The sequence below is a fragment of the Oncorhynchus clarkii genome, chromosome 28, assembly GCF_045791955.1.
Source record: "Oncorhynchus clarkii lewisi isolate Uvic-CL-2024 chromosome 28, UVic_Ocla_1.0, whole genome shotgun sequence".
In the NCBI taxonomy this organism is placed as follows: domain Eukaryota; kingdom Metazoa; phylum Chordata; class Actinopteri; order Salmoniformes; family Salmonidae; genus Oncorhynchus; species Oncorhynchus clarkii.
Genome location: NC_092174.1, coordinates 24,056,734 through 24,114,269, shown reverse-complemented (window position 1 = coordinate 24,114,269; position 57,536 = coordinate 24,056,734). Strand labels below are relative to the sequence as shown.

At 42.0% G+C, this 57,536-nt stretch overlaps 1 protein-coding gene across 1 annotated transcript; it reads left to right on the top strand.

The window, feature by feature from the left end:
* The first annotated feature begins 4,412 nt into the window (after nt 1-4,412).
* Nucleotides 4,413-55,565, top strand: LOC139386635 (TGF-beta receptor type-1-like). Its single transcript, XM_071132380.1, has 9 exons — nt 4,413-4,555; nt 34,971-35,225; nt 36,628-36,864; nt 41,043-41,273; nt 41,634-41,801; nt 42,016-42,172; nt 45,582-45,706; nt 46,022-46,152; nt 50,687-55,565. Exons 1-9 carry the CDS (start codon nt 4,480-4,482, stop codon nt 50,810-50,812), a joined length of 1,506 nt encoding a protein of 501 aa, XP_070988481.1. The 5' UTR covers nt 4,413-4,479; the 3' UTR covers nt 50,813-55,565.
* The last annotated feature ends 1,971 nt before the right edge of the window (nt 55,566-57,536 follow it).

The following is a 57,536-nucleotide window of genomic DNA, read 5'->3' as shown; positions in this document are numbered from 1 at the left end:
TTGAGTACAGCCTCAGATCGCTCTGCCATTCGTGCAGAATACCATGACCTCCTGGAGGCTTTCAGCAAGGCTTGTGCTACCTCCCTTCCTCCACATCGTCTTGCCGATTGTGCTATTGACCTCCTCCCGGGCACCACACTGCCTCGAGGCCGGCTAAATTCCCTGTCTGGTCCTGAGACCAAAGCCATGGAGGAGTACATCGAGGACTCTGGCTGTTGGGAGTGTTCGTCCTTCTGCCTCTCCTGCTGGTGCAGGATTTTTCTTTGTGGGGAAGCTCAAGACCCTGCGACCCTGCCAGTGGACACTGAGTACCTGGTCATGCCGTTTGGACTCCTCAACGCACCCAGTGCACTAGGACTAGCCTCCCAGTCCCTGCCACTGAAAAACATCCCCACTGCATGATGCTGCCACCACCAAAAATATAGAATACATTTTAGTTTACTAAAATTAATTTAGTTTAGTAAAATTAGTTTTTAGCTACAGCCATGTCTATCAGGCATGCTTAGGCACATATTTTTATAGTAAAACCAGCTTATCAGTTTTAGAGATTTACAACCGTAAATTGTTATTGTATCTTATCACTATTAGCTAATAAACTTAGCTAGCTAGTTTACTGGATATGCAATAATTGTTATTTACATCTGTTTGGAATCTTATCTTGTGTCATGCCTATAATTTTGTGAGATTGATTATGACAGTGGATGCATTTCAATCTCAAAACTCGGCAATTATGTTACATAACTAGCTAGTAGATTTACAGTTGCTGATGTTAAACGTTTGCTAACAAGTTAAACGTGAGGCATGGCACATAAATGAGCAGGCGCCAGGCTAACCAACCAGCCAACTCCAGTCATGTGCTAATGTTTGTTGGTAAACCTAGCTTTAGGTAGCTGGTTGTAACGTTGTAGCTTGCTGTTTAGTAGCCATATCTAAGACTAAAAATATGTTTTACTATCGAAATACAATAGAGCTCGGATTGTACAACCTCTTCTATTTTTAGTCATAGATATGGTTACCTGTAGTTGTTTAGCTAACTTAGTTAGCAAACAATTGTTTTTTGATTTCCCTCCACTGAAACAGTCTGTTAGCCAGCAATACACAAAATAGGTTTCAGTAGATAAACTAAAGTGATCTAACTAGCTAGGTGGCTTGCAGGAAAAATTACTTACTTAGCTAGCCTCCGTATTTGTCATCTGCCCTCTTGGTGCTGGCATCGGATATAGCTAAATCCAAGTATTTCTTTCTAATCCTCTTTCCTATTTTCCAGTAAAAACATCAATGGTTGAATGTCACCATGTAGCTAATAGAACATCAAAAAATGGTCTATCGTCAAATTCGTTGGGTGGAATCAATTGACGCCATTGCGTCAGTTCTTTCAGTTTTGCCCAAAGGTTTGTGTTGTTAATTAATGTCTGCCTCCCTTTTTAAAAAGCCTGCCTCGGGGGAGGATGTGGCCAGAGCACCAAGCACCGCCCCACACGAGTTGTAGTCTTTCAGAGACTGGAAATAATGTGTCAGCTTGTATATTTAGCAATGAATTCAGGGATAGAAACATTGCTGAAAGACGTCCAATGGCTCTACTGAACTAGGACAACATATCTACTCACACAAAAACGTATAGCGTTATCAATACCACATAGAGCACAGGTGTCAAACTCATTCTACGGAGGGCAGTGTGTCTGCGGGTTTTCACTCCTCCCTTGTTCTTGATTGATGACTTAAGGTCACTAATTAATAATAATTAATTTTGCTACACCCACACTAGCATCTGCAAAATATGTGTATGTGACCAATAAAATTTGATTTGAACTACCCACACTTGGTTGTCTCCGGCTTTGCGCAATGCCACAAAGCAGGACTACATTTATTTTCAGATCACACCCCCATATCAATAGACTAGAAGCCGTCATAGGGTGTATCATTCAGCGCGCGAAGCCCAGAACTTCCCTACTTCTGGGCAATTATGTGTGAAACACATCTCACTGACGTAAGCACGCCTCAGACATGATGAAAACATGCCCAGATTCCTCCAGATTGAAATTCCCAATCAACCAAATTAGACGCTCACTCTCATTGACCTCCATAAAAAAAATATGAAAAATCGCCACCTGCTGGAGAAGACAGATTTTGGGCCCAGTTATCCCTCTCGCTTCACCTCTTCCTCTATTCTCATTAACTGCACCATGAATGCAGCCCTCACTTGCATTGTTGGAGGCAATATTTGTCAACCAATCATTAGGGTGTTTTTGTTTGACCCACTCGAACATGAACATAGATGGGACTGAAACATGATCGGGATAGAATTGAAAATTATATTTGAGACCTCTTTCTAACCAATTAGTTGTGCACATATTGGGTCTCCGGGGTGGTGCAGGGGTCTAGGGCACTGCATCGCAGCGCCAGCTGTGCCACAAGAGACTCTGGGTTCTCCAGGCTCTGTCGCAGCCGGCCGCGACCGGGAGGTCCGTGGGGCGACGCACAATTGGCCTAGCGCAGTCAGTGCGGCTTGGTTGGGCTGTGTTTCGGAGTCCATGTTGTAGCGACAAGATAGTAATTACTAACAATTGGATACCTTGAAAAGGGGGGTAAAAAAACATTTTTTTTGCACATATGTTTTCAGTTTGTGATATGGGGTATAGAAAAGTTTATTTAGACGTTTATACAGAAACTTTTACAAACAATACACCTTATACAAAAGTATTTGGACACCCCTTTGAACTAGTGGATTCCGCTATTTCAGACACACTCGTTGCTTACAGGTGTATAAAATCGAGCACACACCATAGACAAACATTGGCAGTAGTGACTTTCTCAGCTCAGTGACTTTCTCAATGACTTCCAACAAGTCAGGTTGTCAAATTTCTTTAGAGCTGTGTTGGCTGGAGGGGAGTAAAGCTCGCCGCCATTGGACTCTGGAGCAGTGGAAATGTGTTCTCTGGCGGCATGAATCACGCTTCACCATCTGGCAGTCCAACGGTCAAATCTGGGTTTGGCGGATGCCAGGATAACGTTACCTGTCCCAAGGCATAGTGCCAGCTGTAAAGTTTGGTGGAGGAGGAATAATTGTCTGGGGCTGTTTTTCATGGTTTGGGCTAAAACCCTTAGTTCCATTTAAGGGAAATCTTAACACTACAGCATACAATGACATTCTAGACGATTCTGTGCTTCCAACTTTGTGGCAACAGTTTGGGGAAGGCCCTTTCCTGTTTCAGCATTACAATGCCCCCGTGCACAATGCAAGCTCCAAAAATAAATGGTTTGTCAAGATCGGTGAGGAATAACTTGACTGGCCTGCAAAGAGCCCTGACCTGAACTCCATTGAACACAACAAGCTGGTGTCCACATACCTTTGGTCATGTAATGCATCTGGCCTTCTCCCCCTCCCCCTTCACTTCAATGGTGGCTGAAAATAACTTTCCTTGTCTCTAAATATTAAAATAGAGTGAAGGACAGAATAATTTGACTGCTCCCTGCTTGGTGTTACTTTTCATCATGTTCTGTACTCTAGTTTCTCTCTGTTCAATAGCTTTTGTCTCTTGAGGAAGAAGGCAAGCTGTCAGGACATTCTGTATTCAGGTTTTATTCTCTCTCTACATTGAGCTCAGTAATAGTGTTTTGATTTACACATACCTTATTCTTGTTCTCAGCTGAATTTCTCACCTGGGAGTGCAGGCAGATGTACTGCCTGAGCCCTATGGGCCCTGGTCAAAGGACTTGAACTATATAGGAAATAGGGTTTCATTTAGGAGTGGGATGCAGCCATATTTTGTCAGCTGGATAAATATTTCATTGTGTTATTTCCAGATTATTTATTTAGAAGTGTACTGTACACAAAGCGAGATCCATACAGAAATGGTTTAGTCGAGATCGTTGTGGAAGAACTTGACTGCCTGCATAGAGCCCTGACCTCAACTCCATCGAACACCTTTGGGATGAATTGGAACACCGACTGCGAGCCAGGCCTAATCGCCCAACATCAGTGCCCAACTTCACTAATGCTCTTGTGGCTGAATGGAGGCAAATCCCCACAACACTGTTCCAGTGGAACATTCTAGTGGAAAGCCTTCCCAGAATAGTGTAGGATATTATAGCAGCAAAGGGGGGGACCAACTCCATATTAATGCCCATGATTTTGGAATGATGTGTTAGATGAGCAGGTGTCCACATACGTTTGGTCATGTAGCGTATGTTGACGCTGCCATGTTAATCTGAGCCTTGCTGTTGGGAAACCACTACAGTGTCCGACTTTCGGCTGTCGCAGATGCACCTCCCCCGACTTCATTCACTGATTTTCGACTACCGTCTGCATGCTAGAACACGCCCAGTGTGAGAAGGGGTTGGGTATGAGAGAGGGGTTAAGGGCGGTTGGGGGAGTTCCATGTGGGCGGGGAATTTTCGCGTTGTTGGCAATCAGACCATTTTTTTTCCTCCAAGCAAAGAATACAGAAGTTGGTGAGAAATTGCCCAGAGTAATTTGTTATGACAATGGATACAATACGCTGTTATTTCATATTTTTGGTCACGTTTCTTGGAGCAGGAATTCACATATCAATCGGTAAGTGATGCAGACACTGCCGTATATGGCTTAGACACAGAATTATGATTCAAGTTAGATTTTCACACTTGGTTTTTGTTTTAAAAAAATTGTGTTTTCAAACATGGCGCAGGTCATGGGGAACCGAGCTGCCAGGAATGTTTATTGTCAAGCAAATGACCAGGCGGGTGAGAGAGAATAAAAAGTCACTTGCACGAAAATGGCCTCAGTTGCCTATAGTTTAGGACTAGGAGGTGCCATGGCCAGACATTTATATCCCGTTGTGTTGAAGTGGCTGATATGTTGTCTAGCAAAAGAGAGACTCGACAATTGCTCTTTCTGTACTTGGTGAAGTCGATGTGTCCTGTATATATTTTTTGTAAACAGTTGTTTGAGTCATAGGACGAGCAAAGCGAACCGAATGAATAGGATCGGCACATATGAGCTGTTGAAAAGGTGACAGTTTTATACTTGATACAATGTCCAGATAATTATCATGGAAGCGTGATAGGGTGGCGACATTGGATCATACAATGCTCCCGCTTCGTTGCTGAGGATGTGTAGTGTCTCTAGAGATCTAAAAAACTCGCCATAGCACTTGTCGAATACAACAAAATAAGTTATCTGAAGACATTAGTCCAAAGAGCACATTATCATCTAAAATGTCTAAATAGTCGATTATTGATAAGGACTCACGTAGGAATATCAATATGTAGCCTAGGCTAAGCCCCTAGGCTATTTAACGTTAGATACACTGTTGCAAATAACTGACTACCGAATGACCCGTTTACCAGATTCAAAGCATACGATTTGTTACATAATATTGGAGACGTATCGATTCAATACGTGGTGTTTCTGATAATTGACTAACAAGGAATGATTACTTAGCCTACCAAACATACTCTACGTGCCTGCTGATGCATCCATGGATACTGGAGGCGCATGTAGCCTACGTTGACATTGTTACCCACGAGTAGTTGCCCGAGGCATCAATTTATATATTTTTCAGCTTCTCAATTGAAGCTTTGCTATAGCAAAATTACCATTTCACAGTATAGTCATTATCTCGAGTTCCAATTCTAAAATTGTGCGGTGAGTTTATTTTTTTTTTTTATAACGGATGGATAGGAGATGTAGTCTAGAGATGAGAAGGTTATAGTTAACGAAGCCATAGCGTGTTTAATCTTAATCGCGATCCAATTTACGGAGAAGGCTCGTGGAAACAAAGCATCCCATCTGTATGAGGAATGGTGATGGGCTCCATTTGTCCACTGATGGGCAGAGCTGAGAACGGCTCATCCACACATACCTTCAATGTACAGAGAGCACAAATGTTCCAGCACAAGCATCCCTGTGTAGGGTGTCTTGTAATGGATGACTAGAGGAGAGAAAAGCAGGGACATGATCAGAAACATGATCTCGTTTTCTGCTGTAATATGTCATAGGTTCATAAATGAGTAATGTTATTTTGCATGGTTAGATCTCATCTGGTCCATGTCTATCAGTGTACTGTGCTGAGATGTGAATAGGTCTATGTAATTTCCATAATGTGATTTACAAACCTATAGTCTACCATAGGGAATAAACCCTCCTCAGAGCACATTCCACAATGTGTACAGAGGGATGGAGTTCTGTGAACCAATTGAAGATGGGTCTTTCCATGTAATTTCAGCCATCCACGAAGCCCACCATCTCAGATTGTATCTGTAGTTAGAAAGAGACAAGATTAGCATTCCTGCTAAATTTGGTTGAAATATAATTTAATCTCTGATAAATTAAGGTAATTGATTCCACACAAATTGGCCATTTTTAAATTATAGGATTCATATGCTAATTCAGAGACTTTCCTCAATTGGCCCAGACCAGACCTAATATTTAATCCACTTTAGAATAAATAAATTTGATGTCACGTGCCAAATACAGCAGGTGTGGACCTTACAGTGAAATGCTTACTTACAAGCTCTTAACCAACAATGCAGTTAAGAAAAATAGAAATATAACAAATAATTAAGGAGCAACAATAAAATAATAGTAGCGAGGCTAATATACAGGGGGTACCGGTACAGAGTCAATGTGTGGGGGCACCGGTTAGGCGAGGTAATATGTACATGTAGGTAAAGTGACTACATGGATGCATGGATACATGCATGGATAATAAACAGAGTAGCAGCAGTGTAAAAATGGGGTGTGGGGACAATGCAAATAGTCAGGGTAGTCATTTGAATAACTGTTCAAGAGTCTTATCGCTTGGGGGTTGAATCTGTTAAGAAGCCTTTTTGACCTAAACTAGGCGCTCCGGTACCGCTTGCCGTGCGGTAGTAGAGAGAACAATCTATGACTAGGGTGGTTGGAGTCCTTGGCAATTTCTTGGGCCTTCCTATGACACCGACTGGTATAGAGGTCCTGGATGGCAGGAAGCTTGGTGTACTGGGCCGTACACACAACCCTCTGTAGTGCCTTTCGGTCAGAGGCCGAGCAGTTGCCATACCAGGCGGTGATGCAACCACCGATGCAATGCTCTCGATGGTGCAGCTGTAGAACTTTTTGAGCATGTGAGGACCCGTGCCAAATCTCTTCAGTCTTCAGAGGGGGAATAGGCGTTATCGTGCCCTCTTCACAACTGTCTTGGTGTGTTTGGACCATGATATTTTGTTGGTGATGTGGACACCAAGGAACTTGAAGCTTTCAACCTACAGCCTGTCAATGAGAATGGGGGTGTGCTCGGCCCTCCTTTTTTTGTAGTCCACAATCATCTCTTTTGTCTTGATCACGTTGAGGGAGAAGTTGTTATCCTGGCACCACACTGCCAGGTCTCAGCCTATAGGGAGGAGGTCAGTCTCATCATTGTCAGTGATCAGGCCTACCACTGTTGTGCCGTCAGCAAACTTAATGATTGTGTTGGAGTCGTACTTGGCCATGCAGTCATGGGTGAACAGGGAGTACAGGAGGGGACAGCGCACGCACCCCTGAGGGGCTCCTGTGTTGAGGATCAGCGTGGCATATGTGTTGTTACCTACCCATACCACCCGGGGGCGGCCCGTCGAAGTCCAGAATCCAGTTGCAGAGGGAGGTGTTTAGTCCCAGGATCCTTAGCTTAGTGATAAGCTTTGAGGGCACTATGGTGTTGAATGCTGAGCTGTAGTCAATAAATATCATTCTCATGTAGGTGTTCCTTTTGTCCAGATGGGAAAGGGCAGTGTGGAGTGCAATAGAGATTGCATCATCTGTGGATCTATCGGGACGGTATGCAAATACCGACCCGACAGCCATGCCACATCTTAACCGGTGTAGTACGATTCAATCTTAGGCCTGTATTGACGCTTTGACTGATGGTTCGTTGGCGGGAATAGCAGGATTTCTTATAAGCGTCCGGGTTAGAGTCCCGCTCCTTGAAACTGGAAGCTCTACCCTTTAGCTCAATGTGGATGTTGCCTGTAATCCATGGCTTCTGGTTGGGGTATGTACGTACGGTCACTGTGGGGACGACGTCATCGATGCACTTATCGATGCACATGTCTGTGCTAGCAAAACAGTCCTTTAGCTTAGCATCTGTGTCCTCTGACCACTTCCTTATTGAGCGAATCACTGGTACTTCCTGCTTTAGTTTTTGCTTGTAATTTACCTTTATTTAACTATGCAAGTCAGTTAAGAACAAATTCTTATTTTCAATGATGGCCTAGGAACAGTGGATTAACTGCCTTGTTCAGGGGCAGAACGACAGATTTTTACCTTGTCAGCTCGGGGATTTTATCTTACAACCTCTCGGTTATTAGTCCAACGCTCTAACCACCAGGCTACCTGCCGCCCCATAAGCAGGAATCAGATTTGTTATGGTCAGATTTGCCAAATGGAGGGCGAGGTAGAGCTTTGTAGCTGTCTCTGTGTGTGGAGTAAAGGTGGTCCAGTCCCCCCCCCCCCCCCCCCCCCCTGGTTGCACATTATACATGCTGGCAGAAATGAGGTAAAACAGATTTAAGTTTCCCTGCGTTAAAGTCCTCGGCTTCTAGAAGCGGTGCCTCTGGGTGAGCATTTTTCTGATTTCTTAGGGCCCCACATCCGGTGAAACTGCAGAGAGCTAACATTTTAAATACACCATTCGTTGTATTAAACATTCTTGTAAATACATGTATCTTACATCATTTAAAAGATGAACGTCTTATTAATCCAGCCGCTGTGTCAGATTTCAAAAAGGTTTACTACAAAAGCAAACATGCGATTTTCTGAGGACGGCACCAAACACACAAGTATTATTAGCATGTTCCAACCAAGCATTAGCGTCACGAAAGTCAGAAATAACAATAAAATACATTGCTTACCATTGAAGATCTTCCTCTGGTGGCAATGCCAAGTGTCCTAACTACACAGTGAATGTTTGTTTTGTTTGATAAAATACATTTTTATAGCCTAACACAAAACATTTGTAAACCGGTTGCGTCTTGATTTCCGTCTCATTCAACTTTGGACGAAGCGTTCGTGGTAATTACACACACTAAACAAACGTTTATCCAGTCATGGTTGGTTTCATTGCAATCCTCTGGTTGTTACTAACGCAATCCTCTGGTTATTACTAACGCAATCCTCTGGTTATTACTAACACAACCATACATGATGGTTCTTTTCCCAGGATGTATTGACCGAAACAAACCGATTTGAAGACACCAATCAATGACCTCATTGCGCACCAATGGTAGGACCAGTCTATCGTTGATTGACTGTATTTTGGCCCAATGACCACTGATCATCTTGAAATCTAGCTTAGAAGATAGCCAATGAGCTAAGGTAAACGGCAATATGTAATGGTTATACGTTCAAAGACCAGCATTTGTCGTAAACACTGGCGTAAAAGAGGTTCATTCGCCATTGCAAATCCTACTTGACGGAGCTATGAGTGTTATTCATAGCAGTACATATTCAATAACATTTTCAACAAGTTTATATATTTAAATTATGGTGAGTAAATCAGGAAAAGCTAAAACAAAGTCTAGGTATACAGATTTAACCCAAATTATAGAGGAAATTGATCGAGACAGCGAGACCGAGTTTCTTCAGAAAGATGAATCTTTTAGCGAAGGTAGTTTTGCTAGTTTCGACTCCCAGACGGATGAAATGTTTCTGCACGGCGAGGATGCCATGCTGGATTGGTAAGTTCTAATGCTAATGTCATTGTTTGAAATTAATATGAAATATTATTCGAGATTTTTTTAGTTTCTTATTTTATTTGCAATATAAAAATATCATCTGTAATGAAATGTGTAAAGTACACATTGGCAATACTGTGTGTGTGTGTGATATGTTTATGTAAAATAAATGTAAAAATTATGGAATGGAACAGCACTTCACCATAGTGATTATGTTCCCTGTACTCATATATACAGTGCCTTGCTAAAGTATTCGGCCCCCTTGAACTTTGCGACCTTTTGCCACATTTCAGGCTTCAAACATAAAGATATAAAACTGAGTGAACAACAAGTGGGACACAATCATGAAGTGGAACGACATTTATTGGATATTTCAAACTTTAACAAATCAAAAACTGAAAAATTTGGTTTCATCTGACCAGAGCACCTTCTTCCACATGTTTGGTGTGTCTCCCAGGTGGCTTGTGGCAAACTTTAAACAACACTTTTTATGGATATCTTTAAGAAATGGCTTTCTTCTTGCCACTCTTCCATAAAGGCCAGATTTGTGCAATATACGACTGATTGTTGTCCTATGGACAGAGTCTCCCACCTCAGCTGTAGATCTCTGCAGTTCATCCAGAGTGATCATGGGCCTCTTGGCTGCATCTCTGATCAGTCTTCTCCTTGTATGAGCTGAAAGTTTAGAGGGACGGCCAGGTCTTGGTAGATTTGCAGTGGTCTGATACTCCTTCCATTTCAATATTATCGCTTGCACAGTGCTCCTTGGGATGTTAAAAGCTTGGGAAATCTTTTTGTATCCAAATCCAGCTTTAAACTTCTTCACAACAGTATCTCGGACCTGCCTGGTGTGTTCCTTGTTCTTCATGATGCTCTCTGCGCTTTTAACGGACCTCTGAGACTATCACAGTGCAGGTGAATTTATACGGAGACTTGATTACACACAGGTGGATTGTATTTATCATCATTAGTCATTTAGGTCAACATTGGATCATTCAGAGATCCTCACTGAACTTCTGGAGAGAGTTTGCTGCACTGAAAGTAAAGGGGCTGAATAATTTTGCACGCCCAATTTTTCAGTTTTTGATTTGTTAAAAAAGTTTGAAATATCCAATAAATGTCGTTCCACTTCATGATTGTGTCCCACTTGTTGTTGATTCTTCACAAAAAAATACAGTTTTATATCTTTATGTTTGAAGCCTGAAATGTAGCAAAAGGTCGCAAAGTTCAAGGGGGCCGAATACTTTCGCAAGGCACTGTATATATATATATATGTGTTGATACAGGGCTCATACGTGAAAGTATTGTTACTGATTTTTGTAATCTTTCACAGTGGCAGTGATTCTGATTATGAGCCGCCACTGTCTAGGTGTCCATCTCCCTCTGAAGCTGGTTCATCCAGCCGGACCTCCGCTGTTTACTGCTCCTCACCTACCTGGCCATCTAGAGATGTGAAGTCAGTGACAAAGAAGAGGAGGTGGGGAAGAGAGAAACCTGCAGAAAGAGGGCCAGAGGGTCGTTGGCACTCTGTGTTAGAAAATGATGTGGAACCAAATCCACCAGTTTTTAGACCCAAAAGGCAGCCAGGACCTCAACTAGACATGAATGCAAAGTACAGCCCCCTTCAACTTTATAAACTGTTTTTCAACTCATCAGTTGTTGATTCTCTGGTGGCGAACACAAATAAGTAGGGCTAAGAAGCAGGCAGGAAAGAAAGAGGCATGGAATACCATTTCCATGTCAGACCTTTTCTGCTACTTTTCAATGGTCATTTACATGGGGCTGGTGAAGTTGAAAACTCTAAGGGACTACTGGAAAACGTCAGCTCTCTATCAACTGCCTTTCCCCATGACTGTCATGTCTTGTAAAAGGTTTCTGACTATCTCACGGGCGCTTCACATCAGTGACCCAGAAATTGATGGGGAGAATGACAAGAAGAGAGGCACACCAAGGTTTGATAGGATCTGTAAAATAAAACCTCTCTACCCCAGCATCGTTGATGCCTGCAAGACTTACAGTATTTTCAGCCCGCCCAGAACCTGTCCATCGATGAGAGGATGGTAGCCTCAAAGGCCAGAATCAGCCTCAAACAATACATGCATAACAAACCAACCAAATGGGTTTACAAGCTGTTTGTTTTGGCTGATTCTGTGTGTGCCTACACTTGCAATTTTTTTGTTTATGAGGGGGAAAACAGTTTTGCTACCGGTTATGGACTGAGTTATGATTCCGTTATGGAGTTATTGGATTTTCAACTGCCGAGGAAGGGCTACAAACTGTTTGTGGACAACTTCTACACAAGCCCTACCCTGTTTACAGAGCTGAGGAAGTGGGAGGTGTGGGCTTGTGGCACCATTCGTACCAACAGGGTGGGATTTCCAAAGACCAAGGTGAACGACATGCCTAAGTGAGCTGAGCGGGGTACCATACAATGGATCCGTGAAGATGGCCTGTTGTTTGTGAAGTGGATGGATACCAGAGAGGTGGTCATGTGCTCCAGTATCCACAAGTCTACAGAATCAGTTCTGTTTGCGTGCTAATATAAGTACCATTGACTTTTGGGCTGTTTCCCCCCTCTTGGTCGACCAAGAGTGGTCTATTTTTTTAGACCAATTGATTGGTAAAAAATGGAAACCGTGGATTTGTCAATATATAGACACAGTAGACACAGTGGAGATCACGTCATCAGGCGTGTGAAGGACGGTGCCGGGGCATGGACCACAAAAAATCTCCCCCTTCCAGCTGCTGTGAAGGACTACAACAAGAGCATGGGAGGTGTGGACCTGTCAGATGTGCTAATACAATGTTCTTCACAAGACCATGAAATGATACAAAACATTTTATCATTTCATTGACATTGCTGTGGTGAATTCCTTCAATATCCAGAAGGAAATGGCCAAGAGCTGTGGACAGCCCCCCCCATCTCACAGCTAGCCTTCAGGGAGCTGCTCATCCAGGAGCTTGCTAGCTACAGCAAGTCCACTGTAGCACCTTCTGCTCCAACCAGTGGTGTTCACCTGCCCAGATTCATCTCTGCAGGCATGAATGTGCCACAGGGCAAAAAGGGCACAGTAGGGAGACGTCGTTGTGCCCTTTGTCACAGGAAATGCCCCATCACCTGCACCACCTGTTCAGTAAGCCTCTGCTTTACAGCAGAAAGAGACTTCTATGGGCCATGGCACCAGCAGCACAATATTGTGTAGAGGACTGAGGGTCTTCACAATATTGTAAATAGAAAATGTGTAAATAGTTACCCTTGTTATTTGTTTGTTTATTATTATTTATTTATTTTATATATTTTTTCCTATATATTTTTTTGGGGGGTGTGTGTGTGTGTTAGAATATCATTTATGTATTTTGTATATAGTTCTTTCCTTCAAAATGTATCACTATACCAACTCGGCCACTTGGGTACATTTGGGTACATTTGTGTGGGACACCTGGGTGACTTCATGCTCAATGTCATGTAGCTCGCTCATTTTTTAAGTTATCTGTCTAAAACGTTACTCAGCTATTGTTGCCATCTTATGTTCTTCATTCAAATCATCCCCAGCATCCTATCTGTATGTTTGGCTGTTCTTGGTAATTTGAAAAATGATGCAGCAACAATAAAAAACAGAAAACGTATGTTTATTTCCTTGTATTTTATTTTACCAGATCTATTGTGTTATATTCTCCTACATTCAATTCACATTTCCACAAAATTCAGAGTGTTTCCTTTCAAATGATACCAAGAATATGCATATCCTTGCCTCTGTGCCTGGGCTACAGGCAGTTAGATTAGGGTATGTCTTTAGGTGGAAATTGAGAAGAGGGGGGGATACCCCAAAGAAGTTAACTGGCTTGCCTAATTAAATAAAAATACATCTCTGACTCCCTCTTCAGTAATTTGTGTCATTTTTAATTGCTGCCCTTACAGCATCAGACAAAGTATCCTACATTTTATTCAAACACAGGGTGTGTCTATATATTGACAAATTAATTGGTTGAAAAAAATAGACCACTCTTGGTTGACCAAGGGGGTGAGAACAGCCCAAAAGTCAATGGTACTTATATTAGCACGCAAACAGAACTGATTCTGTATACTTGTTGGGATTGGGGTGGGTGGCTTTTGACCATTTCTTTGGATCCTCATGTCTTACTCATTACTCAACACGGGGCCCCCTTAGGGGTGTGTTCTTAGTTACCTTCTGTAGTCCCTGTTCACCCACGACCAAACACGACTCAAACACCATCCTTAAGTTTGCTGACGACACAACGGTGGTAGGCCTGATCACCAACAACGATGAGACAGCCTATAAGGAGGAGGTCAGAGAACTGGCAGTGTGGTGCCAGGACAACAACCTCTCCCTCAATGTGAGCAAGACAAAGAAACTGATCGTGGACTACAGGAAAAGGCGGTCCGAACAGGCCCCCATTAACACCAACAGGGCTGTAGTGAGCTGGTTGAGAGTTTCAAGTTCCTTGGTGTCCACATCACCAATGATCTATCATGGTCCAAACACATCAAGACAGTCGTGAAGAGGACACAACAAAACTTTTTCCCCCTCAGGAGACACAAGATTTGGCATGGGTCCCCAAATCCTCAAAGTTCTACTGCCGCACCATCAAGAGCATCCTGACCGGTTGCATCACTGCCTGGTATGGCAACTGCTCGGCATCTGACCGTAAGGCACTACAGAGGGTACTACATACGGCCCAGTACATAACTGGGGCCAAGCTTCCAGCAATCCAGGAACTATATAATAGGCGATGTCAGAGGAAAGCCCATAAAAGTCCAGTCACCCGCACGGCAAGCGCTACCGGAGCGCCAAGTCTAGGACCAAAAGGCTCTTTAACAGCTTCTACCCCCAAGCCATAAGACTGCTGAACAACTAATCAAATGGCCACCGGACTATTACATTGACCCCCCCCCCCTCCATTTGTTTAGTACACTGCTGCTACTCGCTGTTTTATTATCTATACATAGTCACTTCACCCCTACCTACATTTACAACTTACCTCTAACCTGTACCCCCGCACACTGACTCCGTACTGGTACCCCCTGTATATAGCCTCGTTATTGTTATGTTATTGTGTTTTATATTATTTTGCTTTATTTGGTAAATATTTTATTAACTCTTCTTGAACTGCACTATTGGTAAAGGGCTTGTAAGTAACCATTTCACTGTTAAGTCCAAACTTGTTGTATTTGTCACATGTGACAAAGTTTGATTTGATTAACCACGTTTCCATCCACGTCATACTGTATTAAAAAAAAAACAACAGCTGTGATGGAAACAGGAATTTTCGGTAATGCAGACAGATTCTACATGGAGAGATCTTTTTGTGTCAGTAAAATTCTTTATACGGATTTTAGAATATTCACATCAATCTGTCGTCAACTGGATGGAAACATATCTATTGTTAGACATTTTTGTTGATCCAAATCAGATATTATGTACTTTAATATTTATTGAATATTATATGAATCCTTTAATTTAAAATGGCCAGTTTGGGTGCAATCATTTAGCTTCATTTACCAGAGAGAAATTATATTTCAACAAAATAATGTTGCAAGAATGCTAACCTTATATTTCTTACAGAAATTATTTCAGTACAATCTGAAATCTAATACAATTTTATTGGTCGTGTACATAATTTAGCAGGTTTTGTGGCAGGTGCAGCGCAATGCTTATTTTCCTAGTAATCAATGCAGTAAATGTCTACAAAATAATAATAAACTATGAGATGGTGGGTGTCAATCCTTTCTTGTGTTTTTTTCAGATAAAACGTCACAGATTTCACATCAATTGACACAACCATCGTTTAGCTACTTTGTCAACCAATATTTCTCATCAACAAAGGCTTTGTTAGTGAATGCTTCTGCTCCACATATTGAATAAAAATGGTCGGGCCAGCACAAATTTATAGAATTTCTTACATTTTATTTCGTAACATCAGCCTCAAGGACACATATTTTGGTCACAAAGGCTTTGTTAGCTGTCCACAAAGCTAGAATATTTCAGCCAACTTTTTTTTGTGAATTGTCTGGGCTGTTCTATCCTTGACACTGCTGTTATGAAATAGCCTAAACATAAGAAATAACCACTGCACTATATTTGTGAGTGCTGCTAACCTCTACATTCATTATGTAAGTGTTCAATGTCCTTGGTGACAGGCAATGGGTTAAGCAAGAGCCATAGGCTAGATGGATATTCTATATGACTGGGTAAAGCCTTCTGATTCTGCACAGGCACTAGGCATATGCAGACAGACCACATAAAAAGCTTGTCCCACTATCTGACAGAATTATGCTGTTGGGTCTAACTGTTGGCAGAAACACTTGTAGCCTTGGTTTCTGTTGGGTGTGTTCATGACTAGGTTTTGATTACTCTGTAGTGCTTATCATTTTCATGACAGGCTATAGACGGGTTTGTTGTTTAGCAACAAAACAGGCGCATGCTCAACTATGGGGCAAAACTGTCTAGGTTGGCTTAGTGTTGACAATATTTAATCTCTAATGTTTATTGAAAACATAAATAAATTTGCACAATGAGCACTTGTCTCTCAAATACATTGTTCGTTTTTGGTTCGCTAGCCAGCAAATGTGAGCCATATTACCATAGACGTGACATCAGTCAAAACAAGACATGGTATCAAGAACAAGATGAAACTAGCTGAAAACGAGCCACCTACATTCCCCACGTGGCAGCTTCTTGTCATTGTTGCTAGATATACACACACACACTGTAGTGTATGTGGACACCCCTTGAAATTAGTGGATTCGGCTATTTCAGCCACACCGTTGCTGACAGGTGTATAAAATCGAGCACACGGCCATGCAATCTTCGTAGACAAACATTGGCAGTAGAATGGCCTTACTGAAGAGCTCAGAGACTTTTAACGTGGCAATGTCATAGGATGTTACCTTTCAGTTTGTCATATTTCTGCCCTGCTAATCTTCCCCGGTCAACTGTAAGTGTTGTTATTATGAAGTGGAAACGTCTAGGAGCAATAACGGCTCAGCAGCGAAGTGGTAGGCCACACTAGCTCACAGAACAGGACCGCCAAGTGCTGAAAATCTTCTGTCCTCGGTTGCAACACTCACTACCGAGTTCCAAACTGCTTCTGGAAGCAACGTCCGCACAATAACTGTTCATCAGGCGCTTCATAAAATGGGTTTCTGTGGCCGAGCACTCGCACACAAACCTAAGATCACCATGCACAATGCCAAGAGTCGGCTGGAGTAGTGTAATGCTCGCCGCTATTGGACTCTGGACCAGTGGAAATGTGATGAATCACACTTCATCATCTTGAAGGACGAATCTGAGTTTGGCGGATGCCAGGAGAACGCTACCCGCCCCAATGCATAATGCCAACTGTAAAGTTTGGTGGGAAATCATAACGCTACAGCATGCAGTGACATTCTAGAAACTTCTGTGTTTCCAACTTTGTGGCAACAGTTTGGGGAAGGTCTTTTCCTGTTTCAGCATGACAATGTCCCCGTGCACAAAGCGAGGTCCAGACAGAAATAGTTTGTCGAGATCAGTGTGTAAGAACTTGAACACCTTTTGGGATGAATTGGAACACCGACTGCAAGCCAGGCCTAATCGCCCAACATGAGTGCCCAACCTTACTGATTTTCTTGTGGCTGAATGGAAGGAAGTCCCCACTGCAATGTTCCAACATCTATTGGAAAACCTTCCCAGAAGAGTTGAGGCTGTTATGGCTGCAAAGGGGGGACCGACTCTATATTAATGCCCATGATTTTGGAATGAGATGTTAAACGAGCAGGTGTTCACATACTTTTGATCATGTAGTATATGTTGATCTGAGCCTTGCTATTAGAAAACCACTACAGTCTCTCACTTTCGGCTGTCGCAGATGCCCTTCCCCTGACTATATTCACCGACTTTCAACTACAGTCAGCCCGCTTGAACACCCAGTGTGAGTGAGAAGGGGTTTGGTATGACTGAGCGGTTAGGGGTGTTCCATGTGGGTGGGGTATATTGTGTTGTTGGCCAATCTGACATTTTATTTTTCCTCAACGCAAAAGACTAACGAAGTTGAGCGTGATTGATTGCCCAGAGTAATTTGGAATGACAATGGATACAATGCGCTGTTTCTTGACGCAGCAATTCACATATCCATCGCTAAGTGATCCAGTCACTGCCGTATATGGCTTTAGACACAGAATTGTGATTCTCTTAGTTAGATTTTCACACTTGCTTTTTGTTTTCAAGAATTGTGTTTTCAAACATGGCGCAGGTCACGGGGAACCGAGCTGCCAGGAATGTTTATTGTTACGCAAATGAGAAAGCCGGGGAGAGAACGGTGGGCTGAGAAGAACTCCTGTGTTCCCAACTCAACGTTCGCTTTCCACATCATGACATTTTAATACTCTATCCCTGTTCTGGATAAAACCTTAAATGTACTTTCCCTGTCTCTAAATATTCAAATAGGGAGGACAGGATAGTTTGACACTGCTCCCAGCCTGGAGTTACTTTTCATCTAGTTTCTCTCTGTTCAATAGCTTTTGTCTCTTGAGGAAAAAGACTAGCTGGCAGGACATTCCATATTCAGGGTAATTCTCTGTGTGTAGATCTACGTTGAGCTCCGTAATAGTGTTTTGATTTACAAAGACCTGTTCTTGTTCTCAGTTGAAATGCTCACCTGAGTGTGCAGGCAGATTCCAAATTGCACCCTATTCCTTATAGGAAATATGGTGTCATTTGAGAGTGGAATGTAGCCATAGTTTTTCAGCTGGATAACTATTTAATCATGTTATTCCAGATTTATTCATAAGTGGTGCCTGTGAATCGAGACCGTCCGTCTGTGCACTGCCAACAACTATAACAAGTTAAACTGACAAATGTTATTTATTTTCACATTTCCAAACAAGTGTACAAGTACCTTACAGCTCAGCATTTCTCCGCTCGCAAAAAAATGAATTAAACTAAGCAGGTTAGGGTTTTTATTGTACTTGGACCAACTCTGGAAATGTTTCCTCTGAAATTGGTTGTGTTGGTTGGTGTGCTATAAGGACAATATGGTTTGCCAGGACAGGGGAAAGTGAAAACACAAACGTGATCTCAGAAGTACATTGTTGGCATTGTAGGTTTCCACAATATTCAAATATCCTTTTACCCTAGAGCAAAGCAATTTTATATGAATTATCGATTAATATAAAATAATTATAGAGGAGCAAAGACTGCTCTTTAGAGACTGACAACACAATTAGTCACTAAGCTAAGGGCAAAACATTTGGTGTTTCTCGAAATGCATACTACCGTATTCCGAGCACGCAAATTGGAGTACAGCAGGGTCGGAGTATGAGTCCAAATCATAGTAAGTCTATAGGGCTAACTGGCTAGCTCCTACTGTTAGCTAGCCAGATTACCATGAATAATTCTTAGCTAGCTACCCACAAAGATTTGACATGCCTAACATTAGTTTTAGGTCATTTTTTGCCTGTTGAACTATCTGGTTAGCTATATTTTAATCGTCATATTGTAGCTAACTGATAGTTATGAAGTAAAATGTTTGCTTTGTGTACTGTATATCATGTTTAGTCTTTATTGACATTTTCCTGTCTGGAAGAAGGTTCAGTGAATGTGTAAGTCCGTAGTAACTGAACAGTGCTAACTAGCTAGTTAGCTAGCTACCTACAAAAAATTGACATCTACCTTGCATAACCTTAGCTTTAGGTCATTTTAGCTAGCTAGATTATGATTCACTTATAGCTAGCTGATAATTATGAAGTAGAACTTTTGTTTTGCATATATCTTGTTTCATCTCCATTGTTGCCATTGTCTTGGCTATAAGAAGGTTCAGTAATTGGGAGGACCAGTGTGAGGTAATATAGTAGGTGCTGCTCAAACAGTGGAGGCTGCTGAGAGGAGGACGGCTCATAGTAATGGTTAGAATGGCGTCAATGGATAGGTATCAAAGATGTGGTTGATACCATTTCATTAACTCCATTTCAGCCATTACTATGAGGCATGCTCCCCTCAGCAGCCTCCACTGTTCTCAAATGTAATGTTTTATGTGTTCTCCGCACTCTCGTCCTCACAAGAACATACTCAAGAACATCCTCGATGAATGCACTCGGAGCATGGTAGTGTCGTGACTTTGTATTAGTTAGTGACGACTGTTGCTCATCGAATGATTAAAGTTTCTAATTGCGTGATTAACTGAATCAAGCAATTATTAACTCATTAACCTGGGGCACCATATGGAAAACTAGTTTTATTGAGTTTCTATTTCCCAAATTAACTCAAAGAATATCGATTTTACAACAGCCGCTAATTAACCAGTTTTCTCTACCATCTCGTTCTGAATGTCGTATAGTCCGTGAATCTACACGGACCCGGGTCTCACCGATGAGTTCGTACCACACCAATCTTAGTTGAATATTTATTTACTAAAAAGCTAAAATGATGATAAAAGATACACAGACAAAACACATTTTAGGCTATTGATTAGAACTTAGTATAACGGGCCAACACACTATGGCGCGTGTTACCCAAAATGGGGATTTCAAAAAAGAAAGTACACGAGAGAAATATACATTTGGGTGAATTTGTCAGCTACACTATTCTAACCCTAGCCTTGCCCCAAACTGCCACTCTTATGGGTCAGAATATAATGATGTAATTACGTGGGGGAGGTCTCCGAGGATTCTCTGCGTGGACCGTTCAAGGGACCGTTCAGCTGCTCGATGATGCATTCTCCGGCGCGCCTTTCTGGTCGTCCTCACGATGTCAGTGTCCTTTTGGCTCAGGAGTCTGTTCCCTCACCCTTGCTATGGAAGGGGTCTTCTGAGGACAGACAGCTCAGAGCTCACAGCGTTGGAATGAAACAGTGTAGATACCACGATTCGATGGGAGATGGAGGCTAGGTGGTTCGACTTGAATTCACCCGCTTAGACACAGCTACTTATCCATAGCTTGGGTAGAAAAACATTTATTTGTCTTCAAACTTGCGTTGCGTTTTGGGTTCGTTGACTATTTAGACCTTGGCTGCAGCTTGGGTTACGTAGTCTTCTCTGGAAATTCTTTACTCACAGGTTTTATATCCTTGGTCAGAAGTGGGCATAACCGCCTTTAGGGCAATTCTCTGGGCGTACCAAGTTAAGGTCTAGATTTGACTCAAATCCAATTTTAGACAACTAACTTCACATTTCATCTTCCCCAAAACATTCTCTTTGATTTGGACATTTTCCATACAACGTACAATGTATAAACATCAAACATATACTAGGAAAACTCTACACGTTACAATGTTTTCGTAATAACGCCATCTATTAACCTTTTCATAACAAAACAAAAATGACATACATTTTCATATTCCATTTATCGTCATGACCACCATTGTGGCTGACGGAAACCATTGTTCCAAAGTCCCTTTATTTCATGTGTAATGTTCTGAGGCTGGTTCTCCACGACAAAGGAATTTGTCTGTGGCCTGAGATTTACCAGGGGCGTGCGTGAGGGGTCATGAAACCCCCACATCTTCAGACCCCTAGATCTCTCCTCCTCTGTTGGGAATGAGAGATAATTGTTGTGGTTGTTGTGGTCTCCTGTAACCTGACCTCATCAGGACAGTCATGACAGAAGTATGCATATTGACAAACACCCAATAATACTTATAAAAACATAGTTTTTTCCCGAAACCACTGTCTAGAGGGCGTATGGAGGAACATGTGTTTTTGAACGCTTGTTTTGGAGTGGCTTCTCCATACGTGTGGCTGTCTTCCAGTTCAGTGTGACTCACAGGGTGGATTTGGAGAAGACCAGTTGCTGTACCAGGCTGACTTTTTATTTTATTTTCTCCAGACTTTGCTGTCTGTCACTTCCTCTACAGGCAGAGCAGGCATATTGAATAATGCTTCAGCAGAAAACACATTCTGAAGAAGCCCAACAGATTCCATTGAAGTACATCAAGTCAAAAGCTATACACTTGGCTTTGTGTTCCAGCTCTAAAATCGATTTAGGTTTGTGTTAAATTAGGTAATCTCAGTGTACTGTCATCAGCTAGTCCGAATAGGCTCACACCTACTGAATTACTCTGAGGTCCCTAAAGTCATGAATGGGCAAGGAACAGGCCACGACCAGACATCTGCTGAAATCAGGCCTTGCCACACACACACACAAACACACACACACTTGTGAGGACAAAAGAGCTTCAATCAGAGTGATGGAGCAGAGCAGCAGGGCTGTGACCTGACTATGGAAATGAATGTAGAGCTGTCAGCTCAGCGGAGTCAGACACACAGGGAGGGAGAAGCAGCTGATCAGTGTGACCAACACAACAACAGCGTCAGATTAAGATTAAACCTCTCTCTCTCTCGTGCCACAATTACCTCAATGTCCATTGTCCATGAGATGCCAGAATCATCAGTGTGGATAGGTATTCTTGATTGTCACTTCTGTGAATCAAAGGTAATGGAGTTTGGTTATGGTAATTTCTGTTAATGCATTCAATATATATTATTATTCCTTTAAACGTTCTCATTATCAGAGTAGACACATTGTTTGCAGAGCGACACAACCTATACAACACAGTTTTGGTTTATTTCATTCCATTTGACGAGTTTTGTCAATTTTAGTCATTTTATTTTGTTTGGAGCGCTCCTGTCAATGTTGAGTAAGGACGCTCACCTGATAACGCTTAGAAGTAGGCCTATAGGCTACCTGGCATGCGTGCCATTGTGGGCATATACGTGTGCCAATTTGGGGATCTGATAGTATTTCTGATTGACTTAACACACCACCACTAATGAGCTGTGGAGCTTCTCAAAGTAATGTTTTCTTCACCTCAAACGGCAAACAAACTAAGTCTGTTTTTACATCCATTGAGATTGACAATAGCTCCTCAATGTAGTTGTAAAATCTTTCCAGCTCTCCCCCTTTCTATAACCACTCAGTGTGAAAGGGAAAAATGTCATACTCTGATCCAGTGGAAATGTAATAAAATAAGCCTACCTGACTATTTCTTATTAGTGCTTAACTTGAAGAGAAATAGGTTCTGGTACTCATTTTGGGTGCTGGTAATGTTTCTATTTAGGTGCAGGAGCTCCACAATACTTTTAAGATAATATTATATAAGAGGAACTGGAGCTCAAACAGTAGAACATTTGAGGTGTTGGTACTCTGCTCCGGTGAGCTCCTGTCCAATTCAAGCACTGCTTCTTATCCCTTGCACAAATAGCCTACAGCTGTGTCTGTCCCGAGCTCACTGGTGTGGGAAACTGAGGGCCCAGAATATTTTATACAATTTTGCAAGTTCAGCAATACTTTATACAATGTTGCAAATTCTCGCAAGCTTTAGGGACTCAAGTTAATAGTTGATACAATGTTTCAAGTTCAGGCCATGCAAAGCCAATGTGATTTATAGGATACCTGCAAGCTGCTGTTTTTATTAGTTGGCTTTATGTAGGCAAATTTTACACATTTGGCAATAGAAGTTACTTTTTAGGGTTATCATTTTAATTTAGATTTGGATAGAATTTTGATTAACCACATGACAATGATTTTGAGATATGAAGACTATTATAAATGTGCATATTAAAACTATATCTGGCAAGCAGATCGGTAGAAATGGTAACATAAATTGGTATTCCACATGAGAAAGCTTGCCGACTCCTCTTGTAGCCTATTACCGGTAACTTCAGGAGAGTAGTGACAGAATCTGTGAAATCCAGCAGGAGAGGGAGGAGAATGTTTGTTTGTTTTGGTCAGGTTGGTCAGGTTAAGTTTTTTTTTTTCTCTTCTGGTTATCTAGATCTCTGGCTTTCATCTTATTTCATCAAACAGTAAGCCTAAAGCATCAGATAAGCTCAATGCATATAGTTGATTTTATTAAAACACATAAGGTGTGTCAATATATGGAAAAATACACATACCATTTTTATCTACCAAACAATTGGTCGAAAGAGCAGGCGACTTTCGGTTGAGCAATATATATTTTTTTCAGGGACAGTCCTAAAATAAACACCTGTCTAGCTAAGGTTCCACAGTTGACAGTGCATGTCGAAGGAGAAACTATACCCCGAAGTCCAAGGAACTCTTCGTCGATTTCAGAGATAAAATCAGGATGAGGTGTATATTTGGTAAGGGTATAAAACAATTTCTAGTGTTGAAAGTTTCCAAGGGCACAGTGGTCTCCATTGGGAAATGGAAACTACCCAGACTGCCTAGAGTTGGCTGTCTGACCAAACTGGGCAAGAAGCACCTTAGTCAGGGAGGTGTCCAAGCACCCAATAACCACTGACAGAACTACAGAGTTCCTTGGCTGAGATGGGAGAACCTGCCAGAAGGACAACAGTCTCTACAGCACTTCACCAATCTGGGCTTTATGGGAGAGTGGCCAGACGGAATCCCCTCCTGTAAAAAAAGGCACATGATAGCAAGACTGGAGTTTGCAAAAAGGCACATGAAAGCCTCTGAGCATAAGGCTACAGATTCTGTGGTCTAAGACAAATTGAACTCTGGCCTAAATGCAAAGGGCTATGTTTGCTCATCACCTGTCCTAACACCATCTCTACCGTAAAGCATAGTGGTAGCAGTGTCATGCTATTGCGATGCTCTACCTTCGGGTAAATGGAAAGGCTTTCCCAAAAACGTTTTCAATTACATTTTAAACGTCCACATTAGTAGAAATCAACTTTTTCGAGCTGAAAGACGAAGGCCAGAGCTTACCCATAATGTTGCACAACGATGTAATTCAGTAAGTCATAGTTTTAGTAAAAGTGTGATATATTCAAGCTTGAAGTGCCAAATCCAAATATGTGACTTCGGATGTTTCCGGGAGTCTTGCCTGTCTTTTTCAATGAGATGTGCAAATTATTTTCAGCCCATTTTTCAGGGTTGGGTTTTATATATTAATCAGAAACACCTGCTGCAATGTTCTTCCAATTCGCAAGTCATCTGTAGCCTTAATTTCCACTAGCTAAAACAACCACAAAGTCAAAATTCGCTATATCATGCTCATTTAAGATGGTGTCCTGCCCCTTTCAAAAAAATATAGAACTAAGAACAGATACAGCCCTTGGTTCACTTCAGACCTGACTGCCCTCGACCAGCACAAAATCATCCTGTGGCGGACTGCACTAGCAACTTTTCAGGGAAGTCAGGAACCAATACACGCAGTCAGTCAGGAATTACTTTTAAAGAATGACCAGGCATCCTCTACCAATGGGATGAGGTCAATATCCTTCCAGGATACCCGGGCCATGTCGATTTAGAAAGGCCTGCTCGCAGAAGTGTTTTAAGGAGCGTTTGACAGTGATGAGGGGTGGCCGTTTGACTGCGGATCCATAGCGAATGCAGGCAATGAGGTAGTGATCGCTGAGATCCTGATTTGAAAACAGCAGAGGTGTATTTGGAGGGCAAGTTGGTCAGGATAATATCTAAGAGTGCCCATGTTTATGGATTTAGGGTTGTACCTGGTGGGTTCCATGATCATTTCAGTGAGATTGAGGGCATCTAGCTTAGATTGTAGGACTGCCGGAGTGTTAAGCATGTCCAGTTTAGGTCACCTAACAGAACAAACTCTGAAGATCGATGGGGGGCAATCAATTCACATATGGTGTCCAGGGCACAGCTGGGAGCTGAGGGGGGCCTATAACAGGTGGCAACAGGGAGACTTATTTCTGGAAAGATTCATTTTTAAAATTAGAAGCTCGAACTGTTTGGGCATAGTCCTGGAAAGTAAGCCTGCAAAGTTCTGTCAATCTCTGCAGTAGCTTGCAACTCCTCCCCCTTTTGGCAGTTCTATCTTGACGGAAAATGTTGTAGTTGGGGATGGAAATCTCAGAATTTTTGGTGGCCTTCCTAAGCCAGACACGGCAAGGACATCAGGGATGATGGACTGCTAAAGCAGTGAGTAAAACAAACTTAGGGAGGAGGCTTCTGATGTTAACATGCATGAACCCAAGGCTTTTAAGGTTACAGAAGTCAATAAAAGAGAGCGCCTGGGGACACGCAGGGCCTGGGTTAACCTCCACATCACCCGAGGAACAGAGGGAGGAGTAGGATGAGGGTATGGATAAAGGCTATCAAAACTGGTTGTCTAATGCGTTGGGGACAGAGAATAAAAGTAGCAGAATTCTGGGCGTGGTAGGATCGATTCAGGGCATAATGTACAGACTGGTATGGTAGGGTGCGGGTACAGTGGAGGTAAACCTAGGCATTGAGTGACGATAAGAGAGGTTGCATCTCTGGATGCACTAGTTATGCTGGGTGAGGTCACCGCATGTGTGGGAGGTGGGACAAAAGAGGTATCTGAGGCATGTTGAGTGGAACTAGGGGCTCCGCAGTACACTAAAACAATGCTAACTATCCTAAACAACAGTATACAACGCATATTGACATTAGAGAGAGGCATAAAGCAATCACAGGTGTTGATTGGGAGAGCTAGCTAAGACAATGGGTACGACAACAACAGCTAATCAGCTAAGACAACAACAACAGGTAAAATGGCGATGAATTGGCAGAGAGGGTCAGTTAACTACACACAGGGCCTGAGTTTGAGGCTGGGGCCGACAGAAAACAAAAATAAACGAAATGTATTACCGTGATTAATGAATTAGTCCAGCAGGCTTCAGCTATGTAGCCAAGGTATCATAGGGTCCAGTGACAGCAATAGATGAAGCAGGGAAGCCGCTGGGTAGTTTTTACTATGCTAGCAAGCAAATGACACAGCGTTGAAAAAAAAGAGTTAGCAGGCCGGGGCGAGTAGAAGCCTCTGCTCCGATGTCCGGCAAAGGCCGGTTGAGGGCACAACGGATGGAATTACGTCGGCAGACCAGTCGTGATGGAACGGTGGGGCTCCGTGTTGACAAAGGGTCCAGGCCAGTTGGCAAACTAGGTATTGTAGCCAGAGTAATTTAGTTTGCTAGCCGGGAGATGCGCTTGGCTCGCGGTTAACTGGTGCTAGCTTCGGGACATGGGCGTTAGCCACTATAGCCACTCGGTAGCAGCGATGATTTGGTGCAAAGGTCCAGAGCTTACGGTAAGAATCCAGTGGAGTAGTGGATTCTAGTTGTGTTAGTGAAGAGCTCAGCTGTGTAGCTGAGTGATCACTGAGCATGCCGGCAGGTGGACCTGGCTCAAAGCTAGCTTCAGGGCTGGGCCTCTCGGTGCCAGCTAGCTAGCTGTGAAGATCTGGGGTAATGGTCCAGGGCTTACGGCAGGAATCTGGTGTTGTAGTGGAGAAAACACCCCGATACTGGCAGGATGTCCAGTATTTTCCAGGCTAAAAGTGGCTGGTGTCTGTGCAAAAGGTAAAGGCCGCTAGCAGTGGCAAACAATGACTAAATAGCTAGTAGCAGGTTAGCTTCTTATGCCTAGCTCCTGATGGAGGTTCTGGCTATGAGGTTTAAAAATAGCAGATCCGTTTCACATTGGGTGAGGCGGGTTGCCGGAAGGTATGTTTAATTTAAAAAAATATATATTAACAGCCTGCATCAGTCTTTGAGCTGGAACCTAAATGAGAATTTCTGCTCTGACAGGAATTGCTTGAAATTTGTGCGGCAACTTCCTCTGAGGTGGGCCTTTTTAACTTCAAAGTAGCCTATGCTTACCTGGCAGAATGATATCATGATTATTTTCATGAATCCAGTGGGTATTTGTTTTGCAGACTCTACCATGACGTGCACTACAAAAACACAGCTAAACAACAGCCTCTTGCTAGGTGTGCATTTTAAGGCTAACTACATCCAAAAATCCAAATGTCTTAGATTTTTCCAGACCTCAGTGGTCATCTGATTGTGTAAACATTGTTGGGGAGTTAAACAACAAAATTGGATGTTCTTTCAATTATTATGAAATTCTATACATGTTTTGTTACTTAACTGGAAAAAAATAAACATAAAAAAATAAAGATAATGTGGGCTATTTACTTCATTTATCTGTTTTAATAAAATACATAATTTGAATAACACAAACCATGGTGGCAATTCATATCTTGCAGTAAAACTGTAAATAAGACTTTGGTTTCAAGAGAAGACATGTTAAAGGTTTAACAGGGGATGCCTGGCTGTCTACTTTTTTCTTTTGGGGGGGGGGGGGGGGGCTACTCTATGTACTTGTGGAAAACACTAAGCTGTATAGGATGAGCCATGACTAGAATATAGTTTATACATATAAAGTGGTAAAAAAGTTTATTAAAGTGACGAGTGTTCAATGACTGTGTATAGTGCCGTGACCCGTGACCCAAAAATTATACTTTTGAATAATCTGTCCATAGAACATTCTTTCAAGAGTCTTGATGTTCTTCCAGGTGCTTTTAGGTAAACTTGAGTCAACTTTTTGGATGACATGGGTCCCCTCATGCCAATAGTCAAGCATGATGGTGTTAGTGTGATGGTGTGGGGATGCTTTGCTGCCTCAGGATCTGGATGACTTACCTTAATAAAAGGAACCATGAATTCTGCTCTGCATCAGAGAATTCTACAGGAGAATGTCAGGCCGTCCGTCTGTGAGCTGAACCTGAAGCACAGCTGGGTCATGCAGCAAGACAATAATCCAAAACACACAATCAAGTCTACATGAAATTGGCTAAAAAGCAACACATTTTACCTTTTGGAATGGCCTAGTCAAAGTCCTGACCTAATTCCAATTGAGATGTTGTGGCATTTCATGCTTGAAAACCCACAAATGTCGCTGAGTTAAAGCAGTTGTGCATGCAAGAGTGGGCCAAAATTCCTCCATAGTCATTGCAGCTCCCAAGTGGTGCAGCGGTCTAAGTCACTGCATCTGAGTGCTAGAGGCATCACTACAGGCCCTGGTTTGATTCCAGGCTGTATCACAACCGGCCGTGATTGGGAGTCCCATAGGGCGGCGCGTAATTGGCCCAGCATCGTTAGGGTTTGGCCTTAGTAGGCGGTCATTGTAAATAAGAATCAGTTCTTAACTGGCTTGCCTAGTTCAGTAAAGGTTCAATAAAATAAAAAAAATGTGGCACAACCAGTTATTGAGTGTAAGGGGGTAATTGCTTTTTCACACAGGGGAATTGAGTGTTGCTTAACTTCTGTTAATTTAATAAATAAAATGGGTTATTTGTAAGCTCAAGTTCCCTTTTTCTAGTATTAGGTTTTGGTTGAAGATCTGATTCAGTATCAAAAATATGCATAAATAGAGAAAATCAGAAAGGGGGCAAATACTTTTTCACGGCACTGTACATAGGACAGCAGTCTCTAAGGTGCAAGGTCGAGTATCTGGTGGTAGCTGGCTAGTGTCCTTAGTGTGACCGTTATCCACTGTTTAGGGCCCCTGATGTGTTCTCTTGGACCTGAGATAAGCCTTTTCCAGCGAGGCCAATGACTATTACAACCTTTTGTGACTAGGGGGCAGTATTTTCATTTTTGGAAAAATAACGTTCCCGTAGTAAACGGGATATTTTGTCAGGACAAGATGCTAGAATATGCATATAATTGACAGCTTGGGATAAAAAACACTCTAAAGTTTCCAAAACTGTAAAAATATTGTCTGTGAGTATAACAGAACTGATATTGCAGGCGAAAGCCTGAGAAAAATCCAATCCGGAAGTGCCTCATGTTTTGAAAGCGCTGCGTTCCAATGCGTCCCTATTGACCAGTGAATGGGCTATCAACCAGATTACTTTTTCTCCATATTCCCCAAGGTGTCTACAGCATTGTGACGTAGTTTTACGCATTTATGGTGAAGAATACCCGTAAGTGGCTACATTGCACAAGTGGTCACCTGATGCTCCCAGAGTGATTCTCGCATAAAATACAGAGGTAGCCATTATTCCAATCCGTCCTACTGAAAAACCAATTGGTGGATATATTATCTAATAGATATTTGAAAAACACCTTGAGGATTGATTATAAACAACGTTTGCCATGTTTCTGTCGATATTATGGAGCTAATTTGGAATATTTTTCGACGTTTTCGTGACTGCAATTTCCGGGCGATTTCTCAGCCAAATGTGAAGAACAAACGGAGCTATTTCGCCTACAAATATAATCTTTTTGGAAAAAAGGAACATTGGCTATCTAACTGGGAGTCTCGTGAGTGAAAACATCCGAAGCTCATCAAAGGTAAACTATTTAATTTGATTGCTTTTCTGATTTCCGTGACCAAGTTACCTGCTGCTAGCTGGACAAAATACTATGCTAGGCTATCGATAAACTTACACAAATGCTTGTCTAGCTTTGGCTGTAAAGCATATTTAGAAAATCTGAGATGACAGGGTGATTAACAAAAGGCTAAACTGTGTCTCAATATATTTTACTTGTGATTTTCATGAATAGGAATATTTTCTATTAATATTTATGCCCGTTGCGTTATGCTAATTAGTGTCAGTCGATGATTACGCCCCCTCATGCGGGATGGGGAGTCACTAGAGGTAGAGCTGCTGCAGCAACAGGGCCCTTGGCTCTACAGGCCCTACCTCACCCTTCAGCTGGTGGAGATGTCTCGCATACCTTTCCTTTCACTCCCGCTCTCTACCGCTCCCCACTCCATAATTTCCTCTGGCTGTGTGCTTAGACCCAGGCATTTCCATCTGTCTCTCTGTGCTCCAACCTGCTGCTGCTCGCAATCAATTGTATTTTCTCTTTTAAAGCCTTTTAGTGATTCCATATGAAACCAGGACAACAAAAAAATACTATGATTTTGATTTAGATTTTGATTTTCACAAAATTGTACCCATAGGATGAAAATGGTTATCAAAGTTTGCATATTTATATTTGGCATATTTATATTTTTGGCCTTACCCGGGCTTCCTTTTTTAAGCTGCAATATATAACTTTGAGGGTGACCTGACCAAATTCGCTTAGAAATGTGAATTATAGATCTGTCATTCTCAATGAATTCTCTAAGAAGTTGTAGATCTGTTCTATGTGCAATATTTATTTCTACACTTCCATTGCTGAATTTTTGTTTTTGCATCTTTTACTTTCTGTTTTGTACACCAGCTTAAAACAGCTGGAAGTTCAATATTTTCGCTTATGGAAAATATATTTCACAGCGTTTTACAATTATTCTTTACACTATACGTGCTTGTTTTGTCACAAACTGAAATTAAGCGAACTGTTAGAATTTTAGCAACAAGGAAATGGCAGATCAATTTCTGCACACATACACACACATGTTTTCTGTATGAAATGGGATGTAACAAAAACATGTGCAGATATTCCAACCTGGAACTTTGATATGACTGTGGAGGTATATTAAGATAAAAACAATTTTGATTTGGCATATTTTGTTTTTCATTTTTCTATTTTTCTATATTCATAAATTTAATGTAAAATATTTTGTTTTACTGATCTCAAACGGAGCATGCAGTAAAGCTTCATATGCCACATTTGAGCTTTTTAGCACCTACAGATGAAGCATTATGGAGTCTTACAGGCCTGGGTAAGGCCAAAGTGTCATAAATATGCCAACTTTGATGAATTATTTCTCTATTATGATTTTAGGTATGTCAACAATTCTTCCTCCAAATGACCATTCTAAGGATCCAATTTTGTGGAAAAAAAATGTGTCCTTGAATGACTTTTTAGTGATAAAAACAGGCAGTGGATGAATTGGGTTGTCATTTTTTGAGGAATCCTGCTGGTATTGGGTTTTGTTCATTGTGTGTTTTGGAGTTAAATAATTTTTAGTGATGCTGTAGCTGAGTTGTAGTGATTATCCTGTTCCAGTGAGGCTGTCAATCATCCTTCTCTATAGATTCTCTAAGATTCTGTTCCCGCCTATTGGCAGGCCTTGCTCTTTCTGGCTTGGGGGCAGGGTAGTGGGTGCCGGGTGTTGCCAGTGGTGCTGTCTGATACTCTTAGGCCTTATGGCCGTCTGTCTGTCAGTCATCCTGCTCCCAAGCCATGTCACGCCACCCACAGCCTCAGGTATGCCTCCAGAATATGAGGGGAGCAGGAGAGCGATTTGTAAGACCATCAAGGCTGCAGGTGCCTGGGGGGAAAGGAACAGGCAATCATTCACTCCTCTCATTCCCTTTAGCTCTGATCTCTCTCCTATTTCTTCTGCTGATCACAGTATTACAGCGACCATACTGATGAGCTTTTCCAATGCTCTGAGTCCTATGAGAACACCGCCTAGAGAATCATTGTTTCTTTGTCCTCCTGTTCTTTATTTATTGTCCTGGCTCTATTCTGCTGTAGCCTCCCCTGTAACCTGTACACATCCACATGTACAGTGTGTCCAGTAGACGTTTTCTCTCCGTCTGCTGGTCTCTAGATTGTAAAAGTCTAGTTCTACCTTGGGTTTCTTTTCATTCCACCATTGAGATATAAATAGGGTGTTCTTATTCTATGGTTTCTATGATGATTGGATGGCACAGTGGGGGCTTCAATTCTATGCCATTCGGTTATATGGAGCAACTCACTCTGTCTGCCAAGCCCACTGTCTGACTGTTACATATGTGAATCTCCAATACCAGCTACCTTTTTGTAAACAGTAGGAAAGATGGGCTACTTTGAAGCTAGAAAGCAGCTCCGTAAAGATATTTTGATGCTAGTCACCTTTTTCAGATCTTTTGGTGCTTTTCAGCTGCTTGCTTTGAAGTGTAACTCGTTTTGATCAGCTCTGACATCAGGGGTGTCAAAACATTATTGGTGCCTTTCCATCTATTGATTGGCCAGCCAGGTTTAAGCTCCTGTCACTGCTGATAGAGAATTGATTGGCCAGAAATACAGATAGAGGACAAGCTGTGGGAGAGAATAAGTAGTTTTTGACTGATTTGTCTAATAACCCCTAGAGATTGGGTAAGTAAGGTGGTTGTGGGGGAGTGAAAGAACCAAGGCAAGGAGTGCAGAGTGGAAGGAAGGAGTCCGAGGAAGGGAGGAGAAGCTGGCTGGTGATTCACGAATGAATTAGGCAAGCACTCTAGGCAGCGATACTTTGAGCGACTCGGAGTACCTGCCACCTCGTATCGGTCTCCTGGGTGCCTGCCTGTTCCAGTGGACTGGTTGCATCCCAAATGGTACCATATTTCTCCGTAGTCCACAACTTTTGACCAGGGCCCGTATGAGGGAATATCGAGCCATTTTAGGATGAAGTGGGACTCAGCGAGCCATGCAGGGTTCATCCTCATTCCTCACACCGCCCTGGATGTGTGATAATGATCAAACCAATTTAGAGGCTACATGGCATGTGTAGGACATGCATGCAGGCCAAATCAAGCGGAGTTGGCTGTGCTGGATACATTCTGTTGCATGCTCTAGGCCTGTGTTTCAATTAGATGTTGAAAGCTATGCGTGATCCTCAGAAAGCTCCTTTGTTAAATAGTTGAAGGTCTAGTACAGAACCCAATATTTATTGAAACCCAACTCCACTGTGCATCTCTTTCATATAATGGCACAATGTTAAGCGTTTGATAAATGGATCGAAAAAAAAACAATTTTGAAGAAAAAAACAACTTATCCTAACTTTTCTCTTTTGGGCTTGGAGATTTAGGTTGATACTTTTGTTTTTATGTTTTCAGCAGTCTCTGCCAAGCAGATGGAGAGAGCAGTAGATAGATGGATGCTTCAGTCAGTGCTACAGGATAAATGATTAGACTGCCCCTGCCAATTTTCTCTCACAAACAACTCTCCTCTCCTGACTCTCTCTGCAGTACTCCTGCCATTACAACTCCCTCTCAAGTCCCTACCCCAGATCCTCTCTCTATGAATGCAGCAGAGTTCATTTACGGATAGTGTTCCTTTAATGGCCACCCTCTCTCTCCCTTCCTGGGCTCGTTTCAAGCCAGAGGTCTAGAGGTCCGTCTAGACTTCCTGCTGTCCCACACTGCTTTAATTGTAGCCTGTGGTTTGGTGAGAGGCCATTCTAGGTTGGGCATCCAGTGTGTGTGTGTGTGTGTGTGTGTGTGTGTGTGTTTTGTGCGTGCCTTTGCGGTGTGTTTAGTGTGTCTAGCCTACACAGTAAATTTGCAAGTGTCAGTCTTGGTTTTAAGATACAGTAAGTGTTCTGAGTGATTCTAGTGGGGTTAACACCAGTGAGATTGAAATGTACACGTTATTTGAATCCCAGTGGAATCACCTCTGCATGGTGGTGTTACTCGACTGTGTTGAGTTCATTTCCGTTAATTCTTTGACTATATATATTATACATTTAATTATAGCCAGCATATTGTGACTTGCAGGTCTGATGTGGCTCATTCAAACACATTCACTTGGGCAGAATTTATTGAACGAAACCACCATCATGTCTCTGTCACTATCAAACACAGTTATGGGTTACACAGTTATCGCTCACATAAATTCAAAACATGAATTCAAAAGGCACACTGGGAAATACGCAAATAAGCCCCCCCCCCCCCAAAAAAAAAGAAACTAACACTAAATATGTTATGTGTACCAGCATCAACTTTAATAGCCATGGTGTTAGGGACCAACACTATAGTAGGGTTGTTAGTTTGTCAAGACTTTGTAAAGTGTTAGTTTAACACTATTTTGGTGGTTCATATATAATTTCTAAGAAAGTGTTACATTTTAACACTGTGGATGTTAAGATTCTGATCTCAAATTTGCTGTGTATGTAAGATCACAGGAGCTGAGTCACTTGCTGCAGGCTGGGTGTAGTGCTAGGCCCACTACATCTGGCTTGTGTTGGCTGCTGCTCTGCATGATGGCACGTTTGTGCACATGCACAACTATACACACCCCTCCCCCAGCCATCCCTGTGTAACCTGAGCTATGGGGCCAAAGGCTGACCAATAACAACTCTCTAGTCTGGATTCTCCTGTTGCTGTGAAGGCATTAGCAAGTCTTTCCTTCTACTTAAGGGTCACACACAACGCACAGAATTTTGATCTAGCCTTCATCTGCCGATTGTTCAGTGTTTTAGTGACACCCCTCTGTAGACGTCTGACTGATGCCATTTTTCACCTGATTCTACATGTAAAATTGTTGCTCACTCGCCTCACATTATGTTCAGAAGACCTGAGGTGCTAATTCCTCTTGGCCAGAAACCGCTATTGGTGTGTCTGAGCCCTTACTGTGTTCTATGGTGTCTTCAGTTGCAACCCAGTATCAACCACATTGTGTACTTACAAACCACATCCGCTCTTATCACATTTATCCTGCAATTACTGTTCTGAAAAAACATCCCTACCTGTTGTGCACTAAGAGTGACAATTTTCATATGACAGAACTGGTGTATATTCCAGACATATTGAAAATGTTAATGTGTTGACTTGGCTATGCGTTTCTTTTTTATCAGATGTACTTCTTCCTTTTATCAGAACAAGCACTTCTTTCTTTTTATCAGATTTTGTTTCTATATTCTGTATATTCACTAAAACCCATCCCCTTTCTCCTCTCTCAGCGTTGCAGTGCGACTGCCAGTGGTGTAGTAACAGTACCTGCTACACGGATGGCCTGTGCTTTGTGTCCTTCGTCAAGTCGGGCAGTAAGATGGTGGCACAGGGGAGCAGGTGTTTACTGGAAGCAGACCTCATCCCTAAAGACAGGCCGTTCTTCTGCGCCCCTTCCAAGAAGGAGAACACCGGTGTTGTCCCTGTCTGCTGCAACAGAGACATGTGTAACAAAGACCTCAACCCAGAAGACTACTCAGAGACATGTAAGTGTCTGATATGTCTCGGGTCTCTATCATCTTTCACATGCATGCCATGTCCTAAATTGGCTACTAGCTCATAGGCAATTACCTAATGTGCAGTGCATCTGTGTAGATCTGAAAGGAGGAAGTCATAATATGAAAATGTTGCCCATCATATTACCATATACTTTCCTAATCATTTCAGATGTACAAAACATGTTTTGGGGGTAGGTGCTAGGTGTATATATGTGGTATTGGGTGACTCAATCTAAACAGCAAAGCAGAGAACTGATGGCGAGACAATATATTTCTAAAGCATGTTTGATCCTCCATTCACTATTCTACAATATAATAAGGGTATGTCTCCTGCACAAAGCATTCCCTGTACGTTCAAGGACCATGGACCTTGAAAATATGTCACAGAATTGTCTGTGTTACTGTGTGTGTGCGCGCTCTGCATAAGTACAATTGAATCTTTCCCCCATTCTGCTCCTCTTTCAGTTTCTGTCACCTGCTTTGTGAAATATGAACCCATACATACAGGCCACAGGCCCAAGTCATTTTTCAGCTCTGATTTATTGGATGTTAGGTCATTTTTATAAGAACAGGAGGTGATTGTTAGTGATACTATTCTCCCAGCAACAACCCATGTTTCTTCATGAGTTATTTACTTTCTCCCCGCAAGGCTCTTCCTGTTTCTTTTATAGCACTCTCACTCATGCGGGAGAGTCACAATTACAATTTATAAACCCAGTATCCTGGACACGGACACACATTCCATTGAACAAGCATTTTAGTTTAAGACCATCTTAATCTGTGTTCAGGAAACTGGCACTATATGTCACTGACTATATCTGAAGCAATGTCTCTGCTTGGACACGCTGTCGGGTTCTGCTCTTGTGGTCAGAAAGAAGCACCTCACTGCTCCCAGTCTTGATCATGGGTCTGGAACTGCCTCCATGCTGTGCTTCTCAGTATGGTAGTCAGCAGATATCCTCTCTCACCATACTGTCATTCAGTAATAGCAAGGCCGTTCTTAAGCCTTCCTCTGTGTGCAGCTGTGACTATTGGAAAGATTTGACAGGTTGCAGTCGCCAGGCAGCTGGATGATTTGAAAAGCTCCAGAAGCGACTTTTGAGGCTTCATAATGGAATTCCACGACAGCTCTTATTCTGAGAGCTGAAAGTGTCTGACTTAAAGTTCCATTAATATTTGATCACCCTCACGTTTCAGATCACACTCCTCTGATTCTCAGCAAGTCAATTAGAGAAAGTCTAGCCAGTATCAGGAAATGCATTTGAATTTAAACCGGACCGTTGCAATGTTTTCGAAGGAACTCTTATCAGTTCCTGCTTTTTTTGATCACTGTCCCATGCATGTGTGTTAGTATGGCACAACACTAACCCCAGTCTCGTCCCCCCTCCAGTCCCCACAGCCCGTACCCCTCCAATGAGCCCAGTGACCCTGGCGGCCGTCATCGCGGGGCCGGTGTGTATGCTGTGTTTCGTGCTGCTGCTGGTGTTCTATGTGTGCCACAGCCGCTCGATTATCCACCACCGCGTGCCCAACGAGGAAGACCCTGCCATGGACCACCCCTTCCTGGCCGACGGCCATACCCTCAAAAACCTCATCTACGACATGACCACCTCAGGCTCCGGATCAGGTGGGTTTTGTAGTTCTATGTACTACTGTACATTCATCACACCCTTTGGGAGATACGTTTTAAACAGATTGAGTTTAATGGAGGAGGTGTAGCATGCTCTACTATGGTACCGATAAAACCGGACATCTTGTACAAAGCTTTATCTTCGTACATATGTTCCTAAAGTTAACATAACAGTGTCCCTTCTCCCTACCAATGCAGTTTTAGCACCTCGGGGTGCTAGAATCTCCCTTAGGATAGATTTACGTATTCCATCTATTTTAAATTGGGATGCTATATCAGCCCAATGCACAAAGTCTGACTGTAGGCACTTTCAAATGACATTTACTGACAGGGTTATGTAAGTTGTTCTGAAAATGCCTAGAAGTTGTTTCTATAGAGCTGCAATACTGACCTTGGGAACGCTTACGCTTCTCATACTAAATGGGTTGTATTAAAGAAGTTCTTCAATACTGTGGTTTTCTATGGAGCGGTCCGCAAGATGTAAATGAGAGCCAATAAGCTGCCGGAAATGTTCTTGGCTATGAATGTTTCAGCGAATGATTGAGACCTGAGTGTTTCATCAGTAATACATCCGTTTAGCAGCCGGTGAGACTGTGACATCAATCATGGAAACAGAATCGTATTAATCTAATTCAATCAGAAAAATAGAATTGTGGCCATCATTCCATAATGGCTTTAACATGAACTGTCCATAGAACTGGAGATGAAAAGTTATTCAGCAACTTGATATCAGCCTTCTATTGATGGCGAGGTCGTGACAGTATTTGGTTTTTCTCTGCCCTGGCACCAACTTACTGGTTATTCGCTCTGCTCATTGAGTTTAATGTCCAGGTTGAAGAGAAGGTAAAATAATGCAGACCACCCATGCAGCTGGAACGTGGGCAAAAGCACGCTCTAGAACAGGGTTTTCCAAACACCTCTCATGACTCTCCCCCCAGGGGCACTGTTGCAGGAATTAAATTCCTCTGTTTTAATACCCAATTAAAATTAAACACTTAATCCTTACCGTTACTAGTAGCTATGGTATTTAATCACTTATCTATGCCTTTCTATATTTAATTTTACCTTCTATGTGTGTGTATTTCTATGAATCTGCTATTTACCGTTACTTAGTTACTTTAGTTGCTTTTCTGTCTGACTATGTGTGTGTCTCTTTAATGATAATCAGTATGTATTTCTCCTTCCTGGAAACCTCATCTATAGATGACTTTTGATCGGAAATTACATTTCACCCGTAGGATATTCTCCTTGGGACTTTCAACGTTAATATCTCATACCTCACTACTCTAGACTAAGTTTCCCTCTCCTCCCCTTAGATATTAATTTCTTTCAGCATTATACAGGTTCAATTATTCTGTTCACCTAGAATTACCCTGCCTTCTCACCAAGCCTAATTTATCCTCACCTGTTTTAATATATCTATTTGCTACTTCTTCATAGTCAGACTACTTCCCATATACAGATAGACTACTCAGGTTAAAACTTTATTTAGGTATGTTTTTTGAATTAATGGCTATCCTATTTGTACAGAACAAGCGTCCTATCAAACAATACGTACTATATCTCTCCTTAATAACCTTCCGGCTTGCAAAACCAGGATTTATTAAGCTCTAGTTTATTTATGGTAGTGCACCTTACCACAGGTCAATTTCAGACCTGTTTCCTTCCTATCGATTTTGGTTAAAACACAAAGTAGAAACCCATTGTATTTGTTCAGAATATTCAAGCACCTATCATTGATTAAATCCAAACTCCTTTAGAACATTCAATCAAAAATATCCCAAATAATCCCTCCCAAATTTGAGAATAAAGGCTACTGACCTTGCTGCCGACTGGGAAAAGCACTGTTCGTTGGATCTAGTCACCGTCCCTGTCGGTCTGGGGTGTACATCGGCCTAGTCGTTCCCTCAATTCAGAGGCCAGGTCTTAAATAACGGGACCAGACCCGCTCGTGCACGATCTATTCGGCGTACGACCTCCAGATGGCAGGGACGGATATTTAGATCCGGCTCGAAGGACCAATTGTTGCAGGAATTAAATTCCTCTGTTTCAATACCCAATTAAAATGAAACACTCTGTCAATTCATAAGGATTTGTATGACCCTTATTTTATAAAAATGGACAGAGCCCAGTCTTAAAGTCAAACAGCAGATTTTATTCACGAGAGTACTGCTCCTTACACATTTTACCACAGGTTATAAACTGAAAATGATGTCAGCGTTTTCTAAATGTTCCGTCTCTTCTTGACACTGGTAGAAAGGCTCTATAGTTCTCAAGCCTTCCCACCTCGCCTAGAGCCAAGGTCAGCCAGTGTAGATAAGCATTCTAGCCAGTCTGGCGATATAGTTCATTCATTTCTACCAAGGAACAGACAGTCATTGTTCTAATTCTTGATTATATTTACACACATTATATTCAGTACTAGGATTAAAAAGAAAATTCATACATATACAGTAACATAATAGTATTCTGATTAGTCAGTCCTGATTGAAATGTATACATAATTAGTCATCAGTGACAAACATTCCCTTAACCTGTTGCGTCGACCAAACCCGGATCCGGGATTCTATTTACAGACCTAAGCTCATTACCATAACGCAACGTTAACTATTCATGAAAATCGCAAATGAAATTAAATAAATATGCCATCTCTCAAGCTTAGCCTTTTGTAAACAACACTGTCATCTCAGATTTTCAAAATATGCTTCTCAACCATAGGAAAACAATCATTTGTGTAAAAGTGGCTAGCTAGCGTAGCATTTAGCGTTAGCATTAGCGTTAGCATCCAGCACGCAAGATTTCAACAAAAACATAAAAGCCTTCAAATAAAATCATTTACCTTTGAAGAACTTCGGATGTTTTCAATGAGGAGACTCTCAGTTAGATAGCAGATGCTCAGTTTTTCCAAAAAAGATTCTTTGTGAATTCGAAATAGCTCCGTTTTCTACATCACATTTGGCTACCAAAAAAAAACGAAAATTCAGTCCTCAAAACGCAAACTTTTTTCCAAATTAACTCCATAATATCGACTGAAAACATGGCAAACGTTGTTTAGAATCAATCCTCAAGGTGTTTTTCACATATCTCTTCAATGATATATCGTTCGTGGAAGCATGGTTTCTCCCCTCAATCAAATGGAAAAGTACAAGCAGCTGGCGTTTGCGCACGGAATTCCACGCAGGACACCAGGCGGACACTTGGAAAATGTAGTCTCTTATGGTCAATCTTCCAATGATATGCCTACAAATACGTCACAATGCTGCTAACACCTTGGGGAAACGACAGAAAGTGTAGGCTCATTCCTTGCGCAATCACAGCCATATAAGGAGACAATGGAAAACAGAGCTTCAGAGATTCTGCTCATTTCCTGCTTGACGCATCATCTTGGTTTCGCCTGTAGAATGAGTTCTGGGGCACTTTCAGAATCTGCAAAGATATTGTCTGTAACTTCAGAGTGTTTTCTTTCAAAAACTGTCAAGAATATGCATAGTCGAGCATCTTTTCGTGACAAAATATCGCGCTTAAAACGGGAACGTTTTTTATCCAAAAATGAAATAGCGCCCCTAGAGATCCAACAGGTTAACAGGCACCTTTTTGTTTTTTTGCCTTAGCAATACACTGTTGATTCAGATAATCAAAGTTTGATGATGAGTTGGTTATTTAAATAATCCGTGTAGTACTAGGGGGGGGGGAAACCAACTCTGGCTTCAAAGCAGAGTTGAGTTTGAGGGCTCTAGACTGTTTTATATACATGTACGGTCTACACCAGGTGAAACCAGACAGACAGAGGACCTCCAAGGTACAGACACTCTTCAGACAGTGACTAATTTGTTCTATTTTCCGAAGATATTTTGTTTGACGTCTTCGAAACAGAGAGTAGCTACAGGTCTGACTGTTGAAGTCTTCCTACTGTACCTCTGTCTCCTTCAGTGTTCTTCTGGCCTTGTGCACACATTGGATTTGTCGACAGAAAGAGTCATTCAATTTTTGTATCCAATGGCCTGCTTTTAATCCGTGTCTTCAGTGTCTCTTCCACACAACCACCATCACAGTTGCAAGTTCCTCTCACCTTGCTGTATAGAACTGCTTTCAAACTTCTCCTAAAACCCTGGCCTCCTAATAACTGGGCTCCCTCTCCATACAACCCACCCCCCCCCCCCCCCCCCCCTCCACAGGTCTGCCCCTATTGGTGCAGAGGACCATAGCCAGGACCATCATCCTGCAGGAGAGCATCGGAAAGGGAAGGTTCGGGGAGGTGTGGCGGGGCCGCTGGCGAGGAGAGGAGGTGGCCGTTAAGATCTTCTCATCCCGGGAGGAGCGCTCGTGGTTCCGTGAGGCCGAGATCTACCAGACAGTCATGCTTCGCCACGAAAACATCCTGGGCTTCATTGCCGCTGACAACAAAGGTCCGAGGGAATATTGGAACAGGGTAGTGTTCAGTAGGGAGAAACATTTTTGAAACAGGGAGGTACTTGTCCAATAAGAGCCCAGATTTTCATTTTCTGTATGAAAATGTTTTGATAGTGTGCCCTACTGAACATGACTGTATTGATCCTATTTTCTATGACCAATGATGCTCTTAATTTGACAAGAAGTTGGAACTGTGTATTTGGGACCAAGATAGTATAGTCAGGATACTAGCGTTTCATTGAGTTTTTCTGATGATCTGTTGTAAATGCAGGCATTGTGTAAAGTGTAGCTCACCTAACTTCTCTCTCTCACTCACTGTTCTCTCTCTCACTGTTCTCTCTCTCCTTTCCTCTCAGATAACGGCACGTGGACCCAATTATGGCTGGTATCAGATTACCATGAGCACGGCTCCCTTTTTGACTACCTGAACAGGTACACAGTGACAGTGGAGGGCATGATCAAGCTGTCCCTGTCCACCTCCAGCGGCCTGGCTCACCTGCACATGGAGATTGTTGGCACGCAAGGTGAGGAGGACCAATCAAAGTGTGGCTCTTAATGTACTTCGTATAGCATATGTATCCACATAACATGTACATAGTTATGAAATGTAGTGGTTTTACTCTGCACTCAGATATTCCTTTCTCTGCATCTCTCTTCCTTTTCCTCTTCTCTCTCTCCCCCGCTCGCTCTCGCGCTCTCTCTCCATTTACCCACTTCCCCCTGTTCTCCTCCCCACAGGTAAACCTGCCATCGCCCACCGCGACCTGAAGTCTAAGAACATCCTGGTGAAGAAGAATGGTACTTGCTGCATCGCTGACCTGGGATTGGCTGTCCGGCATGACTCTGCCACTGACACCATCGACATCGCCCCCAATCACAGAGTTGGAACCAAGAGGTGACTGCCTGCATGGCCAGAGAAACAAGTGTCTGCGATACACACAGAGGGAGAAACGCACATACACTGAAAACACAGAAATGGACACACACACAGACAAATAAAGAGAGAGAAACCTCACGTAATGCGACAACTACTTAAGATTAGGTAGAACTCAATTAGGTTGCATTATTTTGCTCGGGTCCCTTAATCCACACGGCTGTGTATGCCCTCATTGGAGTGCTGTCAGTGTTGAGTCTGTCTTGGGCTGAGGCTCAGGGAAAATGACATCTGAGTCATTGGGCCTGTTGACATTGGATGCCTGTGAGTGATAGAGAGAGCGGAGGAGTGATGACGAGAGAGACTGCTGAGTGGATACAGCGTTATCTCTGAAATATTAATCCGCTCAGTGGAAGGAGCGGGTTGGCAAAGGATCGCTATCTGATCCGATTGATCCATTACACTTCTCGGGTAACAGTGTAAAACATGGTTAAAACGATCATTTTGATATCATGAATGGTGAATTCTTGCATCCATAGCTCGGTCTATGAATTTGAGAGTGATTCAATTTCTCCAGCCCCATACCTCAGCTGTTTCCTGAACCAGGGGTGAGACGGCCCCTTTGTTATTGTTTCTACTGCTGATTACCGCTTTAAGGTATCGCCTGCATTACTTTTATTTGCGTTAGTATCGCCATTTATCACTAATGTTCATTGTTTACAGTTTAAGTCGGAAGTTTACATACACTTAGGTTGGAGTCATTAAAACTAGTTTTTCAACCACTCCACAAATGTATTGTTAACAAACTATAGTTTTGGCAAGACATCTACGTTGTGCATGACACAAGTCATTTTTTCAACAATTGTTAAGACAGTTTATTTCACTTATAATTCACTGTATCACAATTCCAGTGAGTCATACATTTGTATACACTAAGTTGACTGTGCCTTTTAAACAGCTTGGAAAATTCCAGAAAATTATGTCATGGCTTTAGAAGCTTCTGATAGGCTAATTGACATAATTTGAGTCAATTGGAGGTGTACCTGTGGATGTATTTCAAGGCCTACCTTCAAACCCAGTGCCTCTTTGTGTGACATCATGGGAAAATCAAAAGAAATCATCCAAGACCTCAGAAAACAAATTGTAGACCTCCACAAGTCTGTTTCATCCTTGGGAGAAATGTCCAAATGCCTGAAGGTACCAAGTTCATCTGTACAAAAAATAGTATGCAAGTATAAACACCATCGGACCAAGCAGCCCTCATACCGCTCAGGAAGGAGATGCGTTCGGTCTCCTAGAAATTAATGTACTTTGGTGCGAAAAGTGCAAATCAATCCCAGAACAACAGCAAAGGATCTTGTGAAGATGCTGGAGGAAACGGGTAGAAAAGTATCTATATCCACAGTAAAACGAGTCTAATATCGACATAACCTGAAAGGCCGCTCAGCAAGCAAGAAGCCACTGCTTCAAACCGCCCTAAAAAAAGCCAGACTACGGTTTGCTACTGCACATGGGGGCAAAGATTGTACTTTTTGGGGAAATGTCCTCTGGTCTGATGAAACAAAAATAGAACTGTTTGGCTATAATGACCATCGTTATGTTAGGATGAAAAATGGGGAGGATTGCAAGCCGAAGAACACCATCCCAAACGTTAAGCACGGGGGTGGCAGCATCATGTTTTGGGGGTTCTTTTCTGCAGGAGGGACTGGTGCACTTCACAAAATAGATGGCATCATGAGGGATGAAAATTATGTGGATATATTGAATCAATATCTCAATACATCAATCAGGAAGTTAAAGCTTGGTCGCAAATGGGTCTTCCAAATGGACAATGACCCCAAGCATACTTCCAAAGTTGTGGCAAAATGGCTTAAGGACAACAAAGTCAAGGTATTGGAGTGGCCATCACAAAGCCCTGACCTCAATCCCATAGAAAATTTGATGGCAGAACTGAAAAAGCTTGTGCAAGCAAGGAGGCCTACAAATCTGACTCAGTTACACCAGCTCTGTCAGGAGGAATGGGCCAAAATTCACGCAACTTATTGTGGGATGCTTGTGGAAGGCTACTTGAAATGTTTGACACAAGTGAAACAATTTAAAGGCAATGCTACCAAATACTAATTGAGTGTATGTAAACTTCTGACCCACTGGGAATGTGATGAAATAAATAAAAGCTGAAATAATTAATTCCCTCTACTATTATTCTGACATTTCACATTCTTAAAATAAAGTGGTGATCCTAACTGACCGAAAACAGGGAATTGTTACTGGGATTAAATGTCAGGAATTGTGAAAAACTGAGTTTAAATGTATTTGGATAAGGTGCATGTAAACTTCCGACTTCAACTGTAGGTATCATAATTAAGAGGACAGTGTCCAGTGTCGTTCCCACAATGATATAAGGAATGGACAAGGATGTGTAAAAGAGTAGATGAGGATGTGAAAATGGTTACGTGTACAACAATGTGTCAGGCTAATACTATACAGAGGGATGGAAGAAGGGGGTGTGAGGGGAAGTGTGAAAGGAAGATGTGTCGTGTGAGGGAGGAAGGTTGAAGCTGAAGTGTTGCAGCGCGGGGCATGTCGAGCAGTGCTGGGGGGCTTGGCTGGTCACAGTGGTCACCAGCAGGCAGCAGCTAATCCGCTTCACTGATGCGGTCTTTCTGTGTGTGCTGTCAACCCCACTTCAACACACACACAAGCTCACACACACACATACACACATGCACACTCACACTGACGTGTGCAAACACACATTATGTTCTTCTGTCCTTGTGGAGACCTAAAATTAAATTTCTGTTCAAAATCCTATTTTCCCTAACCCCAAAACTAACCCTAACAACCCATAACCTAAACCTAACCTCTAAGCTTAAAATAGCCTTTGTCCTCATGGGGACATGGAAATGTTCCTTGTTTTGAGGATTTTAGGTCCCCACACGGACAGAAGAACCCCCACATACACACACACACACACACCGTCCCTTCCCCCCCATCTCACCACCACTGTCCCCTGGGGCCTCCAACGACATGTTCCCCCCACCAGGCGGCGCTGCAGTCAGTGACAGTGTGCTAATGTGTCGCCTGGCTTTGTATTCTTGCCACAACCTCTGCCCTTCCTGTCCTTTCATGTACACTGTGATGGACCGTGAACTCTAACCTACTACAGCCCCTCTCTCTCGCTCGGTCTTGCTCGCACGCTCTATTTCTCTCGCGCTATTTCTCGCTCTCTCTCGCCCGCGTTCCCTCTCCTGCTCTCCCACTCTACTGACAACACTGCAAGGCTCGCCTCGATCAGATCATCATGTAGTGAAGGATTGGACAATAGACTTGAGAGTGTACAGGGTCACTCAAGATACTCTGAGAATAATGAGATCATGTTGTCACTCTGTCTGAGAGGCTAAAGGGAACTGTCTGGTGAATGTCTCCTCAGGTACATGGCCCCTGAAGTCCTGGATGACTCCATAAACATGAAGCATTTTGAGTCATTCAAGCGGGCAGATATCTACGCCATGGGCCTGGTGTTTTGGGAGATCGCACGGAGATGCTCAATAGGAGGTGAGTTAACACTATGCTCCTTTTAGCTCCGAGTTGTTTTGGCCCCAAGGACCTTGGCTAATTCTGAAGCATCAAGTCCATTACACATAGCAGCCAGCCACTGACACAAGGCTTTGGATCTGTGGGACTCTGACTCTTCTCTCACCTGTCCCTTTAAGGCTTGGTGTCATCACATTTGTCATTCTCTGATATTTTCAACATTTTCTGTCAGAATTGTATCGTAGATTTCCATTGGCTTGTGTTCTTAGATTGGCATTGGCCTTTATTCTGTGTAAGCCTTTGTCTAAGCCAATCCTGTGTCTGTTGCCCCCCCAGGTATCCACGAGGACTACCAGCTGCCCTACTATGACCTGGTCCAACCAGACCCCTCAGTGGAGGAGATGAGGAGGGTGGTGTGTGACCAGAAACTACGGGCCAACATCCCCAACAGGTGGCAGAGCTGCGAGGTATTACACCATGCACTTCTTACCTTTAGGCACTGCCCTTAGGAATATAATCCATTTTGTTTCTCGCTCCCACTCTCTGTTTCTCGGTTGGTCTGTCTACCTCTGCTCTGTCTCCATCTCTTGCTTTCTCCCCCTCTCTCTATCTTTCTCCATTGTTTTGTCTCTACTCTCCTTTCGGTCTCCTGCAAACAGCCTTCCCACTTCATCATCACTAGATCCACTCTCCCTCTCCTCTGTCTTTATTGATGCACTTTGTATTGCTGGAGAACAGACAATTAGATTACATCCAATTTGCAGTAATAAAGCTTCCTAATCAAATCATCATCCCCTGCAAGGTTACAATGGCTGCTGCCAGAGCATCAGCATTCCAGGTCAGCTGTAAAGCAAACCACTGGATTGATGGCCAAGCTTGTGAATATTAAATGGCCCATCAGTCTATAGTCCATCAGTCTAACTGGCCCATCAGTCTGTTCTGTTCACTCTGTCTGCAGTTGGAGAAACAAGGCAGAAATGAGCGGTTTTAAATCACTCAAAGCTGATATGCTAAATTGACACGAAGAGCACATCAGGGACACATTCAAAGAGATGAATAGGAGACCATCTCTCTGCCCTTGCCTATGCTGCTCGTCACTTTAAATCTGGAGATGGACTGGTGTTCGTTCAGCAGTGCTGAGCTTTCTCTCTCTGTCTCTAATGTTGCCAATGTTAAAAGTCATAAACATTTCCACAGCTCGGCTGCGTGGGTGTGAGCCGCCGGCATACATACATACACGTAGCAGCAGCCTTTAGTTAAGAGAATGAGTTCTGGATGTCTAGACAGGTCTGTTCCAGCCAGGGTCATGTTGTTTAGCGGTCTCCTCTAATAAGCAAAGCATTCACACAGACCGCTGGTTCTGAGGCGGAGCACATGTCCGTGACATCTCGACAATGAAACGCAATGTTGGTTCAGGAACTATGTTTATTATAAGATGCGGTAAAGACGTCAATGGAACAGAGACCGTGGGGATAGAAAGACGCCGGATTGGTGCACATTCAACAAATCTGATCTAACAAATGGGACATTGGTAGTGGTGGACAAAGTGTCCGATTTTCATACTTGAGTACAAAATAAAGATGAATAGAAAATGACTCAAGTGAAAGTCACCCAGTAAAATACTACTTGAGTAAAATATACTTAAATATCAAAAGTAAATGTAATTGCTAAAATATATTTAAGTGTCAAAAGTAAAAGTATAAATAATTTCAAATTCCTTATATTAAGCAAACTAGACGGCACCATTTTCTTGGTTTTTATAATGTACGGATAGCCAGGGGCACACTCGAACACTCAGCCATCATTTACAAACAAATCTTGTGTGTTTAGTGAGTCGCCAGGTCAGAGGCAGTAGGGATGACCACATGTTCTCTTGATAAGTGTGTGAATGGACCAGTACATTATTTTCATTAGGAATGTAGTGAAAAGTAAAAGTTGTCAATAATTTATAAATAGTAAAGTACAGATACCCCAAAAAACGACTTAAGTGGTACTTTAAAGTATTTTAATTAAGTACTTTACACAACTGTATATTGGTCATCCATCACCATTGATGTATTGTAACAGGCCCACAATGTGGTTACCAGTGTTAGATTTTGATATTTGGCTGTTTTTGCTACATAACATTTAGAAGTAGTCCTTTTTCAAGTTTAGAAGAAGTTGAATGCTAAATGCCGACTCCCGTTCATAAACGGTGGCTTCGGAAAGTATTCAGACCCTTTGACTTCTTCCACATTTTGTTACGTTAAAGCCTTATTATGAAGTTGATAAATAAATATTTTTCCTCAGCAATCTACACACAATATCCCATAATGACAAAGCCAAAACAGATTTTTTTGACATTTGCAAATGTATTAAAAATAAAAAACAGATAACTTAAGTATTCAGACCCTTTGCTATGAGACTCGAAATTGATCTCCGGTGCATCCTGTTTCCATTGATCATCCTTAAGATGTTTCTACAACTTGATTGGGGTCCACCTGTTGTAAATTCAATTGATTGGACATGATTTGGAAAGGCACACACCTGTCTATATAAAGTCCCACAGTTGACAGTGCATGTCAGAGCAAAAACCAAGCCATGAGATCGAAGGAATTCTCTGTAGAGCTCTGAGACAGGATTGTGTCGAGACACAGATCTGGGAAAGGGAACCAAAAATATTCTGCCGCATTGAAGGTCCCAAAGAACACTCCCATCATTCTTAAAGGGAAGAAGTTTGGAACCACCAAGACTCTTCCTAGAGCTGGCCTCCCAGCTAAACTGAGCAAGCGGGGGAGAAGGGCCTTGGTCAGGGAGGTGACCAAGAACCTGACTGTCACACTCTGACAGAGCTCTGCAGTTCTTCTGTTTAGATGGGAGAACCTTGCAGAAGGATAACCATCTCTGCAGCACTCCACCAATCAGGCCTTTATGGAAGTGGCCAGACGGACGCCACTCCTCAGTAAAAGGCACACGACAGCCCGCTTTGCCAAAAGGCACTGAAAGACTCACAGACCATGATAAACAAGATTCTCTGGTCTGTTGAAACCAAGATTGAACTCTTTGGCCTGAATGCCTAGCATCATGCTCTGGGGATGTTTTTCAGCGGCAGGGAGACTAGTCAGGATTGAGGCAAAGATGAAGGAAGCAAAGTACAGAAATATCCTTGATGAAAACCTGCTCCAGAGTGCTCAGGACCTCAAACTGGGGTGACGGTTCACCTTCCAACAGGACAACGACCCTAAGCACACAGCCAATGTTTCTACTGTGTTTAAAGCTGCCCATTTAATAGTACATGCTCTAGCAAAGTGAAATATGTTATTAGAAGAACAATCAAAGTCTTGATTGAAGAATAATTATAGTGTTTATTTAATTTAAAGATGTGTTTGTTTGAAACACTGCACTGTATCCCTGTTGACGTGCCATTGCAGAATAATTTGCATGATGTGCGAGTCTTCAAGGAATATTTATTGGTTGATAGGAATAACGTTGTTTATGATGTGTTGAAATTTCCATGGAAAATGATGCGTTTATGGTTTAAATGTATTTTGGGCTATTGCTTAGGCCTACTTAGGTGCTTATTTGGCCTTTTCCCGAGAGCGAGCAGGTTGGGCAGGTAACAGGTTGGCAATAGTAGAGCCATACCAAAGTTTTGTTATAAACTTTTCAGGCATCAACTCTGTCTATTAGCTACTGAGAATATCTTTGATTTATCCAAATCGTTATTTCAATGCCCTGTCTGTTATTTTTTGCACAAAGTCTATTGGCCAATTCGTCCTGCACCGTCGTCACTGTCCGATCCGCTGCCTCGGCTCATGCTTCACAGTAGGTGTTCAGTGTCCGGGGATACTGCTGATTACAGCCCTGCATTCAACACCGTAGAATCACTGACACATCAACAGGACCGCCAAGACCTTTGGCGGCGATCGGGGGATTGATAAATAGGGATGCTGTGGATTGGTATTCAGGCTTGTGGCTGTGGCCTGGATGTTGTAAGTCTGACCAGCCTCTTCACGTCAGAGCTCCATTGTGTCTCCATTGCTTACAGGGTAACGTTGTCATTGCTGAGACGTGCGGACTATGGGTTGAAGTCTTAGTTCAGACTTCTGCTGCAGGTTCAACACCATGCCTCTGAGTCTCTGTCACTGTTTATCTCTCTCACGCTCATGAGTTCTTGCACAACAACAGTGATTCTACTTCAAAGAATGACATTGACTTTGGTTGCAAAGGGAGGGTATATTACTGGGTATACATTCAGAAGTTTGCCAATAAATTACCAGCATTTTGGTATCTTCCAAGGATTTTATGAAATCTATCACAAGACAAGTGGTTGTTTGTTGTACTTTAGATTATCACAGGTAATTATCTCTGTCCCTCTGTGGCTTTATCACAGGTAAAATCTATGAAATAATTAAACAAGATGATTAAAATGAAAAAGCTGTAAAACTATACATTTAGTGAATACCATTTATGTTTAATATGATAGATTCCGCATGAAATATGCTTAATATTTTTAGACACTTGTTAATTTTACGTTGTCAATATGTATTTGTCAATGTTTTGGTTTCAAACTGGTGGCAGTCATGAAAATAGTTGGACAAGTTTCAGAGGTAATTGAAAATAATCCCATTTATAATGAATGTTTTTTTTTCATTAATTAGGCTATTTTCTCTGGAACCATATGGTCTATCTACTAGAAATTCATAGTCAATGTGGACACAGATATAAAAAATGAACACCAAATATGAATAAAACATAGTTTTTTTTTAAATGACAAATTACCAAATTATGATAGATTGCCATAGAACTTCTGTTAATTACCAAAAATACTGAAGATTCTGGTAAATTACCAGTAGCTTTGTAACTCTAATTGTGACATTGCTACAGACATGGTGTATACTCAACGATTGGTGGGGGCAGCTACTATCTCCGTGCTCAACAACTTGCAAAACAAAATGTGGGTGTGTTATTGCTGTTTGTGATATTGACCCACTGTCTCCCCTGCCTCTGTCCCCTCCCTAGGTGCTGCGAGTGATGGCTAAGATCATGAGGGAGTGTTGGTACTCCAACGGGGCGGCCCGCCTCACCGCGCTGCGCATCAAGAAGTCCCTGTCCCAGCTCAGCCAGCAAGAGGGCATCAAGATGTAGACTAGAGGGTCAAGACTACCTGTCTGTCTGGACTTTCTTTCTGTCCCCATCGCTATGTGCTGTTCTCTTCGACATCTCTTTCTCTGAAGAGGAAGGGAGGGGATAGTACAATTCAGGTGGGTGTGTGTACCTTTCAATGTCTCATTCCTTCAAGGCTGATTGGAGAGATTGCTTCTCTGCTCTTCTCTGTTCTCCTCTGAGATTGCATCAGGACATGGGTGGATTCTGAATAACATTCTAGACTCTGGATGCAGAGACACAACCTCCTGTCCCTCCCGTTGTTTTGCCTGACTGTATCCATCCCTTCTTTCTTACCCCATGCAAGAAATGCTGGACTTTATTGGGACCTCCTGTAGGAATTCCATTGCAAATATTCTGAATCAAAGAAAATATGCATTGAAAGAAATTCTAAATTTTGATATACCTCTCTCTGGTCATTTCTCAAAGTACCAAGGTCAGTGTCTATTTAAGTGTTTTGTTTAAACATGATTAAGTGTTACTTATATGAATTTCTTTATTTCACTTAATATCTTTCACCTTCAAATGTTTATTTTACAGATGCCAGATCCATATTTTTTTATGTGTTTTGTCAAGCAAAACAGAACATGACCTCATTAAGCTTTGTCAAAATGCAGTGAAATATGCAATATCTTGTTCATTGCTATGTATATATGTTCCTTAAAGTGTATACAGTGCATTCAGACAGTATTCAAACCCCTTGACTTATTCCACATTTGTTACGTTACAGCCGTATTCTAAAATTGATTAAATTATTTTTTCCCCACTGATCAATCTACACACAGTACCCATAATGACGAAGCAATTTTTGTATGAATGTTTGCAAATGTATAGAAAAACAAAACTTGGATGGGGAGTGTTGCTGCACAGCTACTTTCAGGTCTCTCCAGAATTGTTTGATTGGGTTCAAGTCCGGGCTCTGGCTGGGCCACTCAAGGATATTCACAGACTTTTCCCGAAGCCACTCCTGCATTGTCTTGGCTCTGTGCTTAGGGTCCTTGTTCGGTTGGAACGTGAACCTTCGCCCCAGTTTGAGGTCCTGAGTACTCTGGAGCATCAAGGATCAAGGATTTTCATCAAGGATCTGTCTGTACTTTGCTCTGTTCATCTTTACCTTGATCGTGACAAGTCTCCCAGTCCTAGCCGCTGAAAAACATCCCCAGAGCATGATACTGCCACCACCATGCTTCACCGTAGGGATGGTGCCAGGTTTCCGCCAGATGTGACGCAATCTTGGTTTCATCTGGCCACTCTACCATAAAGGCCTGATTTGGTGGATTCCTGCAAAGATATCTATATTTTTTTATAATTTAAAAGTTTACAACTTTTTTCTCCCCAATTTCATGGCATCCAATTGGTAGTTAGTCTTGTCTCATTGCTGCAATTCCCATACAGACTCGGAAGAGGTGAAGGTTGAGAGCTGTACGTCCTCTAAAACACAACCCAGCCAAGCTGCCCTTCTTCTTGACACAATGCCTACTTAACCCGGAAGCCAGCCACACCAATATTTCGGAGGAAACACCTTACACCTGGCGACCGTGTCAGCGTGCATTGCGCCTGGCCCGCCACAGGAGTCGCTAGAGGGCTCATGGGACAAGAACATCCCTGACAGTCAAACCCTGACGACGCTGGGCCAATTGTGCGCCACCCCATGGGTCTCCCGGTTGCGGCTGGCTGCGACAGAGCCTGGACTCGAACCAGGATCTCTAGTGGCACAGCTAGCCTTAGACCACTGCACCACTCGGGAGCTCTGTCAGTGACCATTGGGTTCTTGGCCACATCCATGACCAAGGCCCTTCTCTCCCGATTGCTCAGATTGCTCGGACAATTTCTTCAACCTCATTTTTGCTCTGACGTGCACTGTCACCTTTATATAGACAGGTGTGTGTCTTTCCAAATAATTTCCAATCAATTTAATTTACCGCAGGTGGACGCCGTTCAAGTTGTAGAAACATCTCAATGATGATCAATGGAAACAGGATTCACCGGAGCTCAATTTTCGACTCTCATAGCAAAGGGTCTGAATACTTATGTAAGTAAGGTTTTTCTGTTTTTTATTTTTAATAAATGTGCAAAACTTTCGAAAAAGCTGTGTTCACTCTGTTGTTATGAGGTATTATGTGTAGATTGATTAGTGGAAAATGTATTTAATCCATTTTAAAATAAGGCTGTAACGTAACAAGATGTGGAAAAAGTCAAGGGGTTTGAATACTTTCTGAATGCACTGTATATGAGTGGTTGTATATGGGTGTACTCAATTCCAATGCATTTGGTGTGTGTGTGTGTGTGTGTGTGTGTGTATACAGGTGTACATTCTGTATGCATGTGTACATGCAGTACATCTACACTGATAGATATACATGTACCTCTATTTTATACAAACTGTGCTTTTGTTATTTCAACCACAACCAGGAAGTTCTCTGAATCAGTCATCCAATCATATGTTAAGGTAGTAGTAGGAGGTTCTCTGAACAAATGGCTCCTCCCACTGCCATAGGAAATGATGCAGTGGAGATCAGGGTCATATTCATTAGGCACCAAACGGAAGGAAATGGACTGAAACAGGGTGGGTCTACCTGGACTAAATGTATCTAATAAGATAAATGTTTTTAAACATTTTGCTAAGGTGTGCACTAATGAATAAAACCCAGGGTTGCCATTAGGCCTAAGCAACACCATGATACCAGTTTACCTGTCACTCTTCTCAGCAGTAATGCATCCTGTACAGTTTTAAGGGAAAGCATTGATGGAGCTACATTATGTAGGCTTTTTTATTTCCTGCATACTTTTATTGCTTTTATGTCAATGAGTTTTCACATATCTATGGGCATAACATTTCAAACAAGAATGTACATTTGTATATCTTAGAGATGTGTACAGCTCTACCTTGACAGTGAGAAAGCCCCTTGAGACCTATACAGGTCCTGTAGTTGATCTTTCGTTGTTGGCATGAAAGAAAAAACGAAATGTTAATTTATTAGTTGGTAATATCCTTATGCTTTTAAACTTATAGATTTGATCATGTGACCTCACTTCTTATTTTCCAATAGGACAAAACACAGTAAACATGAATTTAAGCGAGTAAAGGAAATTCTGTAGACATTGTTTCGTATCGCTTCAGCAGTAAGGAATGCACTTTTTGGCATTGTTGTCTTACATGATCCCCCAAAAAATCCTAATCCCAAATAGGAGTAGGCTGAAGAGAGTTCAGATGGATGCTCGTCAATAAGTGCCATAGCATTTTGTTTGACGAGTAGTGCTATTTTTTTATATATATTTTTTGACAAAGGCACATGTATTCATATCTGCTACTGTGTTGTGTTGGTTTTTGTCTTTCAGCACGTTTACAGCATAACCTGCTTTAACCAACCAAAACACCCTTTAAATGTTGTGCCATACATGAATGCAGAACTGGTCAACCGGGCATCATGTGGATGAAAAACAATAGATTGTGTTTTTTGGTCACATTCATCAGACTTGAGGTGAAGAATATTGCTGCTATAATATACTGTTTGTGTTGAACCAAAAAAGTATTATTATTTTACAGTGGAACACCAGATGCAACCGTTCTCATTTACTCATCAAAAAATGTTACTTTCTACCGCATTCTTCTGTCTCAAATCACCAGCAGCCTTTCACTTTCTGATGCAGCATTTGACTTTTCTGAAGCTAGAAACATCCAGGTACTCCTCTCAGCAACATCAACCACCTCTGAGTCCCTAGCAGCAGGACTCCACTAACTATGCTCACTATCTGCTAGTGTAGTGTTCACCAGGAACCTTGTATTTACCCCCTCCAATGTCAATGTTTTACGATATTTCCTTTCCCAATTGTTCTATAATCTACAAATGTGGTGTGTTGTTTATGTCATGTATGGTGCTTTATACCTGTATACTGTACCATTCCCCATTAGTTTAGTTTAACTAGTGTGTGTCACTGAATTCCCCATTCTGCCAGTGATACAGTATGTAGCCATCATTATACAGGCATGATTACTGCTGTCACTGACCTGAACTCAAGCACTAAACAAGGAAGTGCCCCGCAGTTGTGTACTGAATGAGATGCTCTGATTAGCAGAAGGGGAAAACGACCAGTGAGGCAGGCAGGCAGCAAGGCATTCATATTTAGTAGTGGGCTTCTGATGCAACCGCAAAATTGGAAATTGATATTTAAGCTCTGCTGTGTAGTACAGATTGTGAAACAGAATTTTAAAAATGTTTCTGGTAAGCAAGCCATTGTGAAACGTACAGTATTTGATGAATGGGATCCAACCTGAAAGTTCTGTTGTGGAAAATGACAAAATCAGTCATGCTATCCTGTGTTTTACTTAGAGAATTGTTATTGTGTTTAATGCTAGTGTTTTTCTTGCTGATGCAGCCTTGTCTTGTGTGACTTAGTCATAAGTCTGGGCGTACAGATAAGAGCTGGGTGCAACCGCAGTATGTGACCCGTTTGTACTATCTGCAAGAACTCCTCTGTGTGTAAACTTGCAGGAAGTAACAGACAATGGTGGCAACGTCAGCTGTCTTAATCTGCACAGACAAGCTAAACGCCTCTTATACACCATGTTCCCCACCCCTGTTTGCACACATCTGCTAACTGCAACATAGACAAAGAGGATGGACATTTCTCTAAAAGCTGAGAGCCACTGTTCGTTGGGCTTTTAACTGCACTGTTGAGTGGATTGTTGACCGCTCCATTTTTGCAAATCTTATAATTAAATTCTTCAAACAATTTTGTCTCTCTTCCCTTATGGTTAGAATTTCCACTACAGTTCCCTTGACATCTTTATCACATGTTCTACAGTAGCTTTTAAGTGTCAATTAGCTGCAGTATGTGCTACTACATGCTGGCTCCAGTACAAAATAGCCTTCTTATTTCTCCCAATGCCTACTTTTCACTTATCTAGAATATTATATGGAACCATATTCAAAGTCCACCATATGTGCTCCCATGATTCTGCTGAAAAGGGAGGAAATTAAACAATGTGAAGTTTGGCTAAAAAGTAAAAACACAATCGAAAAATGTTAACTATACCTCAACAGACCAATGTTTTTTTCAATTATAATTTACCTCAATGTACATAATACTTTATCTACCACGTTTTACATTTTATTTTTATGAAATGTCTAATCAAAAAAGTATATTTCTTTATTTGACAGTGGTAGTCGGTGTACTGTTTGTCCCATATGTGTAAGAAGTAATCCTATTGCCTGAACCAGAATCTGAGAATGTTTCAACTTTAGAATTCTGCAGAGTTTTATAGAAAGGCAGTATATCGATGATTTGTGCCAATTGTGAGATCGGCATTCTCTCCTCAAGATACAGTATGTTGTATTTACCTTTTACAAAGTGTTTAAAAGAATGAGCGCTTGACATAGGAATTCAGAGAACACTGACTATTATTTGAAGATAATGTATAGTGAAGTAAGATGTTTTGTGAATAAATATATACACATTTTATTACCTGACTTTTTCCCCCCCTCTTTCAAAGGTGCTCTATTGTTGGTGAATTCATAAGGCACTGCAGCCAAGTCATTCAATTGGTATTGCAATATAGAAGTATCCAACAGTTTGAATATAAATGCTTTAATATAAGTGGTGTATGTGTTATGAAATTATTGTAAAGTCGACCACATTTGCCCCTTCCATGCTGCTCCCACCAACAGATGGTGGTGTTGCCTAAAAGTACACGGCCACAGGGATTCTTGCATCTAGTGTGATGAGTTGCCAGCTTTACACTACTCCCATACCTGATAGCATATTCAAAGATTCTAGTACTGTAAATGCATCCATTTGACTTTGATTTCCTAACATTTGATATGACATTAGGGGTTTGGGTTTCCATGCCATTGGGGGTTGGGTTTCCTTATTTCTCAATGTAATCCATCAGGTGTTCAAACTTTTATGACGTCTGGGATGTAAATAAGTAATGTGTTCAGGGGGAAATAAGGAAGGGTCTGACTGTCTATAGAGTCTAGACATTCCCTGGAGACCCTGTCTGGCTGTAGGAGATCCCTCTGTTCTGACCCATTGTAGCCAGACTGAGAACATCAAGCCATCTCTTACCTCTTGACAATTCATCCAGACATCAATGCAGTGTTCCTTCATTTGTCAAATCCAATTTGAGGGTTCCAAGTTGGTGAGTTCTGGAATTCTATAGTGTGAAACTTGAAAAATCAGTAATTGGACTCTTGAAGGGGGAAGACATGAGCATGATGGGTTTCTATAGGTGCTGATCATTTTAATTGTAACAGATTTAACAATGACTGCATGCTATTTGAAAGGGAAGAACATTTTCAAAACCGGGAGAGAATAAATCAAGTCTGGAATGAAATAAAATCACCCTTCTGGATTTGGGCAAGTTAATCTCTTTATCCCTCTTCTGTCCTCACTTCATCCATTCATCATTTCCACATTGCTATATTTCTAGAAAGCTTGATAATGGTGGTCAGTGGGAATACAGTGAGCACAGGGAGACACATTTACCATCTGAAAAATGTGTGCTTATACATGCTCTGGTGATATGATAGTTCTCAGAGGTAATTCACTCTGGGATTCAATTTTCTGCATTATTTCCATTCTGGGAAAAGTTATGTTCTGACAGTTGGTCTGATTTCCCTTCCGGTTTGTTCTAGTTCTCCATGCCTTGGCTTGGCCTACTTCCGCTGATTTTATTACAAACAGTGCATTCGGGAAGTACACT

Excerpts from the sequence above, each read along its gene's own strand:
- LOC139386635 (XM_071132380.1), top strand. The coding sequence starts at position 4,480 with ATGACAATGGATACAATACGCTGTTATTTCATATTTTTGGTCACGTTT. Across the intron at positions 4,556-34,970 it reads AGGAATTCACATATCAATCG|CGTTGCAGTGCGACTGCCAG; the intron begins GTAAGTGATGCA and ends CTCCTCTCTCAG. Across the intron at positions 36,865-41,042 it reads CACCTCAGGCTCCGGATCAG|GTCTGCCCCTATTGGTGCAG; the intron begins GTGGGTTTTGTA and ends CCCCCTCCACAG.